At 40.0% G+C, this 72,089-nt stretch overlaps 3 protein-coding genes and 1 long non-coding RNA gene across 5 annotated transcripts; all 4 read right to left on the bottom strand.

Annotated features, from left to right (window-relative positions):
- Positions 1-1,416: 1,416 nt before the first annotated feature.
- Positions 1,417-7,785, bottom strand: LOC145443290 (uncharacterized). The gene is made up of 3 exons (XR_013916379.1): positions 6,579-7,785; positions 5,140-5,290; positions 1,417-2,045 (listed from the first exon to the last, which is right to left on the bottom strand). It is a non-coding gene; the product is annotated as an uncharacterized LOC145443290 (long non-coding RNA).
- A 5,446-nt stretch (positions 7,786-13,231) lies between these two features.
- On the bottom strand, positions 13,232-16,018 carry LOC145442297 (uncharacterized). The gene has a single exon (XM_080320191.1). The coding sequence runs from the start codon at positions 15,971-15,973 to the stop codon at positions 13,400-13,402; it is 2,574 nt and encodes an 857-aa protein (XP_080176317.1). The 5' UTR covers positions 15,974-16,018; the 3' UTR covers positions 13,232-13,399.
- A 1,254-nt stretch (positions 16,019-17,272) lies between these two features.
- On the bottom strand, positions 17,273-30,525 carry LOC145442299 (copine-3-like). 2 transcript variants are annotated; one of them, XM_080320192.1, is made up of 15 exons: positions 30,358-30,525; positions 28,912-29,091; positions 27,834-27,908; positions 25,864-25,938; positions 25,629-25,802; positions 25,095-25,190; positions 24,940-25,029; positions 24,340-24,399; positions 24,168-24,281; positions 23,840-23,966; positions 21,048-21,181; positions 20,869-20,983; positions 19,968-20,089; positions 19,737-19,906; positions 17,273-18,758 (listed from the first exon to the last, which is right to left on the bottom strand). In XM_080320192.1, the coding sequence occupies exons 1-14, from the start codon at positions 30,523-30,525 to the stop codon at positions 19,763-19,765; spliced, it is 1,674 nt and encodes a 557-aa protein (XP_080176318.1). In that variant the 3' UTR covers positions 17,273-18,758; positions 19,737-19,762. The 2 variants fall into 2 exon arrangements, with proteins under 2 accessions (XP_080176318.1, XP_080176319.1); XM_080320193.1 differs by lacking the exon at positions 19,737-19,906.
- Positions 30,526-30,558: 33 nt separating this feature from the next.
- Positions 30,559-32,000, bottom strand: LOC145442300 (ubiquitin-conjugating enzyme E2 G2-like). The gene has a single exon (XM_080320194.1). The coding sequence runs from the start codon at positions 31,805-31,807 to the stop codon at positions 31,310-31,312; it is 498 nt and encodes a 165-aa protein (XP_080176320.1). The 5' UTR covers positions 31,808-32,000; the 3' UTR covers positions 30,559-31,309.
- Positions 32,001-72,089: the final 40,089 nt, after the last annotated feature.

Consider the following 72,089-nt stretch of genomic DNA (forward strand, 5'->3'; position numbering starts at 1 on the left):
CCGTGAAGGTCGAATGGTCTGATCACACCTGCCTCAAACAGTAGGCTTACCATATTTCGGAAATGAAAAAAGAGGACAATTTTTCAGAAATTTCAGACATGCAAAACTGGAGAAGAATTCTCAAAAACCGGTAAATTTTTCCCACTTCATGATCGGTTGACTAAAAAAAAAAAAAAAAAAAGGTCATCACTTCCGCTCAGAGCTCATAATCACGTTTTTCACTACACATTGCTAGGTAGATGACTAAAAAAAAGGTCTTCTTTTCGCTCAGAGCTCAAATCACCGCTTTTCCCTCCGATATAACCGCCGGAGCTTCACTTCTGCGCTAATTTGCGGCATATCACTCGCAATTTCCTCTAAATCTGACCTAAATTTTCAAAAAAGAGGACAAAATCTCAAAAAAGAGGACAAAAGGGCGTCCTCCGAGGACACTTTCAAAAAAGTCAAAAAAGAGGACAAATCCTCTTAAAAGAGGACGTATGGTAAGCCTATCAAACAGGTATGCTACACTTGACTCTATATAGTCTGGCTATAAAATGTTAGTTAAAAAAGGAAAAATAAAGTGTCATATACTATCGTTATTCCACTCTTTGATGAACTTAACTACGAGACAAAAGTGGCTTTGGATGAACTAAGAAGTGCTTTGTTCTAGGTTGTTCTTACTTTTCCTGGATAACACACTAACACACTACGACTATGACTATTATACTATTTTCAGCCTACTTTGCCCACCCCGTGTCCACTGTCCAGGAGTGACTTGGATTGAGGTGATAAATAACAAAACGCAGAAAACAAACAGATGTTTACGCGACATGGAAACATAGCTTGGGCTGGGCAATATACGTGATTGCCGATTTGGGCAGATGTTTTTTTTTTATAGCTCAAGTGGTCATGACTCATCATCATCATCATTATCATCATTGGTTTATTAGCAATTTTATCAGTTCCACACACAACAAAAATGCGATTGAATGAAAAGATAGGCAGGTGTCGAAGCGACTTGGAGTAGTCTCTGGAATCCGCAGGGCTGTAATGACTCGAGTCTGACTCGAGTCACTACGTTTTTCTGATGACTCGAATCATTGTCTAAAAAATACGGAAATGAGACTCGACTAGACCCCAGCAAACACTCGATGTCCAGTTGACTTCCGGTGGAATTGCCGGCAGGACGTCCGGTAACTTACGGCCGTCACCTCCCTGGAGTGGGTTTGTCGACAACTAGAGACGTCCTGTCTGCCCCCTGAGTACGTCCGCAATGACGTGTTGTGGACATGAAACGACTCCTCATGGACGCGGCTGACCTAGCCTGGACGTCACGTGGTTCCCTATGGACGCGGCTGACGTACTGTGGACGTGACGCCACTCCCTATGGACGCCAGTCCACATACTGTGGACGTGACGCCACTCCCTATGGACGCCAGTCCACGTACTGTGGACTTGACGCCACTCCCTATGGACGCCAGTCCACGTACTGTGGACGTGTTATTCGCCCCTGTTCAAGTCCTCAGGATTACCATCTCAGGACTCCCTGTGAAATACTTCATGATCTCCATGTTTACCTCCTCCACTTCGATACCTGCTCCAACTACATGGAATCCAACATCATATAAGCTCACAAACAGTTTATATTGGGTTACTGGAAAACGACACTTGCAAATTACAAGTAAAACAATAATTAAGGAACTCTTATTATTTAACAAAGGTGAGGATTAAGTGAAAATTCGATCACAAAATTACAAATATATGAAATAAATGTGTCACATGAATTTTGGAAATATCAGCTAGTTCTAACTAACTAACATGACAAACATTCCAATTGAAGTGCATACGACAAATTTGAAAGAAACGTGTCAGAGGAATTTGACAAAGGACAATTGCTAAGACAATTAAAAACAGACATAAGCAATCATAAGTAGAAACTACCATTGCAAGACGTAAAACGATGCATCGGCTGCACCGCATCATGTTACGAGCGCGAGCGCGTATTCGTCTTTGGCAATAAACTTTGGTTACAACAACAGGTTTCTTCTCAGTCCTTGTTTTGCCTGAAGCACAGAAAACAATGTCAGCAAATCGTATGTAGATCCACTCTTCATAGCACATGAAATATGTATCAGAACTTCATTATATATTTCCACTTGCATTCATTGTAATATGTCTTGTAAATCGCTACTTCTATTTGTACTTGAGTGAAAATTTATGACGATATTATGACTAACACTGCGTCTACTTGAGTGTGGAGAGCTTCTGAACTAGCGATACGGAGTATGCAACCAGCCAATCAAATCAACTTGTGGAAACACCCAGGGCTGTAATTGTAATGAGTCGGGTTACGATTTTCTGATGACTCAGTCATTTTCTCAAAATTCGGAAATGACTCGACTCGAGTCAATCTATGTAATGACTCGGACCAAGTCATATGAATCGAGACTCAGACGGCCAAGACCGATATTACCTTGTAATTTCGAAAAATAGTAAAGTAACCACACTATTGGTATTTCGTCTAATGGTAGCGGTACTTGAAAATGCGACCAGAAACCGTTAAAGGTGAGAAAAATCAGTAGCCTATATTATAAATGTGAACCGTTGATATCACCGAACAGAGTTATAAAACGTAGATTAAACGAGAATTCAACTGGAAACTGAGCAGTCAACGCAATGGCTTGAACTTGAGTCATAACACCATGACTCGGACTCGGCCTTATACTCGTTGACTTGGACTTGACTCGGTGGTGAATTGAAAATGACTCGACTTGACTCGAGTCAAAACTATATAAGTGAGATTGACTTGTGACTTGGTTACAACCCTCGAAACATCTAAAGTACATACTTGAGTACTTTTCAGAAATTATACTTTCACATAATTTGGTTTGGACAAGCCTTGTTAATCAATGCTTGTACCAGAGTGGAAATACATGGCGTTATTACCACTTCTACTCCATTGATGACACAACAAATACTTCTACTTGAGTGCTGAAAACAACTACGTTTTTGACCATCTCTGTTCAGAAGCATGCACCTACGACTTAGGGTTGTAGCCGAGTCACAAGTCAATCTCAATTTTATAGTTTTGACTCGAGTCAGGTCGAGTCATTTTCAATTCACCACCGAGTCAAGTCCAAGTCATTGTGTTGACCGCTTAGTTTCTAGTTAAAGCCTTGTTAACCCACTTTTTATACCGCTGTTTGGTGATATTGAATGGTTCTCATTCATAATATAGCCTCCTAATTTTCCTCACTTTTAGCAGTTTCTGGTTGGATTTTTGAATACAAGTACCAATAGACGAATTCCCAATAATGTGGTCACTTAACTATACTTCGAAATTGCAATGAAATGTTGGTCTCGACCGTCTCGAGTCATATGACTTGGTTCGAGTCATGCGCAATGACTCGAGTCCAAGTCGAGTCAATACACAGATTGACTCGAGTCGAGTCAAGTCATTTCCGAATTTTTCGAAAATGACTCGAGTCGAGTCAAGTCAAGTCATCAGAAAATCGTGACACGAGTCGAGTCATGACGCGAGTCATTACAACCCTGCTACGACTACATGCAATAAGTCTCAACATTACGACTATGTCCAGTCCACTTTTTGAAACTACTCACCCCAGTAGCCTACTTTTTCAAACTTCACTTTTTACTTATACTTGAAAGGTAGTTTGATGTCTTGTAAATCGCTATTGATACTTAAGTACTAACTACGACTACTCTGACCATCTTTGTTTGGAAGTGACCACCTACAATAACTAGGGCTGGCCACAATGATTTGAGTACTTGAATCTGAATTGAGTATCAATTCCAATGATTCGAGTCGAGTAAGAGAAAGTAAGTTTCGAGTACAAATATAGAATCGAAATTCTAATTCTCAGGAAAGTATATATTTTCAGTATTCGAAACTATATAATACTTTACCTAGAATTGGAATTTCGATTCTATATATCACTGTGAGGCCTTGAAACCTTTATTTCACAGAGTAACCAAGGCTTTTATTAACTGAAAACGAGCACTATACGCAACACAGCTAGGCCAGTAACTATAACGTACCAAGAAATTACAAATTAGGAGCGAGACAATATATAGAGGAAAAGACAGGTAATCAAGTAATAATTGATTTAACTAAATGTAAAGGACGAGACAATTGCGCACAAGAATTCACCACACCGTGATTGGTCGAATCGCAGAATACGAAACATGTAGGACATAGCTACGCACGTTCGTGTAAATGACACATGTGTTGTCACATAGTACAATGAGCTAGATATAATCGAAAATTCACCAAACAATCTTCGATGTGATGTAGAACTGGAAATTTTGTCTTTGAAGTTGCATACAACTTGTCATCATTCATAATGTTGTGACGTCATAATGAGATAATCGAATCGAAGCTAAATACTCGATTCAGCATCGAATCACCCGGGTACTCGATTTTGCCTAGCCCTAATAACAACTCGCTAAGAGTATGTAATACCTCCAATAAATATAGTTTTTGAAACTTCTTATATACAACTTGTATAGGCCTACTTTTCAGAACTTTCCTGTTTCTTTAAAGTGATTTTTACAAGCCTTGTGAATCGCTAATTCTACTGGAGTAGATGTTAACAGCGTTGCTACTACTTCTACTCAATTGCAAACAATGATTACTTTGATCACCCACCAACTATTGAGTATGCAACGGTCTGTGGACATACGGGCAAGCGACACATGAGCATGCGAGTTAAATTACGGATTAGGGTTGAATTTAAGCTTGGGTTAGGGTAGGGCTGGGGGTCGGGATATATAGCGGTTAATTTCAGTGTTATGTTTGGGTTAGGGTTAGTTTTGGGGTTATGAAGTCACATACTGAAGTGACGCATGCTAAAGTGTTCCATGCTTAACTGTCGTTTTCCATTGTGTCGCATGCTCATATGTCGGGCAATCGTATGCAACACATCGACCAAATCTACTTTTCAAAAGTAATTACTAGAGCATATTTCAGAACTTCATTCTCGACTTCCATTTCAAATAGATTTGACACACCTTGTAACTTGTTACATCTACGTGTGTATAATAAATTCATGACATTACTTCAACTTCAGTACAAAAGATGATTACTGTGACCAGTGACCACCTCTGGTTTCCATATAGTGTGTTCAACGTTTTTACCTTCGATTGCTTTCTGAGTTTTTCCCGAGCATGGCGCAGCACCAATTTTGTAGAGTAAAAGCAATGCTTGTTCTAGGTGGCAGTAGTTCTAGAAGGCATTCTTTGTACAGCCTGCTTGACGTTGTTGCCATCAATTGAAGACATTGTCGATCTAGAAATTTTACATGATTAGAGTAGGTTTAGTGAAGGCATTTGTCAAGAACTCAAGGCAGGTATCCATAACATCTTGTTAAAAAACAAAAACAATGGGGTACAAGCTTGGCACATGAGTACTCGAATCTAAATCGAGTATTAATTCAATTACCAGTGAACTCGGGCCATGGTGAATTCGGCCCATTGAACTCGGCCTTCGGTGAACTCGGCCTAAACCTAAGCCCCTCCAACCCTAATCTTGGGATACACCGAATTCACCATGTGCGATCTGATCCTTGACGTTCTGCACTCTTCTTCAACATTATACAGCTCCGTACGCCTAATAGAACATTTTATACATCCGACATGCGATACCGTCCCCCCAGAGGGAATAACATTCACACGACATATCCACCACCACCAATTCGTCAATCGCCATTGCCTTCAATTAATAATACAATTCACGACATTTATAATAATTTGTATTGACAAAGTCATCATGGGCCCAGTTCACCTAAGGCCGAGTTCAATGGGCCGAATTCGTCATGGGCCGAGTTCACTGGTCACCATTAATTCTATTGATTCAAGCGAAGTAGATGACTTTTCAAGTAGGCCTTCTGAAATTATACGCTCTTTGCCACCAAGAGTACAGTTATCAATAAACTTATAATTTTTGATACCATTTTCCAATGTGGAAGTAGCATACAAAATACGTAGTACAAAGCTAGTCACTTTAGTGGAAATGACATATCTGTGAAGTCCTGATTAACCCAATGATGCATAGTCACAAAGTGCAATGAAATAGGTATCGGTCGAAAATACACCAAATTATCTGTAATTTAGTCTGATGTAAAACTTGCATGGCATCATTGTATGCTCTTAGTGAAAACATAAAAGATACGTTTTCAACCTTCCATAATACTATACTGTTATGAGCATAACATGATGAGTGATTATCGAATACTTGACACTTAACACCAGATTCAGAATCAATCACTCTTCACTCAGGTGCTTGATTTTGCCAAGCCCTACTATAATCAGAACAGAAGTGATGCGGCCAAGCTGAGATATTTATAGAAATCATGCATACCAGATCAGCGTCACTGTGAATTATGGCACACTTGGATTCAACGAAACATCGATATAATATCAAAATATCATGCAGCAATTTTGAGCACCACTGGCAAAATCCTGATCGGGAACCACCGTCACAGAGTCTATTTGCGCATCATTTATGACACTTTTTTTGGGCTAATAAATCGCTGATTAAGGAACATGAACAATCATAAATCATCACTCCAACTTACATGATTCAACTTCTTAATCCATGGACAATGCACGACTGCGATGCGTTGCTCCAAAGTTGAAAAGTACTATATAACATTGCCTGTTCCATATTTAGACTCCTGCTAAAAATGAAGCAATGTTGTATACGCAGACCCAGGTATGCCCCTGCCTCATCCGCATGAAGAATCCATTGATAATAAGGGTCAATAGTGTGCTTTCTTATTCACGACAACATGACTATCAGCAAAGCAATCAGTCTTCCCTAGGGCCCATCTACTTTGTGAATGTCGCTGTAATGTAGGCAATGTTAATATATTTTGTGAATGTTGGCTCAATGTCTCCGTGCAATATAGGCCTACTTATTGGAAGGTAATGGGCGAAATATCTAAAGATCAATGTCAACTCAAGGTCCCAGAAGAAGTGAAAATTCAAATGGAATAATTATCTACTTTCACCAATTTTAAACTTTCATAATATATGACGAGGAACGTGCAAGATATCCAATGAGCTAAATGCGACTATAATTTTTGCGACTACTATTTCTTACCAGGGATTTCAAGATATAGTATAGCTAAGTTATATGTATATAAATTATAAGTTATCGTTATATTGCAAGTTATAAGTAAGCAGTTTAAGTATGTTGCACGGCGACATTGCCGACATTGCGACAACCCGTCTTCCCCATGAACATGTTAAAATCCATGTAGTTTATAATTGGTTTAGCGTTGGGGTATCATTAAATTAGGCTGAGGTTAAAGTTGGGTTAACTATAATGATTGTTCCTAGAATACCCTAACATTAAACTAATAATAAAGCCATACATTTTGACATGTTCACCGAAAGCCTCGACTAGTATCAATGGTTTTAATGTTGTTGTGGACACAACACAAAATTACGACAAATACCATAATATACATATGCCAGTCAATGGGATGCTAATATTCATTAGCATAGGCGCAACTATAGTTTTCAGCCACAAATTCAGCAATCTCACATTCCGTAAAGGAACATCCTATAATACACTTTCAAATTCTGTAGCTATATAAACCTAACCACTGGCTATAATACATTCATCAATGCTGCATGGTTTGCTGCATGGATCTTGCAGTCTTTGGAAATTCATGTCAAACTTTTCATAGTATATACCGTACACATCAAACAGTAAGTTGGATATTACAACAACATGAAACCCACTGTGCTGCAAATCGAACTTCAATGATTACATATAATTAAGGCCCTGTGGATATAAAGCTGTATCAGCTGTACCAGCTGTATCAGCTGTATCAGCTGTATCACTCTGTGGATATAAAGCTGTATCAGCTGTATCACCCTGTGGATATAAAGCTGTATCAGCTGTATCAGCTGTATGACCCTGTGGATATAAAGCTGTATCAGCTGTATCACCCTGTCGATATAAAGCTGTATCAGCTATCAGCTGTAACACAGTGCTATCAACTGTATCACTCTACCTGTATGGAATCGGTGTCTCTGTCTTGTGTTCAAACAATTCTTGATTTTTTTATTATTATTTTTTTAATTACTTTAACTTTGAGAATCATCGCTGCTCCCATATTTTAGACAAACCGTACCGAGATTCACCCAGGTATCACTTTGCAATTAGTATTAGGTCTATACTATGTCTGGGATGCGCGAAATAGTCTAGTAGGCTGTCACACATTTATTGAGTCAGCTCTTCTCGCCTACACGCGCGAAGAAAGAGAAATTTCTATATTTCATGATTGAGTCGGTCAATATATGATCGGGCATTGCATATAGATTGCTATCAATTTTTTTAACGTCTCCCTGCTCACGTAATCTAATGTGAATGAGGTTTGTTTAAAAAGGTAGGACCCCACGAGTGTTAATTAATTAAACATCTCCGGGTGTGTATACCCGTTGGCAGGAACAAAACAGCACTTCGTCAGGCTCCCCCAAAAACCTTGAATCTTGGGCTCCTATAGGGTGATAAACCGTCCCCCATCACCTTGTTCGCTTTTGCCACAAAATTATTGTTGTACTGTTTAGTGAGCCAGGGTTGAGCACAAAAATTTTCAATAATTCATGATAAAATCGGCCTATAAGATCGGGATACAGCTGTGATACAGCTGATAGGCTACAGCTTCATGTCCACAGGGTGATACGGCAGCTTTTATATCCACAGGGTGATACAGCTGATACAGCTTTATATCCACAGAGTGATACAGCTGATACAGCTTTATATCCACAGGGTGATACAGCTGATACAGCTTTATATCCACAGGATGATACAGCTGATACAGCTGATACAGCTTTATATCCACAGGGTGATACAGCTGATACAGCTGATACAGCTGGTACAGCTGATACAGCATTATATCCACAGGGCCTATAATTAAATATTATCATGATCATGCTCATCGCTAGTATTACAAGTACTGCATAAGTTTACGATTAGCAGCGGGTCGATTAGTTTCGTTCGTACATGATAAACCGCGGTGCAGACGTGCCACTAGAATCATAGTGAAATTCATTACGGTTATCGCAGTTAATGATGACCGAGGCTGTTGCTGTTAAATAAATATATCACTCAAATACCAAGCTTCCGTGATCTCTGCCTTTCCAGTACTCATGACAGCGACAATATCAATAATAATCAATAGCAAGCACAATCCATCCACGCCGTTAAGTATCCTATTCTAAACTAAACCATTCCTGTGATAAATCCGTCACTCCGCCATTACTACAAAACCTGTTCTTTCAAATTCAAATCGAATCACGCGCGAATGCTCGCCAGACAGAAGAACGGAGTCTTTTGGTTTTATGGTTGAATGAATTTCAAGCAACAGGCGTGCTCGGCTCGACACTCGAGACTCGACACTCGACAGGTATCGGAATGCCTCATATATGCATTATCGCTGGCCTCTTGCGCAGTGCGGCCTTAATTATCGATAATAGCCGGGCAGACTGAGTATAGTTCCGTGATTGGAATAGTCATCACCATACCGTTATAACGGTTGTCAAGTTTTCATGTCGGAAGATTTCACATGCATTGGGTATACGGCATATTTGAAATAATATATTTTGCCTTGATGTGGACATTACGATCCAGTAATATCACAATAAAATAGTTGTATGTCTCTACATCGAACATAATATGTGCGACCGCGATCATCGATAGCCGGGCTTCTGAAGTTCCGCGCTATAGAAAGTCATCGCCATATCATCAATCAACATTCTCGTATTCACTCCGATAGATTACAAATGGTGAAATGTATCATGACATTCATGAGTGTATTCAGAAAACTATTTTGCATTGAGTGCACAATGCACACTTGAATTCATAGAAACGATTTCCAAGTAGGGACATTCTGACGAACTCCTGTGTAGGTGGCATCCAGGCATCATGCCATTATGACATCCACTGGAATGGTCATTAGTGACTGGCACAGGAGCATTCTAAAATTCACTTCGTCTGGTAGTCACCTGGAGTTACATAAATTGACGTCCAATGTTGGGCATACTGAGCAAGTCCTCCGTAACTGAGGGTGGGAGGTGGGACGAGTGGGAACAATTGTGGACATACCAGTAACTCCACGGGATATCGGGTGTTTGCTGGGACTTGACTCAACCTGTGTATTGACCAGAGTTGGATCAATTGTAATTAGTAATTGAGCTGAATGTACCTAATTACTTTTTTTTCATGTAATTGTTGTTGAATTTTATCATCAACAGTCATTAACCTTCCATACCATAAAACTATCTGTAAGGATTGCTAACATTCTGGTTTCATTGTGTGAAGGGGGCACGAAATATTTCAATGTCATAAAGTGCGGCGTGTCTAGAAAAGTTAGAGAACCAGTGGGCTAAACTAAATCTTAATAATTCAAAAATGGATGAACAGCAAATAAACTCTTCTGAAATCTGTGCTGAACCATTTCCTACACCACGGTCAGAGTTTTATTTTAAATCTCTGACCAGTACCGAGGCTTGCTGCAACAATTACAAAAATGAATTCAAGTTTCTAAACAAGGCTTCATCAAACCTGACCACGCATTTGTTGAGATGTTATCCCAATCTTATCTCCAATCTTGGCCAAATATAATGGGGCCAGAAAATTTCGCACCCTATAAATGTTCATCAAATGCAATCTAACAGTTTCCGAGTAAGTGAAAATGTAAATACGAACCAAAATGTTGTAATTCGTAGTTATCAGGAGGTTCTTTCCTTGTGCACTTATTTTAATTTTTCACATATCTTATCGGTATATCATCCTTATCGCTGACGCCTTACCAATTAGCCTATATTTCATTATCCTTATCAGCTCTGTGTAGCCTAATCGTTTGATTACATTTCATTGACAGTCCTGTGGCCTCGCTGTTAGTCGCTCAAACTTTTGGTTGTTAACAGTCGCTTGAAACATTTTTCTGTATTTGTAGTATTTTCAGTACTCATGATTAGGAATAGTTCGAATACGTTCGAGTTTTTTAGTTAACGGGTATTCTACGTAACATGAATGAAACATGAATACTGAATAGCTTGAGATTGTTGCTAATTATGTCGCTACGGTTGTCAAAGAACACATTTCTACCGAATCAATTACATGTTTAACAGTAATTGTAATTGTAATTTGATATTTTTAGCATTGAGTAATTGTAATTGTAATGTAATTGAAACATGCAAGGGAGTAATTGTAATTGTAATTGAACTGGATTATTGTTATTGATCCAACTCTGGTATTGACTCGAGTCATTGCACATGACTCGAACCAAGTCATATGACTCGAGACTTAGACGACCAAGACCGACATTTCATTGCAATTTCGAAGAATAGTAAATAATAAGGAACCACACTATTGGGATTTCGTCTATCGGTACTGGTACTGGTACTGGACTACTGGTATCCGACTACAAACAGGTAAAAGTGAGGAAAATTAGTATATTATAAATGCGAACCATCCGATATCACCAAACAGAGTTGTAAAAAGTGGGTTTACCAAGACTTTATGTGGAAACTGAACAGTCAACATAATGACTTGGACTAGGACTCGAGTCATAATACCATAACTCGGACTCGAACCTCTGCACGCCGACTTGGACTCGGACTTGACTCGGTGGTGAATTGAAAATGACTCGACTTGACTCGAGTCAAAACTACAAAAGTGCGATTGACTTGTGACTCGGAACCTTGTTACTTGTTACTTATAGTTAATACCCTGGGAATCAGACATCCACATTGGCCTAGGCGATGTAAAGAGGAGGCATGCACATTGCACACTGAAGGAAAAGTAAAAGAAGATAACATCGAAATGCTGGTCTTTCTGTGAAAATTTCTGGGTTATACTCCATTATATATACATTCACGAATGGAACTACTAAGTTTCAACCGTTAACATCGGTGGTCAGCCCGTTTCCAACACAGATAATGCAAAATATCTCGGGGTTTTACTGGACTCGGACATGTCCTGGAAGAGTCATATTCAGTCGCTATAGACACTAAATTATCACCGAAGTGCGGCCTGTTCTACAGCCTTAAATGCTTCATGCCATCCTGGGTTCTTCTGATACTCTTTAAATCCTTAATCCAATCGAAGTTACAATATGGCATCCTCTATTGGGGGGCTGCCAGTAAAACTGCACTCGAGCCACTGCAAAATCTACAACATAAGGTACTCCGTATCATAGCTAGGGCCCAACAGGGGCCTGGTTGTCCATCCAACAGGTCGCTGCTGAAGAGATCCAGTGTCCTAAACATAGAAGATATGCGGAAACAAGAAATCGCCAAGTTTATGTATCAGTTCCACTGCGGTCGTTGTCCCGAATATTTCAATGACTTTTTTACCTCGGAATCAAAAGCGCACAAGTACAACACACGTGCGTCGACGTCGTCCAAATATCATATGATCGACCGAAAAGATCATCGCTCCATCAAATATGCGGGACCCGATGTGTGGAACAGTATCCAGACGACCATTCGACAGTCGACGAACATCCACATTAAAGTCGAAATACAAGCAATTACTACTTAATGAATACTAGTCCATCCACAAGATTACCGGACCACGACTGACCCATCGATATCGCCTTCCATGACATGCTACCCCATTGCTTGTTGCTTGCTTTTTACTACACTATCTTCTTTACTTTTCATTCAGTGTAGCCTACATGCCTCCTCTTTACATCGCCTAGGCCAAGGTCTGATTCCATAGACTACTCCAAGTCGCTTCGACACCTTCCTATCTTTTCATTGTATCGCATTTTTGTGGTGTATTGAACTGATAAAAACTGCTAATAAACCAATGATGATGATGATACCTGGTGGTTTCGTATGTTACATGGCCCCCTACTGGAATCTCGGTACGTTTTGCCCGATATATCAGGTGAGCGGCGACGATTCTTCAAGTTGAAGTAATTTAATAAAAAATAAAACCGTGTGAGCACAGGACGTAGCGTGTGAATTTGATAACTCATTTTCTTTGTGTATCTATCGAATGTGCCTCTCCCTCATGTATGCTCAATTGCTCATATTGCTAAAGACTAGCTAACCTGAAGCAGTCAAAATTCGTGAATATGTATAGTAAAATGCTACAAATAAAATCTCCCCGATTCCGAAGAGGTAATATGATTTTTCTGTCTCTAATCATTGATCGCCAGTTACCTAAATTCAGCTTTTGTATTTCAAATCCCAGTGCATGGAGTGAGACAACTGAAATATATTTATTACTGTGACTAGTTGCCACATATGATGGGAAGACATGCAATATTTGATAAAGCTATATATATTGAGAGTAGTCACTGACAGGTAAAATCAGTGTAGTGACTATTAGGCTACACTACAGCAAAATAGGATATGTGGTACGCCAAAATCAAAATGGAATTCTTTTGTTGGACACAACTTTCCAGTGCTTGTTGAATTTCTGGATAACACCTTTCTGAATGGGTGCAGCAATGAAGTGTGATTTCTTCGCATGAGACATGCATGCTGTGAAATCGGTTCTCGACAGACCAGCCAAAACACTGAAGTTGACAAGGAGGCGGATGTTTGAATCGGTAGAGACTTCTGCTAATTCCTTTGCTGCAGATCCATCCAATCGAAGTCTTTCTAGTAAAATTTGACGAACGCCTTCCGATTCCACATTCTCCAAAGCACGGCTCACTTGACTCTCAAGTAGAATTTGTTCCAAGTAGGGCTGCAAGTCATTTGGGTTTGATCCGGACGGCGGTCTATGTTGTGAAATCTTTTGCGCTTTTGTGTTGAGTCGACCCAACCGTTTTGTTTGAGAAGCCCGAGTCTTCTGTTCCACCATCGACAAACCTACCGAGTAGCTGTCAGTTTGGTCCTTGATTCGCTGATGCATTGTGTCATTATAATCTTGAGTTGCACTTGCGAAATTAGATATTTTATCCTTTGCAGAGATCTCCCGAACCAAATTCCTTTCGATTTCTGCAATGAACCTTTTCTCAGCTTCAACCATAGTTTCTTTTGACATAAGATTCTTGATTAGTCTACCAGAAACAGCCTTGCTCATTGTGTCACGTGATACGTCAATGATAAGATTTATGCACGACACGGAAACCTTTTCATGAGAGAACTTGTTCATAGGACCCCGTTCGTTCCATAGGTAATCGAGAACCCCGGAAATTTCGTCGACGGTGTTGCTGGCAACATCTCTCGACATTTTAAAGAGTAACTTAGCCAGAAATGTTGCCACGTCATTTTCAACCGTGTGCAGCCACTGTGTTCTGAATGAATTGATCTCATTCACAATCAGAAGCAGCAGACTTTCTCTTTCATGCAGAACTGCTTGGTAATCCATTTCAGTAAGATTGATTTGTAGTTGAAGGAGATTTTCCAAAGAAATTAGGTTGTCAGAGACCGAATCTTGTAAGATCGCGGCATCTACCTGACTCTCTTCCTGAAGATGGGCAATCATCCTATCGTCATTCTGCCTCCATAACTCATCGGTATTTCTCTGACATATGTTCATAAATTTGGCTTGCGTCACATCTAACTTCTTCACGAAATCTTGTTCCAAATGCCCCACCTCCGAACCGCTCAGGGCATCCACTTCCTCTAATCGCTGGCAAAATTCACGAATGGCGTCGGCTCTTTTAGCTTTCTGCTCCCGAGACAAGTTAGCTATGTTCATCAAAATTTCTGTGTATGCATGATCCGCAAATTCTTTCGATATCGCCATCAACTGCAACTTTTTTTCACAGGAGACGGTTAAATAGCGTTCCACAAATCCGTCCGATGACACTTGGTTGTCGTATGCATGCAGAATTGCAGCAAGGTTTTCATTGTATTGTTTTTCGTGTTTTATTATATCTTCCGAGTATTGAGCCACTAGACTTGGATTGACCGTGGATAATGCGTTGAGCAAATCGTCTCTCTCAATGGGAAATTCAAACTGGAGCGATTCTCTGATTTGTTCGCGCGTTCCGGAGGAAATGCGTCCTGTCCTCACCAATTTTTCTAGAGAAGAGTTGTAGCAGGAAATCAAAAACTTTACCGTTTCGTTCTCGGATATCAGAAATATTGCCAAATTCCGGATGATCAACTCCACTCTTTTGTATATCAAGCTCGACGATTCAATTACTTCGTCGTGATTTTTTCTGTAAAACCCTTCAACCATGTCAAGATGGTGAAGAAGAACGTCGTGGTAGTGACCGCTTGTGTTATCGTGCTGCACAATTTTCGAGATAACATCCGAGAAATGATATACTCTACTGCGATATTGTGATATCATAGACTTTGTTGTCGTGGCATACGACTCTTGTATGTAACTAAAAAATTCCAATAAGGATTGTTCATCAAACGCCAAACACTCTTTGCGGTAAACTTCAAAACAGTCCGTCATGTTTCTGTAAGATTCGGCCAGCTCTTTCTCTTCACATGTCAATATATCATGACTCTGCGGTTCCGAAATAGCGCTGCGAGATATTAAATCATTCAGAATACAACGGAACTGCTGTAAAAGGCACGTGTGTCTCTCTTCCCAGAAAGACAACTGCAGTAAGATCATCTCACTAAGACGCCTCTTGCCGAGTTGCAATATCATTCCAGTCCAGGTTGCATCGGATAAAAATTCTGAAAACTCCAGTAGCGTGTTTGTGCTTGAAGTTTCCTCATCTCCATCGGAAATCCTGTGTTGTGGCTTCATTCGAGATTTTTCGTCATCAATTCGTAAGGCAGGGTAACTATTCGATACGAATCTGTTTTCTGTGGCATTTTCCTTTTTATCATCCGCTACAACGACATTAGTCTTGTTTATGGATCGTTTACGACTGCAGCACAGTACGTATAGAATAAACCCAACTATTAATCCAACAATAAGCCCAGCGATGCCACCGGCTATGATACCTGGATAGCTTGTATCATCGCGAATTTCATGTTCATCCACCGTTATGTACAAGCAACTTTGGTCCGCAGACGACATATCTCTGCTCACTGCGCAAACGATCCTGGAATGTGATGAATGATATATCCGCCCATTGGCGTCGGACGTCGCCCTAGCAGCGCATTCGTTACAGCGAAACCCTTAAAGGGGCACTGCACTCTGAAAATGATTAGGTCTCAAATTGACGGGCAAAACGAAAAAAAAATTTAGCCGCAACCATTTTCTTCAGAACGCCACCGTAATGGAACTGGAATTTATTGAAATTTCCACAGCAACTTCACGCTCTAGCAGTTACGCAGATATCGAACTTTATATAGGCGATGCAAAAGTTAGCAGACCGAAATTGAAAACAGCGGATTTTGATATATTTCCTGGGAATCTTGTTGTGCTGACTAAAAAAAGAGGTGATCACTATGACTCGACTATCGAATTACCAACTTTTTACGTTAATTTTCTGTTGTTGACTACAAAAAAAACCCACTTTCATATCGACTCCCGAATGACCAGCCCGAACGTCCGTATTATACCTATTTTACGTCATTTTTGCCGATTTTCAGTAGACCTTTCGTTCCGTTACCCTAGCTGTATAGGAGGACGAGTTGCCAAAAAGGAGGACATTTAGGCGACCTCGGAGGACACTTTAGATTTCCTTAAAAAGCAGGACAAGTCATTCTTAAAGAGGACGCATGTGACCCAAGAATAGATCAAAGTCAAAAAAATCAATAATAGTATAGTAAGAAACAGAAATTGCCTAAGCCATATATAACAACATAAACATTAAACAATTTTGTGTTTTTTCTTCTAGATACCACAGCTATATGTCCTTGTCCGTGCCAGACTCCCCGTGGCCGAGAAGGTTCCACCGCAGTGATGAACGGAGAGTGATTTCTGAGAATCCGAATCCGGCCGACAGCTCGAGTCTGCGAACCATCTCAAATGTTCCTCAAGCTGAGCGGCAGCATATATTATATGTAGTTCTCATCTTATTCAAAATATTATGGGACTGCCGCAAATGTGGTCCCGGCGGACATGGAACTAGTAGGCTTAGTAAACAGTGAATGTTTTGCCCTGTCAAATTCTGTCTATAGATCTTTGCAGTGTCACCCCATCCGCATTGCTAAACCACAGTTACTGATAAATCACCTATACACCATTATACATACTGACAGAATTCCTCAAACTTCATAAATCTAATGTATCAATTCGTTTTTTTATCTGTGTAAAACTAGCAGTGTTTGTCCTCCACCGTTGATACAAGTATAATATGTAACAATTGTTATACACATGTTAATCCTGGGTTACAAACTTCACAAAAGCGGTCAGCATGGCGAGTGCATATAACATGACCATCTTATATTAAGTACAGTTATGAAACTTGGGAAATTGAACACAACATCGTATACAGCCCAGCACTGGGCTATCAAACGAAGTACACACCAAGACAGTTTTATGAAAATATATACATCACAACGTAGGATGCATATGATTAGCCTAGTGTTAACGAGGAAGGGTTTAGATATTGTACATCGAATACATCAGTCATACATCAAATACATCTCCCATAATACAAATGATCGGTCAAAACCAGTAATGTTTGCCAAGGCGTAAAAAAAGTGCGAGAATTGCAAAGTCACGTTGAAACCAAAACAGGTAATAAAAGCTTAAAATTTCAGTGCACATACTTTCTTGCCGAGTGCAGAACAGTAACAAAATCATCGGTACTACTACGGCCTCAATATCTCCGGTCATGGGAAACATAATAAATTGCTCTTCACAGTACAAATTTGATCATGGACTGATATATAATACAGTATGCACATTACACAATTCACAATCCCCGGGGCAGATTCAACATATAAATCATAATCATTTACGGGTCAACAAAATTCCAACATGAGAAATTCTGACAAATGGTACTATATTTCAATTGCAAATTGGTACCAAACAGGTAACGCTTGAACTGAGTCCGGTGTCAATTCAACTGTGCCATACACAATTGCTCATTTCGTAACCGTTCTCTCTTTCACCCGACTGCACATTAAACCATAACCTTATCTGATTTATAGTAACCACGAGACCGCAACATTCGGGAGAGTAGATGATACAGGGTGATGGAATGAAACACAAATCAAACATGAAAATACCGGCACTGCGTGAGGAATAAATAATATTGAAACATTTTGTAATTTTAAAATCCTGACAAAATCCAGTGCACAGATGGTACAAAGTCAGTGCAATGCTATCGCGCACTCTACAAAACTTTATTAAGCATCTATGGAGAGGGTAGCCTTTTGATACCATATTACATGCCTTTTGACAAGAAATAAACTGCCTCTGTCGAGGTAAAAAATGATTAGAATCATCCAGAAAATACTAATAAGCGGGTCCCCAATACGAATTATACATACTTCAATACAGAATGGAACAGCTGAAGTAGCTTTAAATTCGCAGTCGGCATACAATTTTTCCTTAATTAATACGTCGAAGTGCAAAGAGTTTCAAATGTTTTCAGTCACTCAAATCGAGACGCGTAGCACATAGCATGACTGGGGCAAAACTTTAAATCGACTCTAGAATCTTGGTTCCAATGTGTAACTTCAATCATGTTATCCAAATAAGTAAATGATATACAATATGTTGATATACATTATAGAGTCCTAACGAGGCACACGAATTTTTCGCAGCTATTGATCAGAGTAATTCAGGAACAAAGTCAGGAAGTTGCAGCTCTTCGAGGAGGCGGAATGTTTCGTTGCTTGAAGTATGTTGTGACTTGAGAAGGTACTTCAGCCAGCACTGCTTTGGACAGAGCATCTGCGCTGGACTGTAAAAAAATCAGAATGTTTTGCTGCGATATGAAATAAGGAGGAGCCAATGGCACTATCTTTGAAGCCTATAATGTAGGGTTACCATACGTCTTTTACAGCTTTCAGAGCTAAGATGATGGCTAGATTCGAGTGAAAATGGGCATAAATGACGCTAAACAGGAAATTCGTAGTTCGAACGTAAGTGACGACCTTTTTTTCAATCAACCAACCACAACTTCGTGGTAAATTTACCATCTTTCTAGGATTTTACTCCAGCATTGTACGTCTGAAAATTTTGAAAATGTGTCCTCCTTTCCCGATTCCAAAACATGGTAACCCTACTATTATGTGCAGGTGCAGTTGGGCACACTGCAGATATCTGTTGATAGTTAAGAATAAAAAATTACATTACTATGATGCATATCCAAGATGTACTTGAAAAAATTTGCCTTCTAAGAACAGAGCAGACCTGCAGTCAGTAGAAATACTATTTGATGAGCTTGCCTGAGATTGCTATGCTTCAAACCCCATTACATCAGTTCAGAACACAGATACATCATCTTTAAAATACAAAAAATACTGAATAAATTGTGCATAGCATCATCAGAATTGGGAGAATCCCACACGTTTCAAGCTCAAATTTAACAAGAGAATTACCTGTATCATTGGTACCAACACAACATTCAGGAATACCGTAACTAATTAAAGTTGAAGAACCCCTGCTTTAATGAGAACATTAAATTGTATTAAAGCAGGCCTACGTGGTGTTTTGAGATTCATTGCTGCTTGAAAACTGTCCCCACACCAATACATATAGCGAAATTCTAATTAGCCTCAACCTATGGAATATATACAACAGAGGCCGGAAATTCCACAGAATCCATTTTAAAAAGCAAGATCTACCAGCACATGCGGTCAAATTCGTTGGCAGTATTATCTAAGTAGCAGTAGAAATAACACCTCACAAACCCCTGATGCTAGGCTAGAAAATATACCTGACAAGCCCTTGCGGTTAACGGTATCAACGTCCATAGGCTGGAGGCGGGCCGGGCGCCGCACCAGCACCCGGCAGTCTCAAAGGTTTGATACCGCGACTTCTGAAGTAGCCGGTTACCTGGTCCGGCAATTCGGCCAGTACGCATTTTGCGAGCTCGCGAGGCGGGGCCTATCACAAGAATTAGGGCGTCTACAACCGGACGCGGATTAAGTCCGAAAATTCAACGCACCCTTTCAAAGTCGCGGAACGGGACAAACTGGACAATGTCCCTGGCGCAACGTTGTCCCTGCCGCGATATCAGAGGGTGGTCGTCGCCATCCAAGATGTCCATCTCTGAGAAATCGGCGCGTCCTGAAAAGCAAAATTCCCGTTCTGAAAGGATTTGCAACCATTGGACTGTGGTCTGCTTCTGAACGGTGTGCAGCTCGCGAAATGGGTTTCTAACTAAACTTGGTCTAGTATCTTGAGCTGAGTTCAACTGGCCCAAACGAAGGGTGAAAATAACGCTAAAATATGTATATGTTGACTTTGCACTAGGATATTTTGACAAACTTTTTCTTTAACCTGATATTGTTTGGCGAATAGCGTGAATTGCCTTCAGGCATTCATGAATGTTGAGTAGTCAAAAATGTAATTTTATTACACGATCGAACCATCGACATGATCCATTACTAATAAGATGGTGGGCGTTGCAGCCATTAAAAAGCCTACGTGTGGGGCACAAGTTTAGATCCGTTACTTATATCTAGCTGGCTTGCCAAAAAAAGGTGCAAATCTAGCTTAATACTTCCGTGCTTTGACATGATATGCATGTGAAATGTCAGCAACTCGCTGATAGCCGACAAGTTCATTGTAATGTTCATCCTGAGAAAACTGCCTTGTCGTCAAAGATCTGAAATACATATCTCCAGAATTTCGACAATCGACCAGAAAATATACCGCACGTGGTCAGTAATGAGGCATCTCTACTTTTACGAGCACAACAGCTGCTGAGTCAGATCATCAAATATTCGGATTTCATCAAGTAGAGATAAGTTTACGGATGAACCAGCACCAGCATCAATCTTACGAGAGAACCAGTCGAAGTAGTACGGAAACATAAAGCGCTGCGGTTCCCTCACAATACTTACCGACTCCGACAATAATGATCGACATTGGCAAGTAGGAGGCTGCCACGATGGCGTCTTTAGTCTCGATAAAATCCGAGATCACCCCGTCCGTAAGAATAAGTAGAATATAGTAATTCTAAAGTAAATACGAGCAGATTAAATACGACAAGTATTGAAACGAATGGGAAATAAAACAGTACCTTCGCTGTGTTCTCTCTGGCCGCACCGGCAGCGAATCTAGCCAGGTGATTAATCACGGGCGCAAAATTCGTCGGACCGTACAGCTGGACCTGGTAAATGCAGGACTGGTACGCGGCTTCCAAACCCTGCACGCCTGTTGCGAGACAAGATCTCGGTTAATGTGAGCGACAACCGATGCAAGTCAGGCCGCTTTCTAGAAGTCGGACAGACATATGAAACGACGAGGGCTCGGCACAATGATGCCAGTACTTGAGTTACGAGAGATGATTATTTTGAGTGCCAAAATTCAGGCTTGTAATGGATCGAGTCATGACTCGACGCGGGTCATTTTTTTCAATCTTCGTATTGACTCGACTTGTACTCGAGTCATTGTGCAAGACTCGAGACTAGGACGGCCAAGACAGACATTTCATTCCAACTTTGAAGAATGGTAAAGTTACTACATTATTGGTATTTCGTCTATCGGTGCTCCGCTGATACTTGGAAAATAAGGCCAGAAACTGTTAAAACTGAAGAAAATGACTATATTATGAATGCGAGCAATTCTATATCCCTCGAGCAGAGTTGAAAAAGTGGGTCGAACTGAACAGTGAACATAGTGACTTGCACTCGGACTCGGGTCAAAACACTATGACTCTGACTCGACCCCCTACTAGCTGACTTGGACTAGACTCGCTGGTGAATTGAAAATGACTCGGCTTGACCTGAGTCAAAATTATAAAAGTGAGACTGACTTGTGACTCGGAACCTTGTGACTTGGTTACAACCCTGCCGAAATTACACGCTGCTTTACCACTAGGAGTTATTTTATCAACGAAATTGATAGCTTCAATAGTACTTTCCACTGAGGAAGCCTTGAAACCTCGATCGGTCGTATTAGCCATGTAGTACAAAGTACGCTAGTGGAAACATCATGACTGTGACGTCATGATCAACCCACAGCATTGTCAGAAGCGCCATGAAGGAGGTATGGTCGGAAACATACCCATTTTCATATCATATCTCATACCTTTAATGTGATGTAGCATGTAGATGTAGCATCATGTGGCATATTATCCTGTAAGGCAGGGGTTCTCAACCCGCGGCCCGCGACATCATTCATTATGAACGCAATTGCTTTTGGCACAGTCTTGTTACATAATAATTTATCTACTCGGCTCTCTTATCGCACCGTCTCTGTTTCGTTTGACTGCTCATTCTTTGATGTGTTTTGGTTTCTTGAAATATGCTCGAGTTTAGATTGTTATTGTTTTAAATTGGCATTCGGCTGCATGGACTCCAGTTCAAGAGAGCCCCGCTGCGTCGTACCGCCCTGTTTCACTCACCGCGAATGGTTTGAACAGAAACAAGAACAAGGAACAGGAAATTAAACGGCGAAAACTGCGTTTGTAACTCTGCGTGGAACAATGAATTTGCTTTCTCAGATATAAATGGAAAACCGATGTGTCATATTTGTAGAAGAACAGTTGTCGTAATGAAGCGTAGAAGCTAAAAATGATACCACGACAGTATCTTCTGGAGTTATACATATCGCCTGATCTTAGATAAAAACGTTGCTAGCTAGGAGTCAAGCCCAACAATCCATAGTTCGAGGCCTTGTGAAAATTACCTTTGACGTTACAAAAGCATCATTCAGTTGCTTAGAATAACGCTAAACCCAAGAAATCTGCGAAAGAACGAACAGAACTTTATCATACTGTGCGAATATTCGCGGGTTCCAGATATTATCAGCAAGGACAACATCCCCTGACAAATTTCGAAGCAACAGTTGTCCGATTCAAACGTGACCAGAAGAGCAACAGCAATGTCAGTCTATCTTTTATCGCATGTTCTGAAACGAGTCATCGCACAGACTACTTTAGCCCGGCATTTGACGAATCCACCGACTCCTCAGACATTGCATAGCTAATTATCTGGGTGCATTTTATCCGAGTGGACACATTTGCAGAGGGAATGCTGGCAGCAACTGCAAACTTACAAACGCTGTCCGGTAATTCTTTACACCAGGGGTCGCGGGTCACTTTTCAAAATTCGTAGATGACGCGGGCCGCACGACCTCAATATCGAGATAAAAACAGACAACGCAGTTAAACAGCCACGTTTTAATCACTCTACGTCAGTACAATGCTGTGCTCTCTAACATGGGCAACGGGCACAGTTACCGCAAAAGAAATAATATTTCATTGAAGAAATTCATTCTATTTCAAACCATGAGCTGCGCACAATACCTGACAACACTCTTCAGCAACTAAAGCAGAATGGCCAACCTATTTGCTATTCACGGTCACACATCAATTACTTATGCACCCAGTGCATAGTCGTGATGAACTAACTGAAGGTCAACTACCACATTAAAATGCCCGTGTCCATTGCCGGTGAACTTCGGACTAATCTATTTACTCATATTTATCGGCTCACTATGCGCACCGAAATCGTGAATAGTCCTGTTATGAATAGCCATAGGCTTTCGTTTCTGTCACGCGAGAAATTTTTTCCCACTTCGTGATTGAATTTCGTCATTAATATTACTATAGTTTCACGTATTAATATCCTCTCTCATCCCATGTGATCAAATTCGCCAGTAGACCGCAGTGTCTATTCCTGTTAAAATGCGACCCGTTCAACAAGGGAAGTTGAGAACACCTGTTTTATGGTATCATAAAAGGTACATATGTTTGAGCTTTCCACATCTTCAATACTGTTAGGCAGTCATCACACGTGATACTCTATTTTTTCGAATCACTGATATTTGCCCAGCCATAGAAACGACACGTAGAGTTTTTCCTCTTACCGGCGCAGAACGGGTTTTGATAGTTGAAATTGAGTGGAAACTCGTGATGAACCTGGAACTGGGGAGGGATACGCGCCCCGAAACCAAGTCCCGGAAACATCTTGTCGGTGTCGTAGTCTTGACATACCTGGAAAAAACGAGATCTTCCGAGTTGGAATTTGAGACTGCAGGCTAGTTGGAGAATTTCGTGCTGTGCGGCTGCACTTTACAGCATGGGTTCTCAACCTCAATTGAGAATAAAATCCAAATATAATTGTCGGACCAACCAGCGGTAGTTTGAAACATACCCGCTTCAGTAAGTAATGCAAGTACAAATTATGCAACCAACCTGTCCGACTGCGCGTAAAGCGCGAAGATATTCGTTCGGCGCCGTTGGATTCATGAAGTGCAACGATTGCGGGTTTCTAGGATCTCCATTAGAGGCCGTGAAGTCGATCGCGACCTGTCAAGGTAGCAAAACATCGGGCACTCGCGCCGACTGGAAAACTAGAATTACTCACCGTGAAATTAATCTCGCACCCGCCCATGATGTAGTCCAAAAATGTGTATTCCGTTTCGACCTGGGACGAAAAGGCTAACGTTAAAAATCTGTATGCTCACCCGGCCTTGGGCCGACGAGACAAATTCCACGAATATAGAGGTTATGGGTGTGACATGGTTTACCGCTTAAACACCAAAAAGTCGCGGGTTTTAGTCAGTCTGGGTTCCCTTCTTAAAAAAGTATTGGAGGCTTTTATCTAGGCTTCTCATCACCACCCAATCTGCATAAGCGGTGTCTTACAGAAAGTCTCAAAGTGGGTTGTGCTAGAAGTCAGCAGTAGCCTACATGAATCGTATATGACAATGTCCGCATCATGTAGCTTGATCAATGATCTCAAAACACCAATAGAACCCAAAAAATATAATCAAGTAAAAAAATGTGGATCTCGGTATTATAAGTCGACCACCTCGAGGTTCGACCAAATTTTTCTGCGTTAAATGAGGTTTGTCTACAATTCTACCGCAAGACGTCGGATTTCAAACACAATACCATCAACATTCAATTACTTGCATACTGGGCTTGACCCAATACCGGATTCGGAACATGGTTCATAATTCACCTTCGACGACAGCAGACTGATCACCCCAGAATTCTTATACTTGGATCCTTTCTTTCGCTTTTTTGCAGGATTGATACAGTCCCATTCGACCTGCAAAAGCAGAAAGGGGGCGTCACAACAAAAGAACGACAATCGTCAACATCAAACGTCCGTACCGTGCTTGTGGTGACCTCCAAAAATCGACGAAAGGTCGTTTTGAATTCGCCGATAAAATCGGAAGATCCATCATTGTCCCAGTCCCAGATTTTTATCTGAAAAATACATCAATCGTGAAAAGAAAACTGTGATATTACAACTGACACATGGAACAAACGAAGTTACTGTCCAGTGTCCGACTGTCACATAGCATAGTACAGCTTTGACGGGCCAACAAACGAATAAAATTGAAGCAAGCTTTTCATTCAGATGTAGGAAAACGATATCTTGTATCAAAAGTTTCCAGTATGTTATTCGAATACACACCAAAATGCAGCAACATAATACCAGATATGAGTTGAAATTACAGATCCATTTTTATCAAAGTAAAACCGGTCGATCATATTTATCATGCGGCACACATACAGTTGCGTATCAACGCCCACTGTTGTTATTCACGTGAAACGCAGGAAGTTCTTATTCTACTCTCTTGACCTGACCCTCATCGTGACCTCAAAAGGCATAACTTTTGACAATACCACCCCGAGACGTACCAATAATTCGGCATCGTAATTGGCCCCGCAAAGCGTGATCAGGGACACTTTGAAAGGTTTCCACACGGGGTTGAGAGTATTCTTTATGACTTCGGTCCGGTGCGTTAGCACCCATTTGCCATCCGGCGTCTGCTTGAAGATCTCCAAGTATGGGTCGGATTTTCCAAAGAAATCCTGGCAAACAACTGAAAATGAGCCAAAATACAACAAAGGCTCCGTAAGGATACGTCCCTACCTTTTTATCGAGGTGGGTGCCTTTGAATTGCATCGTGACATATTCGTTGCTTCCGCTTAATTCCTCTGATGAAATCTGGAATTGTGAACGTGATCATTCAAGTTTATGCATTGAGCAACACATTTTATGTTCGGATTACAGACTCATGGCAAAATTGAGAACCAAACCAAGCACATTGCCTTGGGAAAGTCTCGCAAACTCAAAATCAATGACATGACAAGGTACGTAAAATCACCCTTGATTATTGGTATCACATACCTTACCGTCTATAATCGATAGATATGAAGTAGCCCGTATGATTATATACAGTGTACATTATGCGATGACTTGAATTCGCACGTTCGTGATGTCAGACATAATACTGTTTATCATATATTGCCTGCTATCATGCCCATTGGTCTACAGGCAGGACTGGATATATTTAATGGGTATTTTGAGACGGAATAGGACACAACTGAAACAATACATGATGCACAAAAATCATAATAGAATCGATGGGAAGTGTTTACAGCAAGTAATTCGAAAACGACCCCATACTTTCTTAGGGACAAAGACATCTACAGAGACGACAGTTAACTAGCATCAGTCGCCACTAGGGTTGTCCAAAATTTGGAAAATCATACAAATCCTCCGTTGTTACGTGTTATTCTATAGATTATTGATAAAAAACGACACTGGGCATAAAAGAAGCTCACAGGAAGGCAGTTGAGATTTCGTGCAAAGCGTTTGAAAGTAGCTGCCAAAGAATGGGCGTGCCACCAACCATAGAACGGCGAGAAGACTAGTAATCACGAAACCACGGCTCTTGATTGGCTAATCGGCTATGCTTCAATGACCACAACAGCAGCAGCTTGCTGATTAGGTGATCAAAGGGTCTGCCTTCTCGCCGGTGGCACGCCCATTCTTCGGTAGCTACTTTCAAACGCTTTGCACGAATCTTAACGGCCATCCTGTGAGCTTCTTTTAGGCCCAGTGTAGTTTTTTATCAATCTATAGAATAAGACGTTACAACGGAGGATTTGTAAGATTTTCTCAATTTTGGAGAACCCTAGTGGCCACTTACTCCATCCTTGGCCACAGTTGACCTTTGGTGAGTCACATAATAAGTCCTGATGGGCTTATAGAGACTGCATTGTGAACAAAATAGGGTAACTTGAAAGTACCATTGGGAATTTCAAACATTGATCAAACAGCAATTCGAGAGAATTATATCAGAGGTTCAAAAACTTTAATGTGACGAGTCAGGGGTCAGCACGCGAGGACATATCAATGAAGGGTCAAAACTATTCATGAGGTATGATTCACTGAACCCTGAAATTTCGAACTGATCCATGTCCATGCCATTTCTTCCTGTTCTTTTCCAGGGAAATAGCGCGATAAGTATAAAACTGTAAAAACATCGATGTTGAAGACAGTTTCAACAGCATTTTCAAGTCATTCAATGTCACAGATTTTTGAACTCCTTGTTGAGGGACAATCACCAGAAAGAATGACTGAAAGATATCCTTCAAAACTAGAGCTGTGAATTCAACTATGTCCGACATTTGAGCATGGGACACAACAAAACGACATTTGAGCATTAGATGTTCTAACCCCACACCTAACACTAACCCTAACCCTAACCAAGGGGTCCCAAACAGGCGACACGCGGCATGATTATTCAAACTATCTGTCCACGCTAATTTCTCCCCTTATATATTTAAATTTTTCATGAAATCTTGAGCTTGATCCCAATTATATATTACATTCACCTGCAGTATAACCACTAACTACTGTTAATTTTAATTTTACCTGCTTGTTTCAGTTTCATCATCTCATCTGACATCTAGTTATTATGATGATTCTGGCCACGGCGTCATCTGAGCAGGAGAATTGACCGCCACCTATTTTGACTTTGAGATCCCTGCCCTAGCCTTAAACTTAACCCATATCACGGACCGTCATGAGCCCATTTACGTTTACATACTTACAGTTATCGTTCCTTTGCCGGCTTGCTTCCCGTTTTTCATACAAAGTGGTTGCGTTACTGTTTGCCTGGAGACTAACTGTGAAATAAAAGAGTGCGGTCATCGACTTGGAACCACAAGCGATAGCTAATCACAGTATCCTTGCACCACTGTGGTACCTTGATGTGAATGAACGGTTTGGTTATCGAGTCAGCACCAGTAATTACAAGCGAGTCGTTGTCCGACCCAGCCTCGGTTCGAACCGTCAGCAATAATAAACTTGCGGTTCCTTCTCATCTCCATTGTTCGAATACTTTGACAGAGCCGACAAATATAACTTGCGTAAAATCTCACTTTCATTCTGAAGATTTTTAAGTTCCACGAAAACATGGCCTGTACAATTTATTTACAGTAGTTACTTCAACTTCCTGACGATTGAAAAGTGTCATAGTTTCCCTAGGTTTTGATCGAGATCCATTTGAATTTCTTTATTAAAAAGATTGCAGAAAATTCTACGAACAGACAGTCACTTCCAAGTCAACAGGATTAGGAAGTGGAATAGTAGCTGACGCCTAAACGCTAACGAAAGGATAATCATCGACTTGAAGACATTGCAATGAGTTACCAAGAAAAATATGCGTGGTAAGTCAATAGGTGAACTAAGGTTCAACTTGAAGCGAAATGATAGCGGGCACTAAAAGTCTTACATGGTAAAGATAATTGACTTGGAGAAGGTACAATGAACTATGAAGTGATGTGTAGTAATTTATCAATAAGCTATGAAAAGTTTGGTTTAGGTAGCAGTAATGGAATTGGAGTGATAATCACCATGGACATATAATCTTATTATCGGTCTTGAACAAAATATGTATGCGATCCTCTGGATTGCAGACTAACCAATAAACATTGATTGGTACATGCTGTAATTCATGAGATGACTTGCCAAGATCAATTATAATGACATATCCAATGCATGTCTAGCAAGAAGTAGCTAACAAAAGATTATCAATCTTTTAAGTAGACTTATAACACAAACGGATATTACTTGTATCATCAACGTGCCGAAATGCTTTAAATAATCACTGCAAAACAGACTACGTACGTGACCCAGAGTGCATTGCACGGAGCCGAGAAAATCGTCATCATCTAAGCTTGCTGTGGCATTGTCGATGTCGTAAACGGAGAAAAGCAACTTCTGAACTTCTTCAAAATAGTAATCAACGACGAAGGTCTTCGTGAAATCTGGATTCAAGTTATTCAGCACCATTTCTGTTCGTCCAGCCTGCATGGTATTCACGACAGTTAGGTCGCAAATAAGAAGGAAACAAAATCATCCCAGATAGATAATTTCCTTCACTTGACATTTTACAGCTTCCTTGGACCGTTAAATTCTATAGTCAACTAGCTTGATCTCTTTCGTGATGACCTAGTTCATAATTTAAAATACACAATTTAGGTTATTATCACCAGGGCAATTTTTTTCAACCTAAAAAAGGAAGATTTAGACCTAAAGAATAGAAATTTCGACATTTTTGCAATTCCGTCAAAAAGTTAATTTTGCCCAAATTTTGACCTCGTGTGTGTAAATTACCGTAGGTGCTTTCCCAAATAATGTTAGAATCATACTATTTATCTCCATTTCTGGTTGGAACTGTCTTTACTTACGGAGTAGTTGGGCCTGCAAAGATTTTTTTGACTTGCAAACAGATAAATTTTTACATGAAAAAAACTTATTTTAAAGAAATCTGCACCAACGAAGAATTCCAGTAGTCCCATCACGCATTATGGTAGGAATAATTAAAATTTGTTGTAGTATACAAGCTGTAAAATGTCAAATGATAAGTTCATACATAGCCTTTATATAGGCTATGGTTCATCTACGATACAAACAAAATGCAGGTTGCAAAAAAATTTGGATTTTGTAAACGATTTTGACAATTTTTTGACTCATGGCTACGATTTTGACAAAATTGTGACGTTCCAAAAAAAAACTGCCCTAATTATCACCCAATAGAACATTAGACAGTGACATTTACAATTTACATAGTTTGAGTTATTCGAGAGTAAATTCAACAAGATACTAAAACAATGATAGGAAGATTACAGTGTAGGCTTTCCTCTACCGAGTATTTAGAAATGAATTTGAAACTTTCCAATGAAGTTTACAAGAGAGAGAGAGGATCTTTATTCGTATACATTACATATCAACATAACACTACAAAAATATAACAGTGAAATGCGACATGCAAGGTAGACGGAGGCTCGATATGACAAAGTCTTCAGAGCCGAGCCACCCAGGACAGGAGCAATTTCCACAGTCGACAACTAATTTAAAAAAATAAAATTAAAATTAACTAACGAACGAAAGGAAAAATAAGACACAGTATCATGGACCAATTCGAAATACAATGCAAATACAATTTAGCGGTAGTTAGAGATAAGAGAATGAAAACACTGTTTTTTAAAAGCACGAGAGTCTAAATTGCGAAGATTAGGTGGCAGCTGTCTGAAAACATCACAAAATTATCTCGATAGCACAATTATTCACCTCGCACCACCGTCCATTCTGCAAGATATACAAAGCACAGCACGGATCGGACTTTGAAAGAAAATCTTTGTCCAGTAAATTCCTGCACGATATTCTCAGTTCCACTTTGGATTTACAAGAAGGGGGCGGAGGAGCGCCCGGGCCCCCCATCCCAGGCTGCTGCATCATCGTTATTCAACAAAGATAACTAATTAATACCACTTGCTAGACCAGAGGAACACAAAACATAATTGAACACAACATATTGCTGTAATCACCGCCAGTAAGTTGTGATTGAAACCGCCGAAAATCGTTTGCAACAAGGGTACGATGTAATGCATGGTTGCACGGAAAAAATATTTGTACACCTAATCGCGGGACACAGTCAAAAGACAAAAGTCAAGAAGTCAGTCAGTCTCAGAAGTCATACCAGCAAATAGCAACTCGCTCTTAAAATAACACTCGAACCGCTGGTGCGCATACGGTAGTCAAATAGTTGATATTAATAACAAATCGGGGAAGAAACTCCATGTTGACAAGTTTTTCTAAGCATAACCCCACTTTGAATGCAACTGTGTCTACTGTGACATGTTTAAGGCAGTATTTGAAAGCATTCAAAATAACATATGCGATACCATCGTTCGCGAAACTATCATGTTAGATTCATAATTTTGTTCATTTACCAGAGTTTTATGAAGTCATTTCTTGCTCAAACGATCATAAAACACAAATGACACTGTAGGACATTTTGATCAATGTTCAAACGATAGAAAATGTGAGAAAAATTCAGATTATAGAGTCTGCGGGTGTAGCAATGATTCATATTCTAAATATTGTACAGCAATTCCCAGAGTTGAATTCACTTTGATGCATTCCTTTAGAAAAAATGCAATTTGTGAAAAATACCAGACGAAGCGATAAGAACAATATTGATTTGTACAAAGCCCGCAGTACCACAAAATAGTTACCGGCCTTACAAACCAAGCGTCTCCCGTACAAGTTTCCTTGCTAGTTTATTGAATTTTTCTCGGTCTTCCCTCCACATTTTAGAAGCGTCGACATTGGCACCAGACTCCGGGTTAGGTTCCGCTAACATGCTCACAACCGACAACAATATTTTCTCCACACTCTGTACTGGAGACCAGCGTTCTGCGCTGGATTCGTAGCCCATCGGATCTTCACCAGGCGCGTGCAGTATTGATATACACACACGACCATCGGGGTATATATTTGGGTGGAATAAGTTGCACTTGAACTGCATCTTCGGTGGGCTCAGAGGATAATCGGTGGGGAAAGTCATGACAGCACGAAAAACTCCGCCTTCAAATGGCGTATCTTGGGGACCCATGATTAGCGCTTCCCATTCGAAAAAATTGTTTTCGTCGATTGGTCCAGCGACAATTCCTTCGGGAGGGTTGGTAGACATCTGCTTGTACTCTGCCATAAGACGCCTCAAAGCCGAATTGGCCATGACTTCGGTGATTTTAACAAGGGAACTGGCAAGATAACTGATAAGGACTGAGCAAGATTGTCTAGAATGGTTAACTGATGAAATTCTAAGCAACGAAGGCCACCAATCTCTGGTGAGTTTTACTTCAATTCCAGAACCGTTCCAAAACAAGGGATCGCGAGCAACAAAAACCCAGCGTTGTTAGTTAAATCTTCTTGCCACATTTCACCCATGCTTGCAAAATTATTAAAACGCTTCAGCATTGTTTACTACGTCATATTATACAGCTGTATTTATAAAAATATTCTTCTACATCCTTTGGCTCCATGGCTAAATATTCAAGTACTATTATACATTTCTAATAGACGTATTAAGACAGTACCTTGTGTAATCTCTCAGTACGTAATTCACGTCTTCTAAAATCAAATCAAATACTCCGGGTCATTCCGATGATTCCCATGATATAAATCGTTGGATACTTCCGATTTATGAAAAGTTGATTTGATACCATCATAATGGAACCAATTTCACCGAATACTTTTACGCGTGATTGTACATTGTATTCATTCATGTGATCTTAAAGAGATAGTCGTGATTTATGATCATGTGACACGCATGTCGTAGCTAGGGCTGGGCACAATGATTCGAGTACTCGAATCTGAATCGAGTATTAATTCTAATGATTCGAGTCGAGTAGTAAAATACTAATTTTTCGAGTACTGAAAATATACGCTCCTCGCAACTGAAAGTTAATTTACTAACGAGAATTACAGTGTTGATACTATTTTCCACTGAGGAAGCCTTGAAACCTTGATTGGCCGTGTTGCACCATACAAGACGTAGTATAAAGCTACGACATAAAAGCAGCCACTGCATAAAAGGTACATTTGAACTTCGACATAGTACATTCTGTTGTGACGTCATAATGAGTGATACTCGATTACTCGACTCGACTCGAAGCATATTACGTGATTCAGAATCGAATCACTCAGTTACTCGATTTTGCCCAGCCCTAGTCGTAGCAGCTCTTATCTCTCGTATGATATAAATATTATTTGATATTTCTACTGTTTATAATAATCATAATCATAAGTACAATACACATTTCAAGACCACATTCAAGATACAATATATTTTAATTTTCAATAATCAGATCAGCACAACCGTAGATATTTATGTCAGTATCGAATGTGACTATACGGCCGTAAACCAAACTTTACGCTGATTGGTCGAGAGACAGTGGCCATGGATACGACGCAGCAACGGAGGACGCTGCATTTACCTAAGCCTAGTTGGCACTACGATGTATTCCTATAGCCGCGTAGACTGCATAAAAACGACAAGATTACAGTTAAATGTTTATTTCTTCATCAATAATAAAATTAGGAAAGGAAATGAAATATTTAGTAACGTATACTAAAATATAATGCCGAAATACTGCTGTGTTTATAAATGCAGTACCACCAATGGCAATGAACTGGGGAAGAACAGATCTTTCCATTCATTTTCTTCCAACGCAAAGGACAGGAAGGCTTGGGAAGGCAGAGTATAAGAAGGCAGGACTATTTGTGGCATACATTTGGGCCTGAATTTGATGCCAATAAGAGTGATTTACTTGTAATTATCTAGCAGCAGTCAAATAAAAACTCTTTTTCTGTGATTTCTGCCCAAGTTCAAATTTCATGAACTCATCGCATGTGCTGTTACGATACCTCAAGCACACCAGTGCAGATGAGGTCTGCTAAGCTAGAATCACTCTATCATGTGAAGCACCCAGATATCCATATGGAAAAAGAACAAGACCAATCTTTGCTACATTCACATGAGTGATGCTTAGTAGTCTTGAATGGCCCTTTCTTCGTGCAATAACCCCCACAATATTGAATACCTGTTCATACTGTACTGTCCTTGAAGTGATTTGAAAAGAGATGTTGCATATGGAGTACCTGCTGTCTTGTTCCCCTCAAACCAGTCCAAAACCCTACCAAAATTGCTACTTGTGAGTCGAAGAGCCCTATGTATTTACCCCATTCTGCACATCCTCTCTGTTCTGATGTCCTGTGGGCTTAGGTAGCTAATCTGCATATGACTGACTTCGTTGGCTTCTAACCCTAAGATTCAGGTGATGGATTTGAAGATTCCATTTCAAGGCTACACGATGGCGATTCTAGATCAGGATCACCAGATGACAATGTAAGATTTGCATGTGCAGCATCCACAACATTGGAGGAAGACAGTTGACACGGCATGGAGTTCAGGGTCCGCCACTTTGCAATGCGCATATCTTCTGCTTCACCACGGAGATTGCGACTGGGAATCACACCTCTCTTTAGACGTGACTGTATTGGTGTATCTATAATGCACTAGCAGCAAAATCTTCCTTGCAAAAGTGGTAGGAGCAAATTATTATTATTATTATTATTATTATTGTACACAACAGTGATGCTTTTAGCCTGTTTAAGGCTTTGTGCTCCACGACATGGCAGTATTTGAACTGATCAATGCATTTATTCTTGTCTTCCACTCTCTCATGCATAGGCTCGCGATTAATCAGGTCTTTAACTGCCGACTTGTAGCTCGGCTCACTGTGATTTCTGGGCTTTTTAAGTCACTGCAACTGCAGTGAGGTCGGCGATGAGGAGCAAATGAAGCTTGCGGAAGTAGGCTTGAAATCCTGCCTTCTTACTCTGCATTGCCAAGCCTTCCTGACCTTTGCGTTGGAAGGAAATGAATGGAAAAATCTGCTCTTCCCCAGTTCATTGCCATTGGTGGTACTGCATTTATAAACACAGCAGTATTTCGGCATTATATTTTAGTATACGTTACTAAATATTTAATATCCTTTCCTAATTTTATTATTGATGAAGAAATAAACATTTAACTGTAATCTTGTCGTTTTTATGCAGTCTACGCGGCTATAGGAATACATCGTAGTGCGAACTAGGCTTAGGTAAATGCAGCGTCCTCCGTTGCTGCGTCGTATCCATGGCCACTGTCTCTCGACCAATCAGCGTAAAGTTTGGTTTACGGCCGTATATGGAACGGAAACTCCTGTTTTCCATTGTTAGGTCACGCTCGACTGAACAATTTGCCTTAGATTAAATGGCATATCACGCTTATAGGTACTCGACTTTGATAACGAAATTACTAGACTAATCAGATAGTGGTAATCTTGAAACTTGCTACAGTGTTAGATAACATCATCAAGATATACAATTCGGAAGCAAGTCGCTCATCTGGGTATGTATGTAACACAATCAAAATCCACATAGGCCGATAGCGACTTTTACGAAAAATCCGTTACGCGCTAGGCTGCGCTCACCTATATACTCGACTTCGATAGCGAAATTACCACCCTAATAAGTTAGTGGCAATCTTGAAACTTGCTGCAGTGTTAGATGACATCATCAAGATATACAATTCGAAATTTAGTCGCTCATCTCGGTATTCAACACAATCAAAATCAACATAGACCGACACCGGCTTTTGCTCCCTGGTTAACTGTCAATGTCAGCGAACTGCTCCTAATGTGACTAGTAACCTTATTACCGCAGTCGAGTGGTTATTATGTGACCTATAAACATACTCGATATGTGCTATCCTGAAGGACTCTTTAATGCTGGGGTTCTCAACCTGGGGGGCGCACCCCCCTTGGGGGCGCGGGAGGCTCTCAGGGGGGCGCGAGAAAATTTTCTCAATGTCTGTATAAATTGTAACTAAACATATGTTTCACAACCATTCTGAAGATACGATTATTGAAGATTAAACTTAATTCGCATTCTAGAAAGCTTGAGAAACTCAAACTCCAGCAGTCGCGCTCAACGGAGTATAGGCTGACTTCAACTTCATTTGAGCAAATTTTTGATATTCTTTGAAGATTTAGAGAAATTCCTACGTGCAAGTCATTCATTACTTTATAGCTTTGGCAGTAGCCTAAATCTCTGTGCGTTAGGTAGCTGTTGTTGATAGCTGCTGGCGAACTGCACTGCCTAAGACAGACTTAGATGCAATATAGGTTGCCCGGTTTCGCCCTCAATTTGGCTATAAATCAACACAATTAAATTATTTCCAAAACTGATCAAATTTAGCATGGCCGGACAGAACGACGCCGTGTTATCTGTAGTCACTACCCGCATCAGGATTAGTCTCAGTGCAACCTGCCTTGAAATTAATTGATGTCCTTTTCAATGTTATTTTCAAACAAGTTTCGGGAAGTTTGTCAGCAATGTAAAAGACTAAACAACTCTAATGCGGATTCAAAATTGGGTTAAGATATACCTTATGTATACCATTATATCAGGGGTGGGCAACCCGAACGGCCGCAGTATGTGTTGGCAGCCGTAGACATGCAAATTGCAATTACGAATTCACTCCCGAATTTTCGAGAGATTTTATTTAATCTTGCAATTTTCTTAGCGCTCCGCGGAATTCAACAAGACTTCATTTTTCGATTTGTAGCGCCCTTGATTGGAGCAGGAATGGGAATCCTCAAGAAATAACAATTCATTCGTGGCTCTGAAAAATTCTCACGCTCTGCGCGACAATATGCACTACCAGTAACAATTCATAACATTGCCAGTTGCGATTTCGGTGCGTACAATAGGCCGTTGTGAAAAGTAGAATAGTCCGGAGTTCACCGGGAATGGATGTGGACACTGGATAGTTTATCATAGGTATTTTGCGTCCAGATCGTTCATTGCGGCTATGCCCTGGAATGCGGCCTTATTCCACATAAGTAATCGAAATGCGGTCGTGATTAGCAGGAAGGTTGCCAACCTCTGTATTAGATGATGTGCTCTTTTTTACATGACAATAAATGTAAGGGGGGTCAGGGGGGTGCGATTTTTAGACCATCGCCAAGGGGGGCGCGTGTCAAAAAAGGTCGAGAACCGCTGATTTAACGGAAGTATTTGTTAGAAACCTGCTGCTGGATAATGCACGCATTTTTCAATCTACTCAGAATTGCTTCGCAGGCCGGATGAAATCATCTGGCTAGCCATATGGTTGACACCCCTAACCTACATGTAATGTATTTCACTTTTGATGTTGTGTGATTGCGAGTCAGAGAGTCACTAAATATTCACAAAAGGAAAGCTTGATATTTCGAGCAAACAAAGGAAGTAAAATTCTTGAGATTGTCAAGGAGTATGGTCGTTTAGTGTTGATTTTTTCACGCTGCCAGGCCATGCGTAGAGTGTCTCGTAGTTGAAATGCAATAAATTTCAACCAAAGATGTTATAATGAAGTGAAAATTGTAATATATGAAAAAAACACAGTGCAGAACATACCAAGGTTTGTTTGTGAACGTGACCGCTAAATTTTTGACGTTCACACACGTAGAACGTGTGAACGTGAACCGCACGTTCACACCATCTCTATTCATGACTGAATTTCGTCAATAATATTGGTAATTGCATTATATTGCTATTCATTCAGATTTGCCTGTAGACCTGGGGGCACGTAGGCCTAATTCATAGTTATGATAATGAATGATGATGACTGCAGTCCATTTGTCTCGACCTCCGGCAAATCCCAGAGGTTGGCTCATCAAACGCCTTGGCTTCGTTTGAATCCCGGTTAAGAACTACTGTTCTTGAAACTGGTTAACACTATATGGTTTTAAAATATGAGGAATTCAGTATGCAAGACCAGTTCTCGAGGAACTGAGCGACGGCGTGTGACAAAGAATAGGATAATGTTCAAAACAGAAACAGCTTTGAAAAATTAGACGGCGCGCTCGTAGTGAGATCAGTATTATGAAAGGGAATTATGTTTTCTGCTATGAGATGCATTTTTAATTCACAATGTCCTTATTTTACGATTTAATGCCTCAACTTTCGGATCCGGGCACTGCCGCAGAGGACTGATGTGTCGTCTGAAATCGGTTTAATCACATTACAAATATTCTGTAATTTCAGACTTGGCCAATTGATTTTTCGACCAAAAGAGCGCTAGCAACGCATCTGCTCAGATTGCCATTTGAGGTGAGGACGGCATCAAGCGATGTCTTGACGTCACATCAAATACAGGTACGATTTATCGCAACTGCTGCGCACCTGGTTTCATCCGAATTTCAGACATGGAATCTGTAGCAGCACTGACAGAGTTCACAACTATGCTAGGTATCTAGCCGAGTGTAATTCTTACGAAAATCGTGTCCGGTTTTGAAATACCTATGTATTAGCTGAATAAGTTACGGTCTATTCCAGTGGTTCCCAACCTTTTTCGACTCATCTCCACCTGCCCAGAACATAAATGAGCAAGATTTCGACGTTTCAGGAATCGAACCGCGCATCTCATAAATTCCGAGGAAAAGCAGAATACACTGAGAGATTTTTCAACTGATAAATATTTCAATAAGATAGGCTTTAATATTGCTTCTTCTATTACAAAACCTGTGTCGGTCAGGTCAGAGGTGAGATCGATATCTCAGTCTGTTGTGCTCGAATCTACGACCGAATAGGCTACGAAGTCGAAGTAGCCATCTACAAACTGGAAACGCACAAGACCGTCGGCTATGACCAAATCCCATCATGGTTTTTAAAAATGATAAGCTTGCACAACTGCACATCGGACAGAATATCGCACATTTTTCAATTTCATGATAGAAAATGGTGTCTACCCAAGCAATCTAGAAAAAAGCCTGACTAGTCCCAGTATACAAAGCTGGGGATAGAACTAATGTCACCAACTACCATCCGATATCCGTTCTCCCTTGCATCGGGATTGTATTCGAAAAATTGCTCCTCTCCCGCCTATCCTCATTCCTCGCCAAAATGTCTATCATTTCCCCTCAACAATTTGGCTTCTGAAACAAACACCAAACCTCACATGCCCTCTTAACTGGCTGAACAGTATTATGATATCTCAGAGAAGCGAAATGTGGGGTGTAGTATTTTTCTTGGTCTAAAATAGGCGTTTGACTGCGTAGATCAGTGGTTCTCAGCCGCCGGTCCGCAACGAGTTTTCAGCCAGTCCGCGAGGTATATTAAGATTTTATACCTTAATTTCAAGATGCAAGATGTTGAAGGCTTGTCCATTGATAATATAACGTCAAATTTTAACCTGATGCAGAACTTCGTGATGTAAGATTAGGTCCGGAAACATGTTTGATTTGACTTAAAGTTAAAGCAGTCTACGGTGACGACTCGTTAAGTACGAGCTGACTCGTTAAACCCCGATATCCGTGCGACCCTTCGTTCTCGATTCATAAATTTTGTGGATGGCCAGGTATCGCTGTAATCAGGCGTTTTCGTGTGTCGCATTGTATTCGTGTTAGGGTACGTGTTGTAGTAGTGGGAAATGAGCAAGATAGCTCGACAAGGTGCTTGGTCCTACTCCAAAACGCTTCGTCTCTGGTTATTGTCGAAGAGAAGAATATTATTCCAGTTGGCGTGGTCGGTTAATCCACGGCCTTTGGCGCGAAATTAGTCTTGGGCTTGCCAATTTTACCTCGACTCAGCAGACAGTCCAGACACTACCGTAAAATCAAATGAATACCACCATAAACATATTTAATTATGAGCACGAACCTCAAAATTTCACGCTATAGTAGCGGTGGCCAGCCTGCGGCTGTAGAAGGAAATTTGTGCGGTCGTGGACACGTAATTCAATTATAGTATGTGTTGGCGGCCGTCGACATGTAAATTGAATTCACGAATTGACTCTCGACGTTTTGAGATATTTTAATTAATCTTGAAGTTTTCTTCGCGCTAGTCGCGATTCTATGCGACTTCATTTTTCGATTTTAATATAGTCCCATTTAACTGATCCGAAAAAAGAGGACGTATCAATGGAAATTTATTCACCAAATTCTGATCGCTGGTGAATTGACAAAAAAGTCATTTTTTCGGAGACGGTGCCCGGAAAACCGCTTCCCGCGACTACTTTCGGTGGTGTTGACCTATTTTTAATCAACTTTCTCGTCATATGCAGAATATGCCGTCTTCACGGGGATTTGTTGGCCGTATTAATTAAATGTATCTCACTGAAGAAAGGACATACTAACATTTTTGCCCACCTATCGCCCCTTTGGTATTCTGTAGGGATGGCGTGAACGTGAGGTTCACGTTCGCGTTCTGTGTGTGAACCTCGGAAATTTTGAGGTTCGCGTTCACAACGGAAACTTGGTAGGTTCTGCACTGTGAACCTTTTTCATATATTTGCAATTATAACATCTTTGGTTCAAATTTATTGCATTTCAACTGCGGGCCACTCTGTGCATGGCGCTGGCAGCATAAACAATCAACACTAAACGGGCATGCACCTTGACAATCTCAAAAATTTGACTCGAAATTTTACAAAAGTTTGGTCCAAATATCCAGTTTTCCGTTTGTGAATATTTAGTGACTCTTTACTGTGAGATTGACCCGCAATCACATAACATCAAGAGCTAATTACACTGCATGCAATCAGCGAATGATGCTTATTCAACCAATCAATGAGATTGATATCGTTTTCTGATGTAAAATTCTATCAGGCGTACGGGGCCAATCTTGACTTCTTATGTATATTGTATCATAAAAATAACCCGTGCGAATGGGTTGTTGGCTACTGTTGTATAACTTGTTAACGGGGTAATATTGGTAGCAAGTATAGAAACCAGTTTTGCACTCTGCTCAATATCCATGTATCAATACTCAGACGACGAATACATTGTCCAGTCAAGCCTAGAGCGTTAAGGCGTAAGCTTATAAGAGAATATATATTATCTGACAAGTCCTCGTCGAAATTTGTGGCAAAGCGACGGAAGATATTGATTTTATGGGATTATTATATTATTTGATTGCCTCAGTCGATACATTTATTGGCGACGTTTAATACGTCAATATGTACTTCAGCACTCTGCCATTATGTGGCCCGAGTCGTCGCAAGGTACCGTGTACTGTACTGTACAGTAGCCTACATGCACAGTACATGAATTTAGTTGAACTAAAAGGTTGAAATTAGCAATATGTCACGTGACGTCATGAGTTTCACGTTCGCGTTCACACAGAACCTTTCAAAAAGGTTCGCGTTCACACGAACCTGAACCTTTCAGAGGTTCACACCATCTCTAGTATTCTGGCCTCCTTGTTTTTAAAAATCGCCCCCTAGGATATCGTCCACTGGTCGATTCGATTAACGCTATAAATAAATACAACATATTGGTGGAAATTCATTTTCTCTTTCAAGTTAACCAAAGTTGAAAAGAAAGTCAGTTAATCGATATTCCGACACTGGAACAGCGGTGAGGGTACTGGGGAGTGTGAGGACCATTGCACATCAAAATAATATCGCATATAATTTGGAGAACTTATTGACTGACAACCGTGTTTAACAAAGTGTAATGGATTTTACAGTTGCATCAAGAGTATACGCCGTATATAATGAATTGACTCATGATAATTAGGTTTATATCGTGAATGTCTTGTGTGTTGCTAGCTGAACTTGATTAGTTCGTGGTGCAAAAGACATTACTTATTATAAACACCATAACATGATTGTATTAGTTAATAATAATAGGTATAATAAACTCATCAAAGGGGCGTGATCTCGTGATACAAAGAAAAATTATCTTAGAAGTAATATTATGAATTTAGTGTATAGAAATAAACTACTAGTAACTACTACTATATCCGACTCTCCTGTTAGCCATTTATTCTTTCAATAAATATCAATTTTTGTTACTTATTTATTTGCCCCAATTAGTTGCATTTTAGATTATTTCCTTACACATGAGTCTCAAAAGCAGGCTTCTTTATTACAAAGTCACATGCGCGAATGACCCATGCACATTGCAGAACTGTCATTTTTCATTGTGTCACACAACCGGTTTGACAATATTTTACAGGAATATTTTCCACCGCTAGGTGTCTCTAATGTACAGCGGCTGAATGCTATTTATGATGATTATTCAATTCATTCCTTATTCAGCTACAATATTTCCCTGGCTTCATAAGTGAAATCGCTATTGAGTTGCTGGAAGGCAGGGTAATATGACTTTAATTTCATAAATGAAAGTGGTTGTATACTAGGGTTACCATATTTTGGAAATCTGAAAAGAGGATAGTTTTTCAGAATTTTCAGACTTGCAAAACCGGAGGAGAATTCTCAAAAAACGGTAAATTTCCCCCACTTTGCGGTCGGTTGACTAAAAAAAGGTCAACTTTCTCGCACAGCGCCCAAAATACCATTTTCCTTCACATTGTCAGGGGGTTGACTAAAAAATAAAAAAGGGCAACTTTCCTCCCAGCTCCCGAAATACCCGCCGGAGCTTCACTCCGGTTTTACGGCATATCATTTCAATTAGGACAAAATCTCAAAAAAGAGGACAAAAGGGCATCCTCCGAGGACGCTTTCAAAATAGTCAAAAATGAGGGCAAATCCTCATAAACAGGACGTATGGTAGCCCCAATGTAAACCCTTTTTTCAAAAAGTGTTCCTCTGTGATAGTTCTGATGATCTAACAAAAGCTCAAATTCACCGTAATAGTTACGATCGTGAAACCTACACAGTATGATTTCGAAGAGACTCTTGGAGGTGCAGAACAGGGCTACATAGGTGCAATAAATACATTTGAATAATATATTTATAATTCATATTGAAATTTCCAGGCGAAAATATTCGGGAGTATTATTTCGACTGCCACGATAGCGCCAGAGAGCTCTCTTGTTTCTGTCTCCATCGAACAAGAAATCAATTGCTATGCGACTGTAGTTGGAATTGCAAATGAGCTTATCTACCTATTGCAAGGCCCGTGGACCTCCTCTAGATCTTATAGGTAAATCTGTACACCGCCTTGAATTTCCTCCGAAGACTGGATTATAGGTTGATACATCATGTCAGCTGCTCTGTTGTCTTACATTCAGTTTAACGAATATTGACCAAGTATTTTAGTTTCATGTGCTCACATTGCGTCAGATAAGCGGTCAAAATTACTTTGGGGATAGGTCTCGTAAACCAGTCAAGTATTAGCTTACGTCAACGCGTCGCACGCATCTCTCTGACTGGCGTTTTGTTTCTGTTGTTGCGACAAGCAGGACCTGTACAATTTCAATGCTATATACGGATACCGCCACCGCCACACAGGGGCTGTATTGCCAAGTTTCCACGAATATCTTACCAACAAAGACGACGCCATTCTACTTTATACTTGTAAAATAGAAAAAATAAAACTGAATAATTCAACTTCAAAAGCTGTAATTAAAGAAGAGAAAATACTTGAGCAACTGATAGATGCATTCCCCTCAGATCACATCAATATATTGCCATGGGTACGGACGATACATTCGTATTAACCAGGAATCATGCTAACCGTATTCCCCTGTCTAATCAATGTCTGTCACGTGGTTTGTGTCGTGATTGAAATACTACACGTGATACATTTCCAAAGACCAATGTCTCGTTGGAAATATTGTGGGCGAATATGAACCGAACTCTTTCATAGTCCTCGCGTAGCTTCGTGAATCAGCAAAAAAAAATTCAGCTATTGAATGACGGAGCATGTATGCTAAATGTAAAAGTACAAATCACGTTTGTAACCAGTACTCTTATCCATGGGTAAACAGGAATCATTACATCGAGAGCCATCGACCGCATATTGTATTTGATGTTCTTTGCTACACTATTCATCAATGTTACACGTAGAAATATCGTAATTTTCTGGCGATTTCATCATATCAAACTGCGCCATAGCCTGGGTGTCAGTCAATTCGCAAATGAGAAAAATGTGTTATCTGTAATTGTTAGCACTGGAGTCATTTCTCAAGGAACTCTTCACGCTTCAAAGCAGTTTCTCTTTTCTGTAGTGTTTGCGTCGATATCAAAAGCAAACACAAACTCGATGGTACTAGATTTGCGTTGTCACGTAATTTCCACACCGCGATGTCAATGACAGCGTATCATAACGTATCAAGTCCTCGTATAACGTTTCATCATTGACCGCTCGCATGCCGTGCGAGGCACTATAGAGCTGGGCAAACGTAGCGCGAACCTATTGTATATTTATTGCTTTTTGCCAAGACAACGAGCTGCGCATACAACAAAGCTGTCAATGTGCGTACCCTTTACCTTATAGTAAAGTAGTATTACAGTTTCATTAATCTAGCCCGCATACAGACGTGGTTGCCAGATTCACTATTATTTTTTTCGGGCTTCAAAACATCCCTGATCGTTCTGTAGACCTACATATCTAGGGCTAACGAACGGGATAACTATATACTCGGCCGGCCATCGCTACCAATCATTCTATCACCAAATCACTACAAACGATGCTGATTTTAAGGCACCAAAATCTAAGAGCTTCATGGCGACACTCGTCAGGGGTAACCGTCAGCAACTAGTAAAGAATTGGAAATATCATTGTATATCAACAATCGTATCTCAAAATATGACGTCACAACAATGCTGACTACCAAAATCTAAGGGTCGAAGATCCACTTATAATATGATATAGCAAGGGAAAATATAGGTAGCTGACTTTGTACGCTCCCATCCCATATAGTTGAGTGTATTAGGTAACGTTATTCGATATTAATTCCAACGCTTCAGTCTAGTTCGGAAAAGCCTATAGAACGCAGCGGCTCAATTGTTATCTCAACGTAATGGCCCAAGATGAAAGGCTCATAGACTATTGCAGCATGAATATGTTTTTTAATATGAGTCCATTGACTACTTGGGGTTCGCAGACTAGTTATACGGGGTCCCTAAAGGGCCGATGTCGCAGCTAACTTCAAAACTACGTTGTGCCATATCATCTGTCCATAATCTGGATTTGCGTCCTCATTTTGTCTTATTTTTCAGCGCTCACCACATGTCACAAGTGAGAGTGATGACCTTTTTTTATTTATCAGGTAGCTCGTCAAGAAATAAATAGACTGGATGGCAATACGAGACGTCATGATTATGACTGGGCAAAAGTAATGAGTTTTAATAGTCATCATCTTGCCATATCTCGCGGCTAGCAGTGCCACCTAAACACCCAACAACATTCTGGACTACGCGCTGAATAAACCCAAAATAGTTTCCGGTTACTTAGGGTGCCTATAGAACAGTGGTTTTTAACCTTTACTGGGGAGCACTTACCGAGGTACACTCCGGAATTCCCACCTAAGTGTTGGAGGTTCATCTATAGCAGTGGTGCTTAACCTTCGAAGGGGCGGAAACGCTCAGGGGGCGATATGGGGGGCGCTTGGCTCGCAGTAGATGATGTGGTAGTAGAACATATCCTTAATAGGTATTCAGAGCAAATTAACATTCCACAAAACATGTCAAATCCCGGAATTTTTGGCCACGCTACGCGACGATGTTTGCTACATATGTTTTCATAAACGTAGTGGGTTATTATAATCATGTAAAACAAATTGCGCGTAATTTTATATCGCTAATTGCCGTCACGCTTGCTACGGTCATTATTGACAAAACTTTTCCAATAAGGTATTACATCCTGCAGCGCACAGCGTGTGAAAATCCAAGATGGAAGCACTGTATATCACTTTTGAGAGTGAGAGCCCCTTGCACATAAAATAAGTTTTCAAGCTTTGTGCACGAAATGAATAAGTAAATATATACTTGTATTTGAGAGCAACAAAATTAAATCGTCACATGAACGTTATATAATATGAGTTGCTTTGTTTGGAATACATTCATGTTAAAATTAATAACTGGTTACGGTACTAAATTCAATGGGAGCAGATATATGCATCCCATTCTCAGTTAACTTACTTATAGTTACACAACCACTAAGACAAAATCCAATACCATTAATTTTCCCGTATTGCCAATCGCAGATGTGAATTCGGGATGGTTCGAACCACAGGGTACGAGACCGTACCCGATTGTTGTTATAACAACCTTGATTTGGCCCTGAATATACCACACACAATTATTATATGGTTTATTATAGTCGGATGGTCCTCGAGCGCGATTAAAGCGCGAAATATTTTTAATATCAAAGTCCCGAAAAGACCGACTGGACTTTGACCTCTTACCTGGACCGGAACTGCTGCAACCCAAACTGAAACTCCCGATCGGTGAGCTCGAAGGCTGCCCTAAATTATGTCGGTGAATGAACCTAAATTGCACATTATCTCCCCCGCGTAAGAATACGCATAATTATGGAAAATAGAAATTGGCATTTCGGCGTCGGCCATTACCACGCCACGATGCACAAAGACATATATGAAGTTCCGGTCAATGTGGCGAGATAGCGCAGTGGTATGCTGCAACACCAATGGGTGCGGGTTCGAGTCCGACCGAGGTCGACTTCCGAATTCCGATACCTAAGTGTTGGAGGTTTACCTAGGCTCCTCTTAGCCACCTCTTCCACGTCAGCGATGTCTTGCAAAAGTCCAGAGGTGTAAGTCGGCAATTACGGAAAAGAAGAAGAATATCGGCCTGGTGTAATTGACCATAGTAGTCGACAAACACCATTCATACCCCAAAACAACCAAAAAATCAAAACACAAGTTCCGGTCAATATGGGACTCCGAGAAGTGTGTCAAAAAGATCGCCAGCGGGAAAACCTTAGCCGAGAAGGATTGCCCGTATCTTGACCGTAAACTTCGATGTACATAAGTCGAATTGTCCAGGTGCTCAAATCGCTCGTGCCAAATTATCATGTCGTCACAATCTGCACCCCACAGGACAAATAACATCCATCAGAGAAGATTATTTGCTAGTAAATAAATACCAATTTTGAATCGTGTGCTTACTTTAGTTAATAAGGTTTATGCGCTTCAATATCTTTTGACTATACAGCGGACAAGAGGTAGCAAAATAACGACATGTAACGAAATAATTGTACCAACGGGCATGCCCGAATATGTTCAATTATTAATTAAGCGACCTTCATTTTCCAATACAACAGCTCACTCAGCGCAACTGGTAAATCTGATTACGTGGGCTGAGAGAGTAAAAAAATTTATAGCGACATATGCATGCAATTACCACCTATTCATTCATGCATTATAGAACATTTTTGCGCCTAATAGGGCGACTATAGGCCAAACAAACTTTGCTGACCATCGAAATCATGCGACGGGGTTCTTGGGGGCGAAGCCATCATGAGGTTTGGTTTATCGCGCCATGGGTGCGCAAATCAATCGTTTTTTCGGGGGATTGACGAAGTGCTGTCACGGCCCTGCCTCTTACCCATTGTATTTATTACAGTCCTTATAATATGAGGTGGGGGCGCTGGAGCACACTAATTTGTGAAAGGGGCGCTGGAAGAAAAAAGGCTAAGAACCACTGATCTACAGGCTCCTCCTCGTAATCTCATCCGTGAAAGCGGTGTCTTTGAAAAGCCTAGAAGTGGGCCGTGCTATAAGTCGGCAGCTACGGGATCAAAAAATAAGGAATATCGGCCTGGTGTGAATAAACATTGTAGTCGACTGACACCATGAATACAATAAGCATCAACAACTTACAAGCCTCCGCGGAAACTCAAATTATCCCTGAGTCGTGAAAACAAAATATATCACAATACACATCTAATGCATTACTATATAGTTTGTGCACATAATGAACCGATCATAAACATAGTGCTGAAAGAACGAAACAATTAAAATATACATTCCTTTCAGATACCAGGTTAGAAAATCGAGGCTCCACCATAGTTCGGTGGTAACGCAAGAGGGTGATAGCATTAACAAATGAGCTCATAAATATTGGAAATGGAATTGGCGTTTCAAAGGACGGGAATTCGATATCGAACCCCAATCTCCTCAGCATACGCCTGTGCATCCGACTTACCACCTCAACAGTCACAATTCAACTGATTGGGCATGATGAATTGCAACCAATGATGGCCAACATGGGTCTATCACCACTAGGGCATTTTTGTGACCTAAAAACGGAAGGTTTTGACCTAAATATAAAAATTTTTGACACTTTTCTTACCTTAAAAACTTATTTTGACCAAATTTTGATCTAGCGTATGCAAATTATGTGTTTTCCCACATAATGTTAGAATTGTACTACTTATCACCATTTCTGGGTCGAACTGTCTGTCCTTACGAAGTAGTTCGGCCTGAAAAAACTTTTTTGACTCGGAAACTGACAAATTTTTTCATCAAAAAACTTGATATTATCGAAATCCTGCCTTATTAAGAATTCCACTGCTACATCACGTATTATGATAGAAATAATACAATTCTGTTGCAGTACAACGAAAGATACTTTCATACATTTTCGGGTAAAACATGTCTGTCCTTGGCTTGCCAAGAATGGAGAAACAACGTTCAACAGTAGCAGTTGTTGGCTGACAACACTGAAGTTGTGCGTGCGTACACTGCTGGTGATACAGCGTATTGCTTCATTCTGACAATGGTCTCTACATCACCATTTTTCATAATTCGCTTTTTGATATGAGGACCATGCAATGCCCACGCAGTCTTGCTTCAGTTAGGATATTGCGGTACGTTGAGCACAACACCATGTCAACCTATTTGTTTTATTTGAATGTTTATGAATCACAACGAGCAGACAATGAGCCGTCTGTTAGGCCTATAAAGCAGGGTACAAACTGTAAAATGTCAAATGATAAGTTCCCCTACAGTGCAAAATCTACGATACAAACGAAATGCAGGTTGCAAATAATTTTGACTTTGTTTGCAATTTTGACAATTTTTGACCTAATGCTACAATTTTGACCTAATTTTGACTTTTTTTTAAAACATGTCGAAAAACAAATTGCCCTAATAATCACAAATCGTCAATCGGTAGTTTGAAATGAGGTGACGCAGGATGTATAGTCCATGGACCCATGCCTGATGGGTAGAACAAGCATTCAAATATGGCGACTGAAGATATCATTAGGTTGCGGAGTTTAGCGATGTGTTCCTGTTCCACCGCCAAAACACCTATGACCGTTATGTGTCTGAATATTCACTAAGCATATCGGCTTGGCGTAGAAAATAACTAAACAACAACAATCATGCACCTTATTACATGGTTGTTCTGGTTTTTGTATTAATCTCATCGTGTTCGACGGCTATTTTCATCTACACCTGTAGCCCATATGATTTGTTGCCTAATTCATATCTAACGCCTTGCAGTACGCTCCACATCTACAGCCTTCGGTCGATATATATATTCAGTTCTGTTCTGCAGAAATTCTTAGGCAATCAAGGCAGCGACGTCGGTTTGCCACCGATTCATATTTTTGGGCGAAGTTCTCTTATCATTTCTAACAAGCTGCATCGCAAATGACATCTTGGAACATCTATTGAGGCCCGCGTCTACGTCTAACGACATTTATTGTATAAGTGAATTGTTTTTCGTTTGATTAATGTGTTTATGAACTCACTGGTATGATGTGTGATAGTGGTAGAAAAATAACAATATCAGTTCAAATAATGAAGTTTTCAGAGTTGTTTTCTAAATCCACACAGCGAAAATTTCTCTTTGTAGGATTTTGATGCAATATTTCTGTACCTCAATTATATATTACATTGCTCATATCAGATATTTACTTCGGTCCAGGCCTGCTACCGATGTTGAAAATTTTGTTGACAATCCGAGGTAACTATATGCTAAATTACAACACAGATATCTGAGGCTAACGCAAAGTGGCTATGTAAGTGGCACATAAATTCGCAAAAAAACTGAAATCCACGACTTTCGTGGCCGTGACAATACAGAATAAAGGTCAGGATTTGACTGAGAAAAGTAATGAAAAGCTGCCTATACTAATATCTTAATTGCATATAGCTTATAAAAGAATAAAAAATACATGTAATATATTTTGTTTTAGTCTCTCGGAATATTTAGCTATACTTACTTCAAAATGGGATAGGTTGCCGAGAGTGTGGTTTCGTTTTTTTTTACAACAATTTCCAGTAGAGAAATCGTGACAATTATGATCTCGCGAAGAAAACATACTTGACGTCCGACTATATACGATTTGTAATTTTACCGGAGTCTTCTTCGGACTTAAATTCAAATATCCCGTTTCCCCGTTTCCTTCGTTCAGACGGACTTATGAGAATCGACATCGTTTCAAGTGCAGAGAATACATGAAACGGTTTGTCTTCTCTAATTTGTGACAAGATTAGTGAGATTCCAAGCTGTTGTTGTCGAAAGAAAGGATATGCTGCGACTCCATTTTCTTTTTTTCTTCTTCGCTGATTCATAGAATTAGCAACACTCGAATGCCGAACGAAAAGACTTGTTGTTTTGCGCCGAATTTAATCGCTTTATAAGTACAATAATCATTAAAAACATTATCTTATATACATATCACAAAATCATTAACGAAGAGAACATATCGTGATTGTCATTCCATTATATGCAATAATTACATATCAGTTATCGATGTATCCCTTGTACCAAGGGTAATCAGAGTACGTAACAGTGATATGACATGCAGTACTAAACAGTTAGTATAAAAAACGTTCGGCGCATATACAATTACTGCTACATTGTGAAATATAAGTGTTGAAAAGGTACATTTCGAGGGGACGAGTTATGCACCGCGCGTAGACATCTGCTGTTCTTACGACCTATATACGGATACGTGATTTTATATAGGACCCGTCCGCACGCAGCCAGTTAATTATGTCGCATCATAGCAAATATTCTCACTATGTACTCATGACGCACACGCAATCATTTGCGGATTTAAACAATGCACTATTGCCATATCTTTAAAGGTCATGCCAAAACATTCAGGGGTAACTTACAATACCATCTACTTCTCTTTTATAGTATGGATTATTTGGGTATCTGACTATTGGTGATAACCAGGATTGCATTTGAAACAAAAATCAATTAAAAACAAACATGTTTAAAACAATACCCTGATTTAAAACATGTTTTTTTTGAAGCAATGACGTCATGAATATTCAGTTGTGAAATCATAATGGATTGACATTTACAACTGAAAATATAGGGTAGCTCCTTTGACGAAATATCTGTACTATATAACTGTTAAACCGACTAGGGTTCCAACCATCCCATATCGATATACGTCAGCTAAATCGGGTGGTAATTGTTCGCGGGCTCGTACAACATGTTTTTTAGAAAGTATTTACACAATGATGGCATAATTTTACTACTGAATAAAACACAATTCTTTAAAAAAGGCCTTTGTTTAAAACACTGTTTAAAACTAGTTTTAAACAAAGTGTTTTAAAACACCATTTCTTTTCAATGCAACCCTTGACAGCAAAGTTGCCTTGTTGGGGTGTGACCGGTTCTGCTATCTCATCTTTTACAGCACCTTGGCTTTTGGTAGACATATGATGTTATATAGTGGGGCCATTGGGTGAAATAACATTTTCTCCCTAACACCGTTCAATAATCTCGGATAAATCTGTTTTTCATCATCGGAGCAGCATGTGACATTCTCTGAATTCTCTGACTGGTTACTGTAAACCCATTTTCCAACTATAGAGGCAAGAGCGAGCCCTGATCCTTGGTTCAGGTTGCTATGCATATTGTGCCCGTGGTCAATATGACTTCCCAGATGCATTTCTGATTAAATCAGCGTGATTATTCTCACAATTCCACTGATTATACGCTGTATGTACTTTTACGTTTAGGGAAGAAAAGAAAACGACGGAAAAAACGCCACGCGGAACCTAATTGTTTCAATCGCCCCATATGTCATCTGAATAGCCAGCAATTGATTTTTCCGATACATAAGTGCATAGGATACATTGTAAATTGTACCAGGTGAGGTAGATCCGAAGAACAGCGGAAGCCGTATTAAGCTGAGCCAAAATGTACTAATTTTAGAAGATAATTGTTCTTCTCGACGATGAGTTGCCCAGCCGGGATTTTGTTCGTGACCAGCTTTTCGTGGATTGAGAATGGTGTATACTTAGGCCCTCGGAAGTTCGTGGCCGGACTCACATAATTGTTTGCCCACTTCATTATGCGTACCTGATATCAGCTAAACTGCTGCGACAGGGAGAGTCGATCGTTATCATACTGAAATGGAGACCGCAATGCATATATTTGCAGGACAGAAACGTGTTCTATTCCGGAACGCAAGGCAATGTGTGCGGAATATAGGTCAATAAGTCAAGATTGTACCATATAGTAATGTAAAGTGATAAGAAAAGTATTTATGAAACATATGAAATGGGTGTATTCATAGAACTGATACCTAAAAATGATTGCTAATTAGCAAAGGACGTGAAATGCACGTTGAAATTCACAATACCAAGCTGCGCTTAATATTGTTTATTTTAACACAAAAATAATATGAGGTGGGCAACAGCGAGAAACTTGAATATTGGTCGATCAGTTAAATAAATCCTTATTAGTACATGAACGTAGACGTGTTTACAATTTGTAAATTACAACTATTAAAACTTGGTAGCCGCTAAAAATTTATAATTTTACGAAACAAGGAAATGGTCGTTTTTCCAAAACATTTCCGACGAAGTCAATGTGGTAATTATATGCACAGTGACGGTGCACTAATGACACAGTATATATTTCAGCTGGGATTCCTAAGATGCAAATACTATCGATTCAATCGAATTAAAACGATGGAAACAATGCGCGATTCGGTAGGAGAAAAGTCACTCTGGCGTGTAATAAGCCGGAGCTTACCAGACTTGAAACGCGAAGAAATTTCTCACAGAATCATAGCGAGACAACTTTTCTCCGGAGATTGCCCGAAAGGAATGCTCCATAATTGTATGGGACCTCCATAATAAGTTTGGGCTCACGAAGGTCCACAGCGTAGCTATGCCTATGTCGCAATACACGTTACAGGACATGTGGAGAAAGGCGCTGGAGAGTTGGAGTTGTTTTTTTGACATGATCCTCAAATATTAACAGAATGATAAATGCACCACGCACGTCGACGTTGATCACCCTTAGACACACATACAACATGATTTCAGTAAATAGCACCGCATTATGCAGAGATTTATCACCGAATTCTAATTTACCATGTCAAAATGCACGCCACGTTGACCGTGCGAGCTTTTGGGCAATTTCAACGGTGGCTCTGCTCTTTGATTACATTGTCAAAAACCACGAATACATGAGCAGTGGGTACGATATCACCAGTCTACATTTTTTGCTACGTTTCCTGTATGCATTGCAATAAAGTAAATATGTGGTAGCGCTGCATAGCCTATAGATTTACACAGGACCGCCGTGGGAGACTTGGGTCTGTCATTGGCCAAAATGGCGCATAGGGCATGACTATATTCTTCTCTAATGCCATTAGCGGTGTTTACAACAATAAATGACCGCGAAGGGCAATCAACATTTGACATCGCTTCATTCGCCTGCATTTTAATATTCGCTATTGAGCCTTCTGTTGGGTCTGCTCTAACATTGGAAAGCTTTACAATGATGATGTGAGTAGTCATGGGCACCATCGGATAAGACCAGTTCAACGCAGTTACGTATTACGTAAAACTGGGCTATTCGAGGACCTGACCAGTGGTTAAAAAGTGGCTTTCTCAATAATTTCAGAATTGGGGCGTCATTTTGGTTAGTTACGTCCGTGACGTCAGTTCATGGATGGGTGTTTTCACCCTTCCGAAATTTCGAGTTTAGGATATCTCCCGGAATGTGTCATGATTCACGTCCAACTCAATTCGGGATAGTCGATTCGCAGAAAAAGGAAACAAGCGATACTCCATCTCTAAAATCTTCTATGTATCATGACCGTTTGCCCGTTTCCAAGCATCCCTATTTTAGTTGTATGCGTAAAACGACACACTACGCATCGCTATTTACGCTACGCTCCTGCCGTCATAATGCGTGAAAGGGAGTATACGGTTTTACGGTCGCACGTCACGGAAATCGTATCTTCCTTCACAGCTGCCAGCACTCAAATAACATCTTGCACGTCTCTTCGTAAATGACGGAACTTTCAAACTATAGTAATCTCGTTTCCTCCATTGCTAATAAAACTGCGTGGTACTGTGTTATATGCATCCTGTCCATGCTTACACTATGTTTGGCCACGTATCATCTCTCCAATATGTGGTTCGCCGAGCAGTCTAGATAGCAATACGATGACATAACCTCGCTAGGGAGTCCCGAAATTTCCGGTGTTGTACATAGGCCTATAAATCGACAATCGACATGCAGCAGCGATAAGTCTTTGTAATCACGCCCGAATAATAACAATCCTCCTTGTATTTTCGCAAAATGTCACAGGATATTGTAAATATCACCAGAATTTACTCAAGTAATCTTTACCCTCGGGATGTATATCAATATATAAACTTGAGCCAATCTTTTGAATTTTGTCACCGTCGGAGACTAAAGTGAGATTAAGAATGATGCGCACAGTTATACCCATATGCTATTTCGGAATAAATTGCGCAAAAAATAGAAGCACATATACAGGCGGTGATCTTTCAACGAAAGTACATAATTCCTTCCGATAAACAAAGTCTGTAGATTAAAGCATTCAATATCCTTCTATCACGGCTGGACTATGGGAAAGGAAAAATATTTGAGGGTTGCGAAATTGGATCAGTCAAGAATTTTTACTCTCCCTTCAATATTGGATATTATATAATTAATTATTTCTGGGCTATTACTGGATAGGCAATTCAGATTCAAAGTGTCCATACTATTGAAATGTTCATCCGACAATTCCGGTTAGTATCATTTTAATTAAAGTCACCGCGATATATACAGCGCAATCGATGGCGTAATGGCTGGAATAGCAAGAGTTTGCAAACTGATACTCAACGCATTGACAGCAACATGAAAAAGTATTTTTAATGTGCGGATAATAACCTCCAACGGGGTAATTTAAATGAAGTCAGACCAAAATCATTCAATATACCCTGAAATATCGATATACGCGATCGCCTAACACAGTCTTACTTCATTTTCATAGGGTTTCATGGTTACCTATATATTCCGAATGAGATCCTCGAATTTATTTTTTGTTATATCTGACACTAGTTTATGTGAGCAACTTTACTAAATACTATACTATATACGAGCGGCCGTGACTCCACCCTTACATAAAAATCCTCCTTATTTTTATTCTACTCGGTAATAAGATTGATAAAACGTCCAAGAAGAAAGAAATATTTGAAAAGGCTATTCTGAAACCTGCACGGTTAAAAAGTGGGCGAAATACCCATTTTGTGCGATTTTCTGTAAAATGCTTGCTCAGCAATACATAAAACCGGACCACAAAAATTAATTCGGTATTTGGGACAGATATTTTAAATGAATACATAATTTATTTAAAAATGCGTAAACATTTATAACTTGGTACCATTAAATATTATGCGGTGAGCTATATGGTATTATCGGCAGAAATATCGTAACAAACTGACGTTCTTTCTAGTCTTTCTAGATTTAGATCCTAATGCCAGAAGAGCAAAAGCAACCTACACCTAATCGTAGTTTACGAACACGCGGAATCAAAATTCTATTTAATAATTACTAGCAGTAAATAGTGGGATTTTAGTCGAAGTCCATAATGTTCTTATTTGGAATATTGATATGAAAAATAAGAACCATTGACCTATACGCTTCATTGCTCTCTATAATGTATAGATGTTTGTTTTGCTGTCAGGATATACTTGACGTAAGAGGAATTTTTCGGTCATATCCGCCATGTTAAGTATAATTGGTCAAAATTATACTTTAGCGTTTTCCGACAAAATAAAATTTACAGTGAAAACAAAAAATACTACTGTCAACCTGCCAAAATTCCACAGTGCGGTGCTTGTAATGTTTGTAGTGTTACCACATTAAATATCAATGATGATATAATCTTCCACCTTCCAATCACAAATGTATTTTAGCGATACATCCTACACAGTTAGAGGTGGAAAAATCGCAATTTCTAGAGACCAGCGTTTTATTTTTCATGACGGTCTTTCAGAAACTATGACATCACATTGAACCCGTGACCAATATAGATGCGCCAAAGGAGCCGAAACGTTCATTGCATGGCCCACTCTTCGAGATTGTTTTGCATCAACTTGTCAAGAAAACACAAACATATATCAGCGTATATTATGACGTAGATTGCTATTGAAACGCGGCACACATCTTTGAAATTGGGGATATTTTGGGACCGCCTTGCAGGGTAAAAAGTTCATTCTATGTCAATGGTTTTGCTTCCCCAGCAAAACGCGATTGACTCCACTATCGAAATAGTTTTCTTTCGTATAAGCATTCCGCCTCGACCGATGATGTCAACATTTTCTTTATGCCAGTTGAGCGTCTGATATTTACGCTTGGAATATAATTATCTATTACACCCCGTCGTGACCTTGCTACCCTTGCGGTAATTGAAGTCAAGTTTAGTAGCGGTCAGGAGTTCGTGGGTCTTTATGTTTATGGGATTTTGATCGGAATGTTTCGTTTGCGATTCGACAGTTTTAAACAGAAATGCGATGTCAATATCCAGTTTATTTGGCATATTTAATACCAAAACAAAGGCTAACGAGTTACGACGAGTGTGAACACTGCTGTTATAGCATATTCATAGAGAATGAAAGCTATAGTAACAACTTTTATTTCACAAACAAAATTTCCAAGTAGCTGAACAGCACATATCGGAAGAGATAGCCAAGTTGATAGTACTATAGTACGATAGTACTATAGTACGATAGTACTATATGGCGCTTATTATAGGGATGGCGAGAGCGTTCGGTTCACGTTCGTGTTCCATATGCGAAGCTTGATAATTCAGAGGTTTCGTTCGCAAAAGAAACTTGGCAGATTCTACCCTGGGAATTTTGTTTTGTAAAATATCAACAGTTTAATATTTTTCATCAAAATTCTTTTCTTTCTAAATTACTATCACTCGCAGCAAGAACGGAAATTCAACACAAAACGAAAATAGACTTTGTATCGCTAAACTATTTCGCGATTAGGATTTTGCTTGCAACATCGCACTAGTCACTGAATTGGCTGACATCCGTCACTATCATGTGCGCTTATCCAGATAACACACTAGAACAATCTTATCTCTTCACGCACAGGCAGAAGTAGGTCAGGTAGCTATGCGTGATACAAACGCAAATTTTGTTTGAGTCCCGTTGTGCAACAGTGTTCCGATTATGGGCATCAACGATCCCGATAGCAGCCCAACAGTGACGAATGCGAATAATGGTCTGAAAACTGTAATAAGATTTTCATCAATTATCACGGAAAAGCATTTCGCTCGACATAGTCGCAACGTCATAAGTGACTTCTTTTGAATGGCACCAAGCATACTCTAGTTATTGACTAATAAGGTTATATTTTATACTTTTATATAGAGAGGCAAAATCGAATTGAGACTGAAGTGGCATTGTGGAGTCCGTGATATAATATGTTGGTGTTAAATGTGAGCCTCTTATAAAAGTTCGTCTTCACACCGACCAGAACCTTTTAGGGATTCAACCTTACGTATAGTAACTTACATACAAATAGAGGCTCGCTGAATAATACATGCTATTATTTAGCTAGCCCCCTCGCACTATATAGGGTGTTTATTTAACAAGGTTTTCACAAGACATACAGTTTAACTCACACATGAATAAATGAAAACGTATTTCTCTCATTCACACAAGAGGGTATTTTCCCGAATCTTTTACTACAATAGCCTAATACGACTAATCGGTGACTGATTTTAATGATAATACCGTAATTGTGAGCGCCTTCATACACAAGCTGGATCTGCTTTATAAGTAACTATATATAGTTTTATATGTCACGCCCAGTCTGGGTAAACTATACTCCAGACTTGGTCATATAGTGCGTGAAGACATCTATTCGATTCGTGTGAGGCGCGAAAACACACAGAACGCTATTAGGATCGTATACTTTGCTCTAAGAGTTAGGTGGATCAACGATTTTTCCTCACGACAAGACATTCTGTACCAGCCGCTCCTCCTAAGACACCACCAAAGTATAGGTTATACTGCACTGTAAGTACAATTCGTGAATGTCGCATGGTTTGCTGGGAAACCGCAGCATTAATTACTGTTGCGAAACATGAATGATGTGAAATGAAATACACTCGAGCGCCATCGCCAAGTTCGCGACACATCGAAGATCGTGCGCCACGGCCACAAGAGTCCATAGTAAACACCTGCATGGAAAACGGACACTCTCAAGCTCGTTTATCTATGCCCTCCTGCATAGTGACAAATCTAGCATGTATACTGCATATCCATCCAGGATTCATAGCTAACCGCTTATTATTACATTTTATCCTTTCATGCCATAGGTACATATTATTGTGGCGTCACTCCCGGAAAATCGAACAACCGGACCTGACATCACTAAATAGGGCCCATCGAATTCATATCTGCTGTACGTAATCGATACCATGTCCATTAAGCAATCTTAAATTACGTAAACTGGAAAACACCATTACCATAGTTTAATTGATTCCCGTTATCAATAGCGATCGCCAGAACAACTTACATTATCTTGGGATCGTTAGTTCGCACTATGTCATCAACGGACAATAGTAGACTGTTATTACCTTTCACAAATACCAATGTGAATGTAATTAGTCCCCTAACAGCATATGGTATTAAAATATTCCTCCAGCATTAACTAGAATTCCTAGGTACAACTCACCAAGTCATTGCCCGTCTAATGTAAATTCAATGATTTGTCGCTTTGAAACTGTATAGTACCGCTCGATCACTTGACTGCTGGTGAAGGCGAAGGTCAAATATGGATTTCCGTGTCAGCGCAAAACATCGGGTCTAGCGCATGACATGCTCGCCCTGCTACATCCAATATTAAGAAATAGCAGTATTTTAAATAGCAAGAAACGGAAACCTACTAGATGCTATCAGTATTGTCGACGAAAAGAGTATCCATATGCTTGACTTGAATCATGCGACACCAGGGGATGAGCTAAGCTAAATGATTCGAGTAATTGAGTTATTTTTCAGGGAAAATGATCGTCTCGGTGGTTCCTTCACAAGACAGCATCCAATACATGTAGTGTTGCATGTGTATAGGGTCAAGATGGCACCTTCGACGAAAAAAGGTGTCCGACCCATCTCCAAAATATATTTGGCTAGGACTACATCATCATGCAACATTTTTCGGTCGGCAGTCATCATATAACAACGTTCTATAACTAGTGAACCGTTGACGATTTCGAGTGTTCCAATCATTTCGACGTATACGAGAGCTTCAGTTTAATATTTTTTAAAAACGGAAGTCACAAAACATGCAGTACCGACACTGTGCCATCAAACAGCAAGATTTAAATCTTAAATAAAAACGATGTTGGAGATCAAATTGCCCCGGTACAAAACCGAGTCCTTCTGTAATATATATTCTCAATAGTGGATTCACTATGCGTGCAAAATTACCGGCATTCACACATCCACACAGGTCACAATGCCCATGATAACAATTCAAAAGGGTTTCTGACACGTTTGGATCGCAGCCTTCACTACCAACCAATTGTTAGAAATCATGAGTGACTTTAATAATCAATATTTATAATACTAAAAATTATCCACCCGTCAATGAAAATCTAGCTTGGACTAAATTTACATATCTTAGCTACGTAGGCTATAGATCTGGAGGCATTTTGCACCATTTATGTTCATTGATGAAACTATGTCCTTATTGTAAAGCTTGACACAATATTATTGAACAATGAAAATGCAGACAGTTTTCAATTGCAAGTTAAATGGGAATGGAATTTGGCATAATGCATATAGACCTAAATGCAGTCTATGGGTCGCGCGCGGCAGCTACATTATGTAACAAAAAGCATGAGCATCGACAACAGGAAAATACCTAGTAATCGCGCTAAATATTTATATTATGGCTCGCCAGCTCAAATTCCGAAATATGCAGATTACTACTATGGCGTGCAGAAATCATCTACTTCCTAATCGCTGGATATCATCAATTTCCTAATCGCTAGATTAATCAATCCACAGATTGGTGGTAAATCCAGATTTAATCACTGGACTTTTTGGCCTTTTCATTTATCTTTCATGGACCTCTTGGATAGTAGTCTGCGGACCCCCGAAAGATTCACGGACCCTAATTTAAGAATTCTGCTTTACACACTTGTTTTGTCGCTTCATACAAACTCCTGCCAATTCTTGTTGACATTTTTATCAAAATCTTTCTAAAATCTATATTTTCAAAAAGCCTTATATTTGGCATTTTGGCATTCGGTTCTCGAAATGTCAAAAATAACACTGCCTGCTTATATCCCATGTCTGTTTCGAGAGTATTTACACGATTATCACTTAATTATACAACTTTTGAAAAAAAAACATCTTCAAGTGGTTTGTAAAACACCTCATGTTGTAAATGCACCCCAAGGTACGCGTGGCAGATGGATACGGATGATGATGAATACGACATTCATTTGCCGTATAGTATTAGTCAATCGACCCGCGGCGTTGTGAAAATGCGTTTTGTCATGATATATGATATTTACAAGGCACCGGGTAGAACCATGCGATTTTTTCTGATCAAGTTGAACTAAAAGTATTTTATTTGTGGTAGAATGAAAGGTATATGTTTCAGATTTTCAAATTTTCCTTGTTTATATGACGTCACAATGAGTGATACTGGAAAATTCGACTCGATTCGCCCGCGTACTCAATTTTGCCAAATCCTTGTAATAATTAGACGCTGCATATGCGCAGGGTTGACTTTCCGTATGGATACGGAGCTTGTGTACCTTTTAAGACGCTAGCCGTATCTGTAATGGGCGTGGACGTGTCATTAGCTATAGTTTTCCTTCAGGTTTCTATGCGTATCAAGTTGAAGCCGGTTACGTAAGTAAATCCAGCTCGTCTCAAACGTCGAGACGGCTAATTCCGTGAGCTAATTCCACTAAATAAGCAAGCATTGGAAAATTACGAATTTATGGCAGTGACTACAGTTATACTTTCATAACTAACCCCGTCGAGGAACGCAGGATAGTGCGGTATGTTCGACATAAGTGTATCGAACGTAAAACCCTAGGATACACCATAATGACTAATGAGCTATAGCTGTGGTGGATGTCAACTTCTTGGGTACTGGTCAAAGTGTCAAGAATATGTTCCGTCGTGATACCGAAGGGAGGGTCATTTTAAGTAGTTTATATGGACAGGATTGCGTTCAATTATGGAATTCGCAATGGCTTCGCTGTAAGTTTTTCGTGTCTCAGAGAATTTGACTTAAATGTTGTTTTTAATGGCGAATATTCTTACTTTGTTGATTACTTACAGTATCTCAAAAAACCACTCTTTCATTCCCATTTCTGGACAGAAAGATTTTGTTGAGGCGTCATGAAATTACGTTCACCGTTAACCAGCATGCAGAATTGCATTCCAATTCGCCCACGATGAATGTAACACGCGTCATAGGTTGTTCCGCACGAGTGAAAGCAGATAGACAATTGCATGCAGTGCAACTAAAGTAAATCGGTTTCGATGCTTGAGAGCATGTATGCTTGCCGGCGTAAACCCTTCGCTGAAAATTGACTTACCAGCATATTAGTCCATTCATCAGAAATGTCATCCACCTTCTTGTACAATGTACATTGATGCGCAATATGATGCTTCGAGAGTCCTTGACTCCTCTCGACACCCGATTGCATCCAGATACGTATTTGCGTTGCGATCGTGAACGAAGCTCTCAACGCTTGTCCCTTTGATTCAAAGCCGCTCGCCCTTCAAATGAGACGGCTTGTTGGCAACATGCAAGTCAAGGTGGCGATACTCGTCGTCGAGTGCGGAAACATGGCGTTCGGTACGAGTACATACGCGTTAAAAAATCTCAAACACCGTGACGGCCCTTCAAAAGGAGGCCTTAACCCCATGGTCGTTGCGGTGTTCTATCGAAATTCATGATGAATTGCCTGCAGCCCTGCGTCAATATCCGCGAACCGGATTCGACATACATGTCTACTTGAAATTGAATTTTGTGAAGCGAACAAGGCATTAAGTTCGAGTACAACATTACGGAAGAAAAACATGGAAATTGGATATTTCCGGAGGATATGTTCATTGTTCAAATCATTTTTCACAATCATAACGACCGTTTGTTTTATTCACAACATGGTCGCTTATCGCCTGCAAGGTAATTTCATTAACAGCACGGTCTTTAGCGGTCTTTTTGTCATGAAACGGACGACTTTCATGCTCGCGCTCACCCACCATCCGCCACTATCGTTTTTCGTGCGTCCGTATCTTGAGACTTTTGTCCCGGCTCACCTTCACTCTGGGCTTTTTCATACGCTGCAATCGCAGCCAGTTAGCGATGAGGAGGTCAGATAAAGCTCCGACACATATGCGAACCGGGATTCGAACCACTGCTGTTGGTGTCGTGACACTGGCGCTTAACCAACTGCGCCACTCGGTAGTGATTCGTCTCAAACGTACCGAGCATTGGCTACACAACATTATACGTTAGTACAGGGGCGGGCAACTTCTCTAGTCGGCGGGCCGGATATAGGAAAATTAAGTACTTGGCGGGCCGGATTGCTGAATCGATACATTATTCGCCCATTTATTCACATATACAAGGAATATATTGTATTTAATGAATGTATTTTAACGACAGCAATGTCACTTCAAAGCCATTTCTCGCCGATAGTGACAGAGACAATGTGGATTTGAGAATAGCATTGTGATACAGGCGCCTCCACGACTGCTTCTATGTGATCAATAAACACAGGGTCCAACCCTTAAAAAAGATTTCAAGGCGTTCGATAAGCCCGGTACCCCAAATTTACCAAGATATCAATTCATTAGGGTTGAGTAGGTGACGAAATAACTTCAACTGTGTGGCCTAGTTAATCTGGATATTGGATTCATACAGCCCGCGTCCTCTACGAAATTTGAAAAGTGGCCTGCAACTAGTTTTGCGTTGGCGACCACTGGCATAAGCGGTGTCTTACAAAAGCCTAGAAGTGTGCCGTGCTACAAGTAGGCGGTTACGGAATCACAAATAAGAAATACCAGCATGGTGTAAATGACCATTGTAGTCGACAAACACCATGATTACCCCAAACGACATTAGGGTTGAGTACATCGTAAATGCCGATAACACAAGTCTTCTCGCTTCGACGAATTTACGCGTAAGCTTCCCTCTCGCACGCTGCGCATACACGTATACAGTCAATAGAATTTGATGTAGTAAGCAAGCAGTGGGGAATCTCGGCAGACTGGGGCCGCGGGCCACATTATCATGTAAGACGGAAAACTGTCCGCGGGCCGGACAAAATCCCTTCGCGGGCCGTATGTTGCCCACCCCTGCGTTAGTACATTAATACTATTGTGTATTTTCAAATTTGCCCAAGAAAATACCTTATCGGTCACAAAACTACTTTGATATCTATCGAGCGTCTCTGTCACAATGCCTGTCCTTCGCTCCAATATAGGCGTAGAGCTCAGTTTTTAAAAATGCCATTTTTTGCATATTGATTCCGGATTACATTTTCCTGTTCAATAGTGGTGTGGACAATCGTATGTGCTACCGCGCGGTAGCAGCGGTAAGAATTATGTATGTTAACCTTTTTTGTCGCCCATATATAGTATGGTTCACAAGGCCTCTATTTCCACGGCATTTATTTTTTGTTACCGTCCCGTCGCCCTCACCCGTAATAGGTAATAGCATTCAACAAAATAGGACCGTTGTCGTTGTGCAATTCGAAAGCGCTCCACATTCGCGGTCCCATGTGCTACTAATGTCAATAAAGCGTGCCGCAATGACGTACATTACCCATAAGCATATATACATTCATCTATAACAGAACATATTCAATTCAATGTGTCGTGTCCGGAAAATGTACTCCCATTCTAGAATATTCCGCCATAAAATTATCATATGGAGGGTATGGCGCCATATATATTACATTGCCTTAAATTTTATAGCCGACGATGTAATAATAATTTTATGGTTTGCCGTAGTTTTTTTGTCCCTAGATGGATATATGTGACATAATTGCGAGTCAAGTGTGCGTTTGAAACATGAGCAAATACAGTTATTTATGACTTGTCAATAAACCATGTTGTAGTTATCCAATTTTCAGCGTTCTCTAGCAGTCCACACCAATTAATTTGGATTCATATGTATAATGCCATGCTACTAGATTAACATTTAGCACGGATCACACATAAACTGAAATGACATGAATTCTAAGTCTATATGAACATTACTGAGACGGCCGTCGTGATAAAAAGTGCAAATGTTGATCCGGAAAATGTTTGACGAGCTATAGTTAACAACAGTTCTATTAAACAATTGGAGAGCTGCAATCAGTTATCCCATTACTAATGAATTATTTCACTTATCTAACAATAGATCGCATATGGCAAAGCCCAGCATTATATATTATGCGGGCAAATGAGCATTCTTTTATATTTTTCCATATCATGATCTTTTTACAATATTCCCGACCCTGGATATGGTGCGCACCGAAATAGTTTCAATTATATTGGATTTGTATGTGGCTTCAATAGGGATATTTGAGATAACTGAAACTGAAAGCAAATGATGGACACAAAAAAATCATAGACACAATCCGTCCGGAGAGATTATGTTGACGGAAGCGTAACAGTAAAGCTTATCCCGGATTTTACTCGGTAAAAACGTATAGGTGATATTACGTAACTTTAGAGTGTTGCCGCCTGTATTCCGAAGCAGTCCTTTATAACTTCTACGCGACACATGTCGTGCATTAATGAAAAATGCCGCATAAAGTCTAATGGCTTTAGTTTTATCGATCAAGTAATCTGCTACTCCACAAATTTGTAAAATCATAATGACAGCCCAATATCGGCATCCGCAAGATTTCGTGCATCGTATATTTTATCAATATCCAATATATTGTATACAATATGGGTATACCGGGGCCTACGAATATCGTAGGCCCAGGGTATACACCTTGATCCAGTCTTGATCCTAATGCCGATTCAGTATATGTTATATGCATGAGCGAAACGTCGCGATGGCCTCTTGGTGAATTATTGTTTCAGTTATATTATTTATATTCAATATTAGTTATATTCACAGGAAGAGGAAGGCCATGGAGATTATAAACGACATAAGAATCACAATGTATGCACGACTAAAACTAAAGTGTCCAAATCTCCTCACACACCAGAACTGGAAATATGATCAAATTACCTGTCGAAATGATTTCTGTGCTATATGCATTTGACGATCCGGGGATTATGGCGTCAACTGGATTACGAATTCTCGTGTTTACGAAATAAAGGATTTTAGTCCGCAACATGATTTACTGGACACGTCGCAGGCATGATGGTACTGCACTGTGAACATAGCTTTGATTTCGAACTTTGAGTGACGACGATCAATGAACGAGAAACTATAGCACCGATACGGAACATGGAATGATGTCATATGCCTTGTCGCAATGATGGTGGAGAATTTTGATAAAGTTTAATGTTCGATGAAACTTTCCCGTACACTGTACAGGTGAAGAACGGGTCTAGTTTACTGATTTATCGTTTACTTTTGCCATACTGTGACGTAACCGTGGTGTCATTATTCAGTGATTGCGTCATAGACATTCGTTGTGCGTTGAGGTGTCATTTATTCGAATACGATCTATGGTGCTCGTGCACGACATGATTAAGAGTTAGAGCTATTTACATACAATATTCTTCGAAAATGGCTTTCCCAGCTTAACATCACTTGTTAGTAATAACAGTACAAAATCGGCAGCATTGTGTTCGCAATTGTTTGTAAATAGCAATAGAGTGTGTAAATCACCAATGAGGATATATAAAACGTTCAAAGCCTTCAAGATATGTATAAAATGTCGATGCAGCATATTTACAATAGAGGCTTTTCACTCTCCTTGAACATGAACTGAACACTCCCGTATACGGTAGCACCAAAATGGGCAAGTACGTACCGGGGATATTTGACACTCATAAGGTTATTGGCACTGCTGGTACTGGTGGAACATAAAGGCCTCGGATACATGTCAGCATTGCGATGTGCCTTTGACCAGAACGTATCCGTGTCAATACGATCTTATACGGCTAGCTACGCATAGAATCCCCCTGAACACAAGTATATGTGTGTCAAATATTATACTATTCCACCACACACTCGCAGATATGCAGCTAATGATTGCAACACCATATAATGGTAACGATCAACGATTCCATTGATAGCATAGTTTAGTACACAAAAATGTCTAGATATGACCCGAAAGTCGCAAACCAGAAATCTCCGTGGCCTATTAAAATCTCTGCAAATTAGGTCCGATGGTAACCTAAAACCTATATATCTGTGTTGTATAATGTGCCAACGGCTATGCCGGCCGAAGAAGAGCCAATTTTGAAAGTTGTGCGGTGAAATGGGTTTCTCATTCGGTTTGGTCTACCTACTACGTTTGGATTAAGCACACGCTGAGAGAAGGGCCGAATTATCACTAATATGCTGAGTTTGCACATGGATATTTTGACATATCTCGACAACTTGATTTCTGATTTGTGTTTGTTGTTCTATACCGAGTTGTGGTGATAAATTCCGCCATAACAGTTATTAATCATAATGAGACGGCGGTCCTTGCCAATGCCAGAAGGGCTGTGCGGCCTCTCGCAGCTTCGATTTATATCTAGCCCGGTTGTCAAAAACGTTGCACACCCAATGTATATATTATTGAAAAATCCAGAAAAAATACTATAGTTGTAGACACCCATGCTGTGAGCATAATAAATTATGTCGAACAATGATTACGCACAGCACTACTTTCAATTCCTAAACCAGATTTCAAGGAATATTCAGGGTAATCATCATACGTGAGGGTTATTGTCAACACAGCGTCGTTTCATCCACAGATAAAAATAGGCGATAAAGTCACATTGCAAGTAAAATAAACTCAAATAAAGCAGATATCTAATTGCTGTTCTATATATCGTCTCGTATAATTTTTGATGAAGGAGAAAAGTCAGCGAATACAAGGGACATGTTTGTTTATGGTGGCATTATTTTAGTCGAGTTTTGAACATATCTTGGTAAGTCCTTACATACGCCGTTGCATTTACTGGGTTAATATGTTCTGCGCTGTACAAGATTTTTGATGAAAATTAAGTAGGTGTTACGCGAGGTTCTAAATACATCGCAACTGTCAAGACTTTACCGTAAATGTACGAGACTTTTACAGCGCCCATATTTGGAAGTCAAATTCCGGATTTCGTGTATCCGCGAAACGCACAGGTTGATGCAGCGCGACGATTATCCGGATTTGGGTCACATATAAATTTAGATTAAGACGGAATTGGTCGACGATATCCAGTAATTTTGAACTTTGACTAAGTTCGAAAATATTCGCATATATAAAAATCATTGATTTTGGCGGATTTGGTTCTACATACTGACGACTTTCCTGCAATATCCTATAATTCCAGTCACAGCACATAAAAAAATTGAAGATGGTCCATCTGACTAATACACAGAGATTTTGCTGATTGTAATCAGTGTAAAGTAATCAGAAGCACACTGCCATGTATGCACTTAAACGTACAACGTACCATAAACTATATTACGTCAATATAAACTTTATTGTGAAAACTTCTTATTCAGTGCTAGATCGACTGCGGAGATATGTATAACATTGTGCGCAATTGTGAATTCACGGAGGAGCAGCGGATTCGATGTTATTTATATAGGCGGATCAATTCACGCTGATTTGACAGTCTCGTCTGGATTTGAGGGGAGTGGTGAGTAATCTGTGGCCCGCGTTGAGATGCGCTCAGTTCATTTGGTTTCGAATTGCCCATATACTCTATAAAAGTTCCGGATCCCATTGTCTGCAAATGCAAGTCATACTACCACATCGTTAGACGTCAGTGTTGACTTGATACTATATATAGCCAGCCGATTTGGATACATCATGCTCATATGCTGTTACTTAAGTACACGGTAAAAGTAAGAGTAATGTTCCAAACTCATATCAAAGTTATGATATATATACTATATACTATATAGCCTACGTCCGTATTCCCAGACCTGATCTGATGAATATCACCGTGAATATAATTTCAAAATAATACTATAATCTTTTCTTTAACTGCAAATAGCGCTATAAATAGAATCAATTTCACAAGTTCTGTCTATCATTGTGATACGAGACTTTATTGGCAGTGCGGTTTCATTCATAAAAAAAACTAAAATTCATGAGTTACTTCACAGTCGAAGTAGTTCAATATGAAAGTGACTTAACTGAGTTTAGTGCATGTGAGTTTACCCAGTTTAAGATTGGGAATGTCATTGTTGATGAGTGACCACCTCTGACTGACAACAGCCCATGCACCTCGTCATACTTTGATTCGTACGAGAAGTGAGAACACGCAAACAAGATATCTACCTTTGATATAGAAACGTCATCGCATTGGCTTGTCTCACATGCTGCGGTATGTCCATTAGTATGTAAACACTAAATAACATAATCATCTGTTAAAAAGTGCATCGGTACAGCGACGATTTCCTGAATCTCGTCACTTGTTTATGTTTTGTCACTCAAACGGCGACTGGTACGCCCGCGAATATGCTGAAATGACGCCATTGCAAACGCTTCGGCTTATAGAGAATGCATTGCTATGCGATTTAATTTAGAAGATAGTCTGAGTACAATCCGCCTAACTCGATTGAAGGCAACTCGGAGACGCCGGATTTATTGTAGCACTGCATCAACTTCATCAGAATCCTATTGAAACAGCTCCAGTGAAATAACTTTGCAAATAAAAACTCCGAGATTATCCCATTCACACCTTGAACTTAGCAGCCTCTGTACCTGATGATTAACGTACCGTGTGTTGGTGATGTGATGGTAGGATGAACTATAAACCGAAGAAGTACAGGAATGGAGCTGTACCTACATAACAGGTTTTTGAGTAGGCCCAAAAGTCGCATCTTTCCACAACTACCGTGTGGCGTCGAATGACGAGTGAACCTAGAAAATTAATCAAGACACAAAGGACTGATGAGCGATAACTAGAAAATTCTCCCTCAAATCGAGACTTGCTTAAAGTATCATTCACTAATTTATTGCAGTTACAGTCACGTGACAGTTTTATGCATAGATAACCGCGACAGATTGCTGGGTAAAGCAACTTCGCTTCGAATATGATGTTCTGAATAGGAAAAATGTAATATACGAAATATTCTTTAAGGATTCGCGTGTCTAACTCAATATGTTATATTTATAATTTTAAGTTTAGAGATGCCTTTGTTAAATTTCAACATCGCAACAACTCCATAATGACGTCAAAATCGATCAGTTCGCTTTCCACTTTTCTCACAATGATATTAAATGATAGAAGCCCCCAAGGTCACCAAGGAATGTATTATTATTATGGGGGGTTGCGGTTCAACCTGCAGTCTATGAATAACCACATCCCTTCACTTTCACCTTTATCACCGCAAAATATATAGAATTAGGGGAGACATTCTACCGGGTATTGCAGAAATTCCAACTTATGTATTAGAGTCACCAGTCTGTTGGCCACGTAAGGCGAATAAATATGATTTCGTGGCATCCGGTAACACCGTCGAATTCAATTAACTCGAATTCGACTGCTATATATGCCACAGCGCTATCACTGATGGATAACGGCGATGGATCACGCACAAGAGCACGAGGACCATGACTGGATGTATCCTGTCGCTGTATTACAAGCAGTCCCATTCAGTCGCAGAAAGGTGGGTATACATGCGTATATACTGTCACAACGACACCGTAAGTCCGTAGTCCAGTGGCATGATCGGAGCAGGATGACACGTTGGAAACAGGAAATGTGGGGCTGATTTGTGTGTAACCGCTACCACGCCACTGTGACCATCTTTTGATTACAGACTTCGTTAATTCCGTAAACTAATTCTCAACCTGGCATTTTTAACTGACGGTACAGTTCTCATATTTACGATGCCCCATGCAGTAGCCCTAACTTTAGATCTTTCGATAAGCGATCGCGTCGGTATGCATGCATCTCTAGCCTACGTTGCAGTCGTATATTGGATAATGACTTATTAACGTGTCGGAGAAACGCATGGGATCACACCGACCTGAAAATACCGGCTGCAGTATACTTCCTAGAAGGCGTATACGTACAATGCATGCAATGCATCTGTTCCAATGATTTTCATGGCAATGTTGTATATTACTCGGGTTTCGGTAGACCGGTGTAAAGTGACTCAATAGCCTAATTTGCACAATACTATAATTACATGGATTTTGCGCTTAAAAGCATCACTGAACATCACTTGCTTATCATCTTTCGCAAATTTGATCGAAATTAAAAAAAAACAGGGCCGTGACAAAAGACGGGTGATATTGAGCGATCCACACGTTGGGCATTTTCTTCCATAAATGATCCTAGGAGTGGGGTGCCATTCGTTTTTTGAAACCTTTCGCGAATATATAGGCCTATATATAACTCTGTGGCAGATGCGATAAGACGGTCTGGTAAATGAACGAGAGCGGCTATCGAAAGCATAGTCGACCTTCTACAAACAGCCACAAGCTATAGACCGCAGAAACTTGTAAAACACAGGGCCGCAAAAATATAAGTCTTCCGTTGTGTGTACCTTGAAATTGAGAAACACGTTACTTCATAACGTCACATTTTAATTTAGGCTTGTCAGATTTGGGACATGCCAGTCGGAGAATTAGCGGGGAATTTGGATGGCGTTGTGCCGGATCCATATACATTTAAAATGTCACCCGGATACAATTAAGATATTGTCAAAATAACTTTCATTTGTGTTCTACGGGCTTAGATAGCCTTTTCAAACATCGATGTTACAGCCCCTGAAATATGAAGTTAGAAATGGCTGCTTGCTCTTTGGATCCCGTTTTATATCTTCGGAATACGCAGTTCTTTTGACATAGCATATTAAATCGTAGATTAAAAAGTATTGTACAAAAACCTCTTTATCGCTGGTTTGACTTGACCGTGTATATATATTTAACGAGAGTTTTATATGATAGTGAATACCGGTAAAATCTAATTCGGTCGCGCTGAAATGATGAACTGAACCCAGCGTGATCATAAAAACTTTTTACGCAAAGAGAACAAATTAATTAATTTGAAGCAGAGGAAAACCAAAGTAGCAATGAAGCGATGATCGGTCAGTTTCTGATATTAAATATCTTCGTATCGGTATCGGAAAGATACCGCAATACATATTTCGTACATAAAGCTCAATTCGATGAGGCATTATTCTGTGTGCAAGTTTTTCATAGTACCAGTAATTTGATTAGAAGTCTGGTTTAGCATATATTAATCATTATTCATTATCTTGCAATCAAGGAAGATATGTGGATTGTGGGTACGTGTTGCTAATTCCCGTTCTCTTTGCCGCGAACCATAATCTTCATTGACACCCGTAACTACTGAGGTTATCAGGTGCCAACGTAGATTTTTCATCAATAAACCAAACGCGCCTGAGATATGTCGGTGAAGTGCAGTCGCGTGTTTGTAATTGACCACCAGAGCGATGTATAACACGTCAAAATCAAAACGCCCCCGCTTTCCAGAATTATTTGAGTCGTCGTGAAGAGTGTTTCAATATATCACATTTAAAGTATAGCTTATGTTTCATCAGCCAACGATCTCACGCTGTGACAGAAATGTTAGATCTTTCATTACAGTAGTTTCCTGTGTCAAATTCAGGGCGAGCAGTGAGCAATTCGTTGAATATCATAAGTAATTCACCGTCGCTTGACATGGTAACAATGTAAAGTATCAGTTGCATTGAAAAGAATTCAATTTACTGGCGGGATTTTTCCGATCGAGTTATTCGGCAAGATTACGGAATACAGTTTTTTTGCGATATGAAATCGTCCGTTCGGTAAGCCTCATGAAAGTAAATTTTGGCGTAAAAGAATACGCCACGATTTGTCTGAAGATATCCATATTTAGTCGCATCCGCGTTAAAAATATCCTATTTGACGTCGATATGATTTACGTTGCAACGCACCCAGTTTAACGGTCGACGTCTTGGTTTATCCAATGTCAATGGTGCGAATCCTCCACAAAACTGACAAATTATGTGCGAAATGAATACACGTATTTAGCAACGTTGTAAACCCCGTGTCATAATACGGAATAGCATATTTTATCAACTATATATAATGCTTTGTGATGAACAACGAAGCGAGAAGTTGGCGTGTTGAGAAAAGAGGTAAGGTATATCCATCAGTCGTACGAAAGCGGCGTATATATCGATATTTTATGGCTTCGCATCTGAAAGACTTCTCTGCTATTGAGGCCTTCACATCTAAACATTCGAGATACACAAAAGCGTCGAGATTTATAATCTCCTTGGCTTCGTTTCAAATCTAAGCGTTCACGGGTGATTTCACCGACATTTTCTGATGAAAAGCAGTTGGGACACGAAAAGAGAA

The sequence above is a fragment of the Botryllus schlosseri genome, chromosome 7 (genome assembly GCF_051294905.1).
Source record: "Botryllus schlosseri isolate E-star chromosome 7, Bs_hap1, whole genome shotgun sequence".
Taxonomy (NCBI): Eukaryota; Metazoa; Chordata; class Ascidiacea; order Stolidobranchia; family Styelidae; genus Botryllus; species Botryllus schlosseri.

Bases quoted from the DNA above. Each gene is read 5' to 3' on its own strand.
- LOC145442297 (XM_080320191.1), bottom strand. From the start codon at position 15,973: ATGTCGTCTGCGGACCAAAGTTGCTTGTACATAACGGTGGATGAACAT.
- LOC145442299 (XM_080320192.1), bottom strand. From the start codon at position 30,525: ATGATGCAGCAGCCTGGGATGGGGGGCCCGGGCGCTCCTCCGCCCCCT. The intron at 29,092-30,357 runs GTGAATAATTGT...AATACCATGCAG, and splicing joins AGAATGGACGGTGGTGCGAG to GCTGGACGAACAGAAATGGT. The intron at 24,282-24,339 runs GTGAGTAATTCT...CTACCTTGACAG, and splicing joins GGTGCGAGATTAATTTCACG to GTCGCGATCGACTTCACGGC.
- LOC145442300 (XM_080320194.1), bottom strand. From the start codon at position 31,807: ATGGCCAATTCGGCTTTGAGGCGTCTTATGGCAGAGTACAAGCAGATG.